Source organism: Danio rerio, chromosome 12, assembly GCF_049306965.1.
Source record: "Danio rerio strain Tuebingen ecotype United States chromosome 12, GRCz12tu, whole genome shotgun sequence".
In the NCBI taxonomy this organism is placed as follows: domain Eukaryota; kingdom Metazoa; phylum Chordata; class Actinopteri; order Cypriniformes; family Danionidae; genus Danio; species Danio rerio.
In genome coordinates this window covers 18,366,753-18,438,293 of record NC_133187.1, presented here as the reverse complement: position 1 = coordinate 18,438,293, position 71,541 = coordinate 18,366,753, and the positions used below count along the sequence as shown (strand labels likewise).

At 43.6% G+C, this 71,541-nt stretch overlaps 3 protein-coding genes across 5 annotated transcripts; 1 reads left to right on the top strand and 2 right to left on the bottom strand.

The window, feature by feature from the left end:
• Positions 1–9,489: 9,489 nt before the first annotated feature.
• LOC141376776 (uncharacterized) lies at positions 9,490–18,553 on the bottom strand. 2 transcript variants are annotated; one of them, XM_073918340.1, is made up of 4 exons: positions 17,561–18,553; positions 16,928–17,410; positions 14,200–14,409; positions 9,490–9,676 (listed from the first exon to the last, which is right to left on the bottom strand). In XM_073918340.1, the coding sequence occupies exons 2-4, from the start codon at positions 17,381–17,383 to the stop codon at positions 9,554–9,556; spliced, it is 789 nt and encodes a 262-aa protein (XP_073774441.1). In that variant the 5' UTR covers positions 17,384–17,410; positions 17,561–18,553; the 3' UTR covers positions 9,490–9,553. The 2 variants fall into 2 exon arrangements, with proteins under 2 accessions (XP_073774441.1, XP_073774440.1); XM_073918339.1 differs by lacking the exon at positions 17,561–18,553 and having other exon boundaries at positions 16,928–17,514.
• A 7,976-nt stretch (positions 18,554–26,529) lies between these two features.
• On the top strand, positions 26,530–33,685 carry LOC141376773 (uncharacterized). 2 transcript variants are annotated; one of them, XM_073918331.1, is made up of 14 exons: positions 26,530–26,623; positions 26,761–27,093; positions 29,765–29,854; positions 29,952–30,023; positions 30,164–30,252; positions 30,342–30,444; positions 30,630–30,729; positions 30,797–30,849; positions 31,077–31,161; positions 31,285–31,746; positions 31,909–31,966; positions 32,575–32,765; positions 33,143–33,272; positions 33,368–33,685. In XM_073918331.1, the coding sequence occupies exons 2-14, from the start codon at positions 27,064–27,066 to the stop codon at positions 33,531–33,533; spliced, it is 1,629 nt and encodes a 542-aa protein (XP_073774432.1). In that variant the 5' UTR covers positions 26,530–26,623; positions 26,761–27,063; the 3' UTR covers positions 33,534–33,685. The 2 variants fall into 2 exon arrangements, with proteins under 2 accessions (XP_073774432.1, XP_073774433.1); XM_073918332.1 differs by lacking the exons at positions 30,164–30,252; positions 30,342–30,444.
• Positions 33,686–34,151: 466 nt separating this feature from the next.
• LOC141376720 (uncharacterized) lies at positions 34,152–41,738 on the bottom strand. Its single transcript, XM_073917936.1, has 5 exons — positions 40,987–41,738; positions 40,493–40,690; positions 40,270–40,371; positions 37,329–40,027; positions 34,152–34,306 (listed from the first exon to the last, which is right to left on the bottom strand). The coding sequence occupies exons 4-5, from the start codon at positions 38,545–38,547 to the stop codon at positions 34,290–34,292; spliced, it is 1,236 nt and encodes a 411-aa protein (XP_073774037.1). The 5' UTR covers positions 38,548–40,027; positions 40,270–40,371; positions 40,493–40,690; positions 40,987–41,738; the 3' UTR covers positions 34,152–34,289.
• Between the last annotated feature and the right edge of the window lie 29,803 nt (positions 41,739–71,541).

The window sequence follows — 71,541 nt, the reverse complement described above, 5'->3', positions numbered from 1 at the left end:
GAACTACGCGCTGCTCTTAGGGCAGGAGTTTAACATAATTCATATCTTTAACTAGTGAACTACACGCTGCGCTTAGGGCAGAAGTTTAGTATAATTCATATCTCTAACTAGTGAACTACACGCTGCTCTTAGGGCAGGAGTTTAACATAATTCATATCTTTAACTAGTGAACTACACGCTGCTCTTAGGGCAGGAGTTTAACATAATTCATATCTTTAACTAGTGAACTACACGCTGCTCTTAGGGCAGAAGTTTAGTATAATTCATATCTCTAACTAGTGAACTACACGCTGCTCTTAGGGCAGGAGTTTAGTATAATTCATATCTGTAACTAGTGAACTACACGCTGCTCTTAGGGCAGGAGTTTAGTATAATTCATATCTCTGTAACTAGTGAACTACACGCTGCTCTTAGGGCAGGAGTTTAGTATAATTCATATCTGTAACTAGTGAACTACGTGCTGCTCTTAGGGCAGGAGTTTAGTATAATTTATATCTCTGTAACTAGTGAAGTACACGCTGCTCTTAGGGCAGGAGTTTAGTATAATTCATATCTGTAACTAGTGAACTACGTGCTGCTCTTAGGGCAGGAGTTTAACATAATTCATATCTCTAACCAGTGAACTACGCGCTGCTCTTAGGGCAGGAGTTTAACATAATTCATATCTCTAACCAGTGAACTATGTGCTGCTCTTAGGGCAGGAGTTTAGTATAATTCATATCTGTAACTAGTGAACTACACGCTGCTCTTAGGGCAGGAGTTTAACATAATTCATATCTCTAACTAGTGAACTACGTGCTGCTCTTAGGGCAGGAGTTTAACATAATTCATATCTCTAACTAGTGAACTACGTGCTGCTCTTAGGGCAGGAGTTTAATATAATTCATATCTCTGTAACTAGTGAACTACACGCTGCTCTTAGGGCAGGAGTTTAGTATAATTCATATCTGTAACTAGTGAACTACACGCTGCTCTTAGGGCAGGAGTTTAACATAATTCATATCTGTGTAACTGTAGTGAACTACGCTGCAGAAGTAACATTAAACAGTATAATTACTTAACATACATGTAACATTACTCACATTTTTCAGGCCACTTGGTCAGTATAATAAATTTGCTTAATTTGACTGTTAACAATTTGACTTTATGCAGGATTGTTCATTGTAGCTCATTGTAGAATTGTCACAGGTCTGTTGGTTCAAATATGCTTATAGGAGCAGCCATCAATACAACATACAACTCGACGATGATTAGCAGATAACAGAGGCAGAGTGATTACCAGGCTTGTGTCAAGGGCAGGCAGCGTGATTCAGAGTCCGTGTTACAGGCTTTGGTCAGGGGCAGGCAGCGAGAATCAGAGTCCGTGTAAGCAGGCTTTGGTCAAGGGCAGGCAGAAGACAGAGCAGAGTCGAGAAACGGGCTGAAGTGGTAAACGGGAGATCAGGCAGGATAGAACGCTCAGAAATGCTGGCCGGGGCTAAACAAGACTTCGCACTGAAGTGTGTGTGTAAGCTGCTTATATATGGTACGTGGGTCATTAGTGGAATGGAGAACAGGTGTGCTGGGATCAGGGTGAAATGGATGACGTAATGGTTAGAAGTCCGGAGATGGTGACCTCTGCTGGTCAGCGAGGGGAATGACTGGGACCGAGTCGGTGACAACGAGCGGCTCCTGAAGTGAGGCAATTCTCGACGCCGGGGTCTTCCACGGGGGCGAGGGGCCGGCATCTCCGGATGTTGTGAGTGGAACTCTTCCAGTAGTGTGGTGTCGAGGATGTCCTTGCGATTAATCCAAGATCTCTCCTCCGGGCCGTACCCCTCCCAATCAACGAGATATTGGAGTTGTCCACCCCGGCGTCACCATCAATCATGAGAGGCGGGGGACCCTGTTCACCGGCTACCACCTCCCTATCCGCCTCGGCTGGACCAGCAGCAGGCTTGAGCAGAGAGACATGGAAAGTGGGGGAAATACGAAAATGATTAGGGAGTGTCAGTCTGAACGAAACAGGAGATATTTGTCTTTCAATCTGGAAAGGACCCACGTACCTGGGGCTGAGCTTCTTGCAGGGCAGCTTGAGGCGTATGTCACGGGTGGAAAGCCATACCCATTGTCCTGGGGAATACATGGGACCAGAACGTCGGTGTCGATCGGCTTGTTCCTTGAAACGCCGTACGGCGTGAGAGAGGTGAGTGTGAGCTGCGTTCCAGACCTCTTCGCAGCTTTTAAACCAGGTATCCACCGCAGGGAGTTCAGAGGTCTCGCCAGACCAGGGAAAGAGAGGAGGTTGGAAGCCCAGCACGCATTGAAATGGGGTTAATCCAGTAGATACCTTTCTGAGGGAGTTCTGAGCATATTCTGCCCACATCAGAAATTTAGCCCATTCATTCTGGTTCGAATGACAGTACGTGCGGAGGAATCTGCCGATCTCCTGGTTCAAGCGCTCTGTCTGCCCGTTGGATTGGGGATGATAGCCGGATGTTAGGCTAACATTGATTTGGAGGTTTTTAAAGAATGCTGACCAGAGTCGGGATGTAAACTGGGGACCTCTATCCGACACGATGTCTTCGGGGAGACCATAGTACCGGAACACACACTCGCAGAGTAACTCGGCCGTTTCCATGGCTGTAGGCAGTTTGGAGATGGGAATAAGGCGGCAGGATTTTGAAAATCGATCCACTACTGTGAGGATGGTGGTTTTGCCCTAAGATATGGGTAAATCTGTAATGAAATCTATTGCGATGTGTGACCAGGGACGATGTGGCAACTCCAGGGGTTGGAGTAATCCAGCTGGACGGTGACGGGAGTGTTTAGACATCTGACAGGGTGAGCATTTATTGATGAAGTTAATGACATCTTTGTGTATGGATGACCACCAATAGCGGGATTGAATCAGTTGTGCTGCCTGGGTGACCGGAACTGGGGTGGTCATGTACCTCTGAGATGAGCCTTTCTCGAAGTGACGGGGGAACGAAGATTTTATTCTCTGGACAGGGCTGTGGAGATGGATTGGTTTCGGCAGCTTGAACGATCTCCTGTTCTATATCCCACTGAATAGGAGCGACAATTAGAGGATCTTTGATTATGGGTTCATCATGGTATTCAGAGGTTTCATCGTCTGAGAGGCTGGACAGAGCATCTGCTTTGATGTTTTTTGAGCCAGGGATATAGGTGACTTGGAAGTCGAATCGGGTGAAAAACAGCGCCCATCTTGCCTGTCTAGGGTTCAGACGTTTACAGGAGCGGATATATTCCAGGTTTTTGTGATCGGTGATGACGGTGAAAGGATGTTTTGCGCCTTCAAGCCAGTGTCTCCATTCTTCTAGCGCGGCTTTCATGGCGAGGAGTTCTCGGTTTCCCACATCGTAGTTCCGTTCAGCGGAGTTGAGCTTGCGAGAATAGAAGGCACAGGGATGGAGCTTCTTAGTGACTAGGGATCTTTGAGACAGGATGGCTCCAATTCCAGTGTTGGATGCGTCAATTTCAACTACAAAGGGTTGCTCGGGATCAGGATGACGCAGAATGGGTGCACTGGAGAAGCGAGTTTTGAGCTGAGTAAATGCTAGGACAGCGTCTGGGTTCCATTTAAGGCGAGCGTTGTTGGCTTTTACCATGGCGGTCAGTGGAGCAGCGACTGAACTGAAGTTTCTTATGAATCGCCTGTAGAAGTTAGCAAAGCCCAGAAATCGTTGTAGTTGTCTGATGGTTTCGGGTTGTGGCCATTGTGTCACAGAGTCGACCTTTTGCTGGTCCATGGCCACGCCTTCTGGACTAATGATGTAACCAAGGAATGAGATGCAGGTCTGATGGAATTCGCACTTGGAGCTCTTTGCATACAGCTGGTTTTGAATGAGGCGTTTGAGCACTGCCCGGACGTGCTGAATATGCTCAGATAGCGAATTGGAGTAGACCAGGATGTCGTCAATATACACTATGACCCACTTGTTGAGCATGTCTCTAAATACCTCATTTACAAATGCCTGGAACACGGAAGGACTGTTTGCTAGGCCGAAGGGCATAACGAGGTACTCATAGTGGCCGTCGATTGTAGAGAACCAGGTTTTCCACTCGTCTCCCTGTCGTATGCGGATGAGGTTATATGCACTACGGAGGTCCAACTTAGTGAAATACTGGGCGGATCGGAGTTGCTCAAGGGCGGCTGGAACCAATGGCAATGGGTAGCGGTATTTAACTGTGATCTCATTTAAGCCTCGGTAATCAATGCATGGGCGCAAGCTGCCATCTTTCTTCTTGACGAAGAAAAAGCCTGCTGAAGCGGGTGAAGTAGATGGTCGAATAAAGCCCTTTTCTAGCTCCTCAGAGATGTAACTCTTCATAGCTTCAGTTTCAGGTTGAGAGAGGGGGAAAATGCGACCACGAGGGGGCGTGGTGCCGGGTAGCAGCTCGATGGCACAGTCATTTTCACGATGTGGAGGGAGCTTGGTAGCCTTCTGTTTATTAAATGCCTCAATTAAATCATGATAAGCATCAGGAACATGACAGAGTTCAGAGTCTTCGGTCTTGTTAATTGTGTTGATCTGGACAGGGGAAACAGAATGCAAACATTGGGTAAAGCATTGATTGCTCCATTTTGTGATCTCACCAGTTCTCCAAGAGACTTGAGGGTCATGCTGTTGTAGCCATGGTAGCCCAAGAATTACAGAGTGTTTGGGGGAGTTGATGGCAAGGAGGGAAATCTCTTCATGGAGAGAGCCTGTTTGAAGAGAGATTGGCTGAGTCTGGAATTTTATACGTCCTTCTCCCAAAGGGCGCCCGTCTACAGCAGTGATGGCTATGGAGGAATCACAGGAGGTTAAAGGAATAGAGTGAGTGGTGGCAAACGTGTAATCAATAAAGTTGCCAGCGGCTCCTGAATCGATCATGGCCATGGTCTCAATCTCATCTCCATTGCTTCTCAGAGTGACAGGCAAATTCACAACATTATTAGTGGTAGTGAACATAGTGGTTGCACTCACCGAGAGGGTTTTAGGGAGAGGCTTGTTGGGACATAAAACCTTCGTATGACCTGGAAGTCCGCAATAAATGCACAGGTGATTTCTTCTCCGTCGTTCTCGCTCCTCTGGGTTCAGGCGGGTTCTACCCAGTTGCATGGGTTCAGCGGAGGTTTCAGGGGATACAGGACTGGAAGCAATTGAGCATAGCGGATTGCGAGTGCGGAGGAGAGTGTCTAACCTTATGGAAAGCTCGATTAGTTGATCCAGTGTTTTTCCCTCGTCACGACATGCCATCTCTCGCTGCAATTCTGGTCTTAGAGCCTTTCTGTAGAGCGTGGCAAGCGGATCATCAGCCCAGCCAGTTTGCGCTGCCAAGGTGCGGAACTGCAGGGCGAACTCAGCTGCGGAGCGATCTCCCTGTTGGATGCACAATAGCTCCTCGCCAGCGTTACGACCACCCTCCGGATGATCGAACACAGTGCAGAAACGTTTGAGAAAGTCATTAAACGAGGGAAATATCGGGGTACTGTCTGGCCAAACTGCAGTAGCCCAGTCTAGCGCTTTCCCAGTGAGCAGAGAGCACACAAAAGCAATTTTCCCATTCTCGTCCTTAAACAGATGGGGCTGTTGGGCGATGAACAGTTTACATTGCAGTAGGAAGCCTTTACATTTTGCTGGGTTACCTGAGAACTTGTCAGGAAAAGCCAATCGAACTCCGGAAGTCATCGGGGGTTGTGCAACAACAAGTGGACTTGGAGAGTAGTTGGCGGTGGGTTGCGCAGTGGCAGCAGCTTGCAGGTTTTGGAGGGATTTCACCAGTTCGTCTGTTAACTGAGTTAGATGTGTTAGTTGTTGTTGGTGTGTTGACAATACCTGAGCTTGTGTTGTGACTTCGTGAGACAAAACCTGGATGGCTGCGGGATCCGTGTTGGGCGAAGTCTTCTGTAACGGGGAGACTGACACGGAGGGATCCATTTTGCAGTATTTATTAAGTCACACTTAAACATCAACACCTCGCACGGCTGTGCGAACATACAACATACAACTCGACGATGATTAGCAGATAACAGAGGCAGAGTGATTACCAGGCTTGTGTCAAGGGCAGGCAGCGTGATTCAGAGTCCGTGTTACAGGCTTTGGTCAGGGGCAGGCAGCGAGAATCAGAGTCCGTGTAAGCAGGCTTTGGTCAAGGGCAGGCAGAAGACAGAGCAGAGTCGAGAAACGGGCTGAAGTGGTAAACGGGAGATCAGGCAGGATAGAACGCTCAGAAATGCTGGCCGGGGCTAAACAAGACTTCGCACTGAAGTGTGTGTGTAAGCTGCTTATATATGGTACGTGGGTCATTAGTGGAATGGAGAACAGGTGTGCTGGGATCAGGGTGAAATGGATGACGTAATGGTTAGAAGTCCGGAGATGGTGACCTCTGCTGGTCAGCGAGGGGAATGACTGGGACTGAGTCGGTGACAGTTGTTTTTTCTTTATTGTGTTTGATTTGATTAGCCAGATATCTACCAGATTTGTTACTATAATGGAAGTTTTCTTGTCGTAATCTGTGAATAAGGAATTGAGTGTGTGCATGAATTAATTTATTTAATTGTGATTTATATTTTCTTAGCAAATCTTGTGTTTCTTCTGTTGGATTATTTATGTTAATGTCTTCTAGATCTTTAATTTTCTGTTCCAGTTCAGCTTGATGTTCTTTCTCTTTCTTTTTTTTGTAAAACAGAGTATGAAATTATTTTTCCTCTTAATACTGCCTTTCCTGTTTCCCACAGAAGAGATGGCGATGTTTCAGGGGAGTCATTTATCTCTAGAAAGCATGCCCACTCTCTTTTAAAATAACTGTTGAAATCCTGGTCTTGAAGAAGAGAGGTGTTGAATCGCCATCTGGAAATGGGGTTATGTCTGGTGGTTATATTCAGTTTTAATGTTACAGGAGCGTGATCACTAATGATTATTGGGTGGATCTTTGATTCAGAAATATTAGATAAAATAGAATTACTAGCAGAGATGTATAGTAACGAAGTAGAACTACTTCACTACTGTACTTAAGTACTAAAAGGCAGTATCTGTACTTTACTGGAGTATTATTTTTTTCTCCTACTTCCACTTTTACTTAAGTACATATTTTCCATGAGCTTAATACTTTTACTCCGATAGATTTTTTATGTGCTGCATCGTTACTCGTTACTATGGGTGTCAAAATGATTGATATCACTTCAGTAATAATAGGTCATAACCGGTGATTACGTGATGACGTCATTTATCTCCTATGCGCGATGTCGCAATACTATGGCGAAGGACGGAGGCGCGAGGGTGAGAGAAGGCGGCACAGCACTCCAGTCGCTAGTTTACTGTTAGGGAGAAATGTTGTAAAACTTCACCTCTGCCTATCTCTCGCTCTCTCACTTTGGACATTTGACCCGCTGGCCAGTTTGTAAGGTAACTTTTCCTTTCTTCTCAGCTGTTGAAGCTGAGAATCCAGACATGAGCGTGCCTCATGTGCAATTAAGTTTTCTCCACTGTGTCTATTACCTGTGATAATCGCGTATTCTTCCCGCCATGGGTGAACAGCGCTTATATTTCTAAAGCCCTTTCTGGACAATACCCAATCATAGACCCGCCTGTCAGCGCTTAATAAGCAGGCGGGATAATATTGACATGAGTTTATTAGCTGTAAATGCTCGTGCTGTCTTCTGTGCATGAGTTTTGTTTGATACATCCAGAAAGAGTGTTTTCTTTGAGCAGGTCAAATTAAGGGCACAGTTCGTATATCTGACTGCTGTATTAAAGGACAAAAAGGACAAAATTTTTATTACAAAAAACCCTTTAACTGTCACACCAAGACAAAAGCAATAGAATTTCTTTGATTGCATTTCTTAACTCCTAATGTCGCTAGTTAACACAATCAGTGTATTTTTATTCAACACATCACATTATTTCTAAAATATCAGCCTCTACCAAATGGTTGAGATGTTGGTTTATGGTAAAAGTACCAGAATTAATAAATATACTACAGAAAATATGAACTGTAAGACCAATTTCATTAAAAACATGATAAAAATAAATAACAATTATTACTAAATCATAGCCATAAGCCATAAAATATTTCAGATTTTCATTTAACACAGTAATATACACGTTTTCCTGTTTTTTTTTTTTTTTACAATAAAATCAAAATCAAGTGAATTAGTGAAGCAGGATTTAGTTTGCTTGTTTAGTTTAGTTTCACGAGTGCTTCCAGAAGACAGAACTCCTGTTCATTGTGGTATTAACCAATCAAACTTCAAAACTCCCAAAGTGTGAGTGAATAATGTGTAAGAGAAAACAACAGTGTGATTGTACCTGTGTGTGCGTCTGTGTGTGTGTGTGTGTGTGTGTGTGTGTGTGTGTGTGTAAGAGAGAGTGTAAAAACAATTGCAACCTATGTAATGTCCCCACAATTCACAAAAATGTGTGTGTGAGAGAGAGATAGAGAGAGAACTGTGTGTGTGAGAGTGTATGAATGTGTGAGAGTGGGGAGAGAGTGTACATTTAGGTGTGTGCAGGGCAGTGTGTGTGTGTGTTTGTGTGTGTGTGTGTGTGTGAGAGAGAGAGAGAGAGAGAGAGAGAGAGAGAGAGAGAGAGTATGTATGTGAGTGAACATGCTGAATTATCTCATCAGTGAAGGCATTTTCTGGTAAGAGGGCCTGACGATGTGAGCTCTTTTACCATAGAAACTATTTACAGAGAAAAACAGTATCATAAGCCATGTTTCTTTTCATTCTGCTTAAGTACCCCAAAAAAGATATTTAAAATAAACAAAACAATTAGTGTATTTTGACTGCTTTCTTTAATAACTACATTACACAATACTTGTACTTTTACTTTCAGTACTTGAGTAGTAAATTTTGAAATAAACTACTTGCAATACTTAAGTACAAAAAATGTTGAATACTTTTGTACTTCCACTTAAGTATGGTGCTTAAAGAGCACTTCTACTTCTACTCAAGTCACTTTTTGATAAAGCACTTGTACTTTTACTTAAGTATGGGTCTCTAGTACTTTATACATCTCTGATTACTAGTGAGAAAAAAGTCAATGCGGGAGTACGAATGATGAACTGGTGAGTAAAATGAGAATGCTTTAATGTCTGAATGTTGGAGGCGCCAACTATCGCCAAGACCCATGTCACTCATGAACTGTTTTATAGTGTCTGCAGATTTCCAAATGCGTTTATTGCTGATATTATTAGATCTGTCTGTAGTTGGGTCTAACTTGGATCAGTTTTCTTAAGAGCCAAGGTTATTTTGATGGCTAAATGTTTCTTATACATTTTATATTACATATTACAATTTTGGATATTATATAACATTTTGTATCAGAATATTAAAGAAGAAATTTGTTTAAATGTGATAGGTGCCTGCTAAAGGCTATAATAAAAGAAATATATATATATATATATATATATATATATATATATATGTATATAACATATATATATATATATATATATATATATATATATATATATATATATATATATATATATATTGTAGCGAGGCAGAGGGAAAACACAAACACCGTAGATGAAGTTACAAACAATGCCCCGGAGGGTGCTTTTATTTACAAGTGATAAAGGGGTGAATGAGTGCTCTTCTTAGAGGTGCGTGCTCAGGTGCTCCGGGGAGAAGGTGAAGACTGGTGAGAGGGATGGTGTTGGATCGGTCACGAGCTGGATTCGGCTGTGGGAGAGACAGAGAGAGACAAGCGTTAGCGCAGGGAGTCATCTGTAATGAAGCTCACTTCCTCCTGCGTGGGGCTGGCTTATATCTCTCCCGGGCTGATGAGGTCCAGCTGTGAGCGATCCGAGGTTGATGGGAGATCCAGCTGGTGTGGATTTGTGCCCAGGGCGACGTGGTATTACATGGCTCGCTACAATATATATATATATATATATATATATATATATATATATATATATATATATATATATATATATATATAACATGTTTTCTGTCCTTTTTGTGTTGAAATACTTAATTTTAAATCTTGCTTCATAGTATTGTAATTTAAAAAATGTAATTTAAACAACAGGGCGAGGCAGTGGCACAGTGGGTAGCACGTTCGCCTCACAGCAAGAAGGTTGCTGGGTTGAACCTCGGCTCAGTTGGCGTTTCTGTGTGGAGTTTGTATGTTCTCCATGCCTTCGCGTGGGTTTCCTCCGGGTGCTCTGGTTTCCCCCACAGTCCAAAGACATGTGGTACAGGTGAATTGGGTAAGCTAAATTGTCCGTAGTTTATGAGTGTGTGTGTGTGAATGTTTCCCAGATGGGTTGGTGCTGGAAGGGCATCTGCTGCGTAAAAAACTTGCTGGATAAGTTGGTGGTTCATTCCGCTGTGGCGACCCCGGATTAATAAAAGGACTAAGCTGACAAGAAAATGAATGAATGAATTTAAACAACAATATTGAACAAGAAATTTACTAGCTGATTTAACAAGACATAATTTTGTTAAAGTAAAGCTTTAGTGTTACATTGAGTAAATTAGAATCATTTTATTAGAATAACACAATACAAACATTTTGAGTCAATTAGATGAAAAGAAGTTAGACTGACATATTGAAACCATGTTTTATCTACAAATGTGCTTTGTGTTCATACAACATGTTCAAAGCAGTTCAGGTTTACTTGATTGGATTAGATGCATAAAGGGTGCCACGATTAAATCATGTTCATTCAACAATTTTTTTTTTTTTGAGTGAACCACAACTTCCAAAGATTTTAAAACCTCAATGGCCAAATATCAAGGGGTTCAGGAAGTGTGAGAGGCGAGCAAAAGACAAACAGCGATGCTGGTGTGATATGCGCCACTAAGTACGTCCTTTGCCAATACTGAAACCTGGACAAAGTGTGTGGCTGCCAAGAGAACAATCTCAAGGAGAAACCGCACTCATGTGCGGGCAATGCACCCAATGCAACATCAAGAACTCACTGAACCCAGAGACACAACCCTTGACACAGGTAACACTGAAACCTGAAACTCATATCCATCCTGTAAGAGACAAGGATGAGTCCAGAGAGTCTTATGTGACAAGTTCAGGCACATAACTTGTGTCACGACCCACCTGAGCGTTTGAGCTTGTAAAGAGAATAGAGGTTATGTTCTAAAGAAAAAAAAAGTAAAAAGAAAGTTGTTTGCTTGAGTTCAAAATCATGTTTAGAGATGATGTTACTTGTAGTGGAATGTTTGTTCTTACAATTAAATGCTCAAAGAGGGTTCCTACTTAAAAGGGGAGGTGTACCATAAATGATACATTGGAAGCGGAACGTATGAATGTATGATGTTAATGTGTGATGTTGTCATGACGTCAGTTCCTGAGTAAACAAGCCAGAGTGAATCAAATCTCATGTGTCCGCTTGTTATTATAAAATAGTGTACGAAACACACACACACACACACACACACAGTTGGAGGATCATTATGAACTGATTACATGGACTTTAAGAGCAGTTTTGTAAGTCTTGTAATATGGTTACTGTGAACATTATGACACGTTTCTCTTTTTTGCTTGCTTTGTTTGTTAACTGTTTACATTGTTTGCTGCCAGGACTGACCATTTGCCTGTTATTTGACCATGACTCTGGATTCCCTGCATACATCTGTTTGCCCCTGTGTTGAATGTTGCTTGACTGACCATCTCATTGCCATCTGTAATAAACCTGCATTTGGATCTGCACTCCTTTGTCAGCGTCCCCTTCATATTACAGTTCCATTTCATTTTTCATCAAGATTTGGAACTGAATCATTCCATAAAACTTAAACCTCTACATGTTTTACAGAAATACTATTTAATGAAATGTAACAACTGTAGTTTTAAAGCTGTGAGAATTTTAATCAGTTGTATCTCGTATGTTGTTTTTTCCAGACTTTTTTGATCCACAATAAAACTGTTAAATTACGACCTTGAGCATGTCTTGGCATTTTATTTAATGAATAGCGGTGTTGTCGCGCGCGTACTGAATAGCGGTGTTGTCGCGCGCGTACTGAATAGCGGTGTTGTCGCGCGCGTTCTGATCAGCTGTGTTGTCGTGCGCGTACTGAATAGCAGTGTTGTTGCGCGCGTTCTGATCAGCTGTGTTGTCGCGCGCAAATTGAATAGCAGTGTTGTTGCGCGCGTTCTGATCAGCTGTGTTGTCGCGCGCGTACTGTAAAGCGGTGAGGGGGGGTTGAGCGCGCATACTCAAGAGCGGTGTTGTCGCGCGCCTACTGAAGGGCGGGACGGAGGGTCTGTCGCATCGCGGGGGCACTTTTGATCATTTTGGAAGGGCACTTTCTATCCAAGACTAAAAAGGGCATGAGCACTGCACAGGTTGAGCCCTATGTGTACACATTCCTGCAAGTTGGGGAATACGACTAATGACAGTCATGGGGACTGCAGAAACACAGCACACTGTTCAGATTGATGCAGACATGAGACCTCTATCTCACTCATGGCTTGTCCTCTCAAGTCGGGGAAAGACAATGCACAACGTTACCCACTGCTGTCAACCTGGGCCAAGTCATATCTCTCTGTCCCAGAAACCTAAGTCCCAAATGAGAGGGTTTTTTTCTGTTGCAGGGGACATTGTAAATACCCAGAGATACCAGCTTTTACCAGATTATAGTTATATGATAATTTTCCTTAAAACCCATCTCTATCCAAGTGAGTGAGTGATTGATTAAATGTTGAATGTGATGAGTTTTCAACAATACTAAATTGAAACTTTATTTTTTACATGGTTTAATGATTTTTTGTTATTAAAATTGAAGTTCCTGTTTCAAAGCTTACAGATAGATGGCTAATTTGTATGTCAATGACACTATTGGCACTTTTTTGGAGTATTTTCATAAGTTTTGTTTTTTCCTGTAAATGATTCAATAAATACCGTACCGTGACATTCATACCAAGGTATTACCGTACCGTAAAATTCTGATACCGTTACATCCCTACGAATTACTCAAGATGGAAAATCTGAACTTTAGCAGACATTCATGCCACATTAACCAATTAAGTGTTGGCTCTTGTAGGAACGTGATTATGGCGTAGCGCCTGTTGTTGGTGCGATAAAAGGAAATCTGTAACCCTTTATACACTATGAATCATTTATTAAGCATTAGCATCTAGTGAATTCATTATTTGTTAAAGGGTCATGACGCCCCCCACTTTCGGTTCCGGTCCACCTCAGAATTTTTTCAAAAGATGCAGTATAGTGGGCGTGGAGCTCCGCGAGCAAAGGGCAGGAGTGGGCGTGGCCAGCAGAGCAGAGGAGAAGGAGGGGAGCCAGCAACTGTTAGTGATGGGAAGTGAGTCTTGTTCATTGAGATAAACACATCTTTTTTTTTTTTTGAGTCATTTCATCCTTTAGTTCAATTTGCCAAAATATTATTAAAATGTTATGAATTGCTTCCAAACGCATCTACAACTAGCCCAAAAGGTTGATCACACAACAAATAAGTCATAAATAGAATACTATAAGAAGGAGAAAATAATAATTTAATGTTTACCCTCTCTTTTGTCTATGAAGGTATTTTCTATGAAGATTTTCTTTGCTCAGCTCACCTCTTCATGTCTTCAAATGTCAGTGGTTTGTTCACGTTACACTGACAGTCACATATAATCTTAACCAATGTACACAGTCTAAGTCAATTGGAGCCATGATAATTAGTTCACCTTTCTTCTGGTTCTTAAGTTGTTCGTTCATCACATGACAGAATGACTCAAACTCGAGGATTCGAGAGATGAACGTTTCAATTCTTTTTCCAGCTCTAAATGCATATGATTGGCCCGTGATGAACGAATGCCTCAGACCCGATAGAGGACTTGAGAGATGAACTGTCACGACACTTAGACAAGGAGGATCCAAATGCAAGTATTTAATGAACAGAGGACGCACGAAAGTTCAAAACAAAAAAAAGCCACAGGTCACAATGAAGACATCAAACGGACAGCGAAGGAAACTGGGGAACAACAGACAGGAACAAGGACAAACAACGGACTGATAACCAGAACATACCACAGGAGGAAATATATAGCCAGCCAAATAAGGTTCAGCTGGAGGATGATGAGTCAGCTGATGACAACACAAAAGGTAAACAAACACACACCCTCACACATGACAACACACAAGGCATGATACATTACATATAGGAGGAACACACAGATCCAAAAACCATTGACAGTACCCTCTCTCCTAAAAGTGCCTCTTGGCGCTCCAAGAAGAGTTTACCTGGCGATTGTAATCATCGATGAGAGAATGATCCAATATGTCCCTTGCAGGAACCCAACTCCTCTCCTCTGGACCGTAACCCTCCCAGTCCACCAAGTACTGGAATCCTCGTCCCCTCCATCTCGAGTCCAGAATGCGCTTAACCGAAAAAACATCCAACCCTCTACGAGATGCGGCGGGAGGGGGGAACCGGAGTGGGCGGATTAATGGCTGTATGAAAAACAGGCTTCAATTTAGAGACATGAAAAACGGGATGAATTCTCCTGTACGCTGGAGGAAGTTTGAGGCGGACTGCCACCGGACTAATGATTTTGATGACAGAAAATGGGCCAATTAATTTAGGTGCAAGTTTATTATACTGTGCGGAGAAGAATGTTCTTTGAAGAAAGCCACACTTTTTGACTGACAACATAAAACGGGAGGCTTAGACTGGTGGCGATCGGCTTTAGCCTTGGTGCGCAAACCTACTTGAAGGAGGGTCTGTCTGGCCCTGTTCCAAGTATGTCGACACCTCTGGACAAAGGCATGGGTGGAGGGAATCGCGACTTCAGATTCCAGACTGGGAAAAGCAGGTGGCTGGTACCCTAGACTACACTCAAATGGTGAGAGGCCCGTGTCAGACACTAGTAATGAGTTATGTGTGTACTCAACCCATGAGAGCTGCTGGCTACAGGAGGATGGATTCTGAGAGACTAAACATCGTAACATACATTCAAGATCTTGGTTGGCTCTCTCCGTTTGACCGTTACTCTGAGGGTGAAAACCAGAAGAAAGACTAACAGTCACCTCCATTAAATGAAACAACTCTCTCCAAAATTTAGAGATGAACTGAGGCCCCCTGTCAGAAACCACATCCGTCGGGAGGCCATGAATACGAAAGACATGGTCAATGACAGCAGCCGCTGTCTCTCTGGCTGATGGTAATTTGGAAGAGGACTAAAGTGAGTGGCTTTCGAAAACCGGTCCACTACAATCAAAATTACCGTAGTTGTAACGAAATCTAGCGCAATATGGGACCAGGGTCTCGATGGCACTTACACGGCTGAAGAAGTCCAGGTGGGGGGCGATTGGAAGTCTTAGAAACACCCTTATGTCAGGAGCCATAACTGGCCACCAGAATCGTGGTTTGATTAGAGACAAGGTACAACTCACCCCTGGATGACAGGCTAACTTGGAAGAGTGACCCCAATGGATGACGTCAGACCGTAGTTCCTCTGGCACAAATAAACGACCCGGTGGGCATCCAGGTGGAGGCGTTACCCCTTCTAAGGCCATGCGGACCCTCGACTTGATCTCCCAGGTGACAGCAGAGATAAAAAATCTGCATGGCACGATGGCTTCAGGAGATGATGTATGCTCAGAGTGATCAAAAATTCAAGAAAGTGCATCAGGTTTAACATTTTTGGAACCTGTTCGGTACGAGATGGAAAAATCAAAACGCTAAAAAAATAAAGCCCACTGCGCCTGCCTAGAGTTCAATCTTTTGGCGGATTGGATGTATACTAGATTTTTATGATTGGTCCAAATGATAAAGGGAACCCCCGAACCCTCTAGCCAATGACGCCACTCTTCCAACGCAAGCTTGACAGCCAGCAGCTCTCGATTAACAATATCATAATTTCGTTCTTCATTGTTGAGACGAGAAAAATATGCACAGGGATGCATCTTGCCGTCCGAGGAAGAGCGCTGGGACAGGATAGCACCGACCCCCACCTCTGATGCGTCAACCACCATGATGGAACAGGGGCAATAAGAATAGGTGCTGAAACAAAGCAGCTTTTCAGATGATCAAACGCAACTTTTGCTGCATTGGACTACCTGAACAGAGTCTTGATGGAGTTGAAAGCAGTCAGAGGCGCGGCGAGCTGGCTGAAGTTGTGAATGAAACGCCGGTAAAAATTGGCAAAACCAAGAAACCTCTGCAGGGCCTTGCGGGAGTCTGGGGTTGGCCAATCTACCACAGCCTGAACTTTCTCTGGATCCATACGCATCCCCTCGACTGACACGATATGTCCCAGAAAAGGAACAGACTGTGCATGAAATACGCATTTCTCTGCCTTGACATAAAGCCCAGTCTCTAGCAGCCTCTGAAGCACTCGCCTGACGTGTTGAATATGTTCCTGGAGAGAATGGGAAAATATCAGTATGTCATCCAGGTAAACATGAAATAACTGATCTAGCATATCTCTCAACACGTCATTCACGAGTGTTTGGAAGAATGCAGGGACGTTGGACAGACTGAAAAGAAGATCAAAATATTCGAAGTGCCCCGAGGAGGTATTAAAAGCAGTCTTCCATTCATTGCCTTCTCGAATGCGGACCAAATGGTAAGCATTGTGGAGGTCTAATTTTCGTGAAAAAGGACGCTCCCTGCAGACGTTTAAAGGCAGAGGACATCAGCGGCAAAGGATAAGTATTCTTCACCGTGATAGCGTTCAGCCCTTGATAGTCTAAACAAGGACAGAGGGAGCCATCTTTCTTTTTCATGAAAAAAAAACCCTGCTGGTGATGAAGAAGGGCGGATGATCTTAGCTGCTGGAGAATCAGAAATATATTTCTCCATGGCCTCCCTCTCTGGAACAGTATAATAAAGTTTACCTTTAATAAAGTTTGACAGTTCAAAGTTTGCCAGAATAAAGTTTGCCTTTAGGCGGGGCCGTACCTGGCAATAACTCTACAGTACAGTCATAGGGACGATGTGGAGGCAGAGAATCAGCTCGAGACTTACTGAACACTCTCTTCTGGTCGAGGTACTCACTGGGCATGTTTGGCAGATCCATGTGTTCTTCCTGAAAAACAGAACGAGACACAGATGAACAGGCAGACAAATCTCGGCCGCCAGGGTGCGGAAATCAATGGACTCAATGTACAACAAGCACTTCGCTAAAAAGGCGCGACACAACTCGACTTCCCTGGAGTAGAACGCTGGAGGTGGAAGGTGAGGCTTGGAAAATCCAGCTGTTCGCTCAGGAACCGGCATAACAGGTGGACTAATGTTCGTTGCAACAGGCTGCTGAAGACTGACAGCATGAAGACATTGCAACCGTGTTGTCAGATCAGAGATCTGAGTGACAATCGCCTGGACAGCGCGGCTGATGGTGACCATCTGATCATCATGTCTGTTCATGCGTGTGGTAGCATGTGAAACAATTTCAGCCAGGCCGGAGATACTCGCTGGATCCATGATTGATCAGTCCGTTCTGTCACGACACTAAGAGTATTTAATAAACAGAGGACACACGAAAGTTCAAAACTCAAGAGAGCCACAGGTCACGATGAAGACATCAAACGGACAGCGAAGGAAACTAGGGAACAACAGACTGGAACAAGGACAAACAACGGACTGATAACCACAACATACCACAGGAGAAAAATATAGCCGGCCAAATAAGGTTCAGCTGGAGGATGATAAGTCAGCTGATGACATTAGCTGATCCTAGCACGCTGTCAACACAAAAGGTAAACAAACACACACCCTCACACATGACAACACATAAGGCATGATACATAATATACAGGAGGAACACACAGTTCCATAAACCGTGACATGAACAGATAATTTTTTTTCCCGGCTCTAAACGCATATGATTAGCCCGTGAGGAACGAATGACTCAAACCCAATAGAGGACTCGAGAGATGAACAGCTCAATTCTTTTTCCGGCTCTAAACGCATATGATTGGCTTCTGCCTTACCACATTGAACGACTCAAAAGACTTGAAATGAACGATACCACCTGCACAAATGTGCGCATTCTGGATGAACGAATCACTCCCTAAGAGGACTTGTAGTTCCCGAGTCATATTGAAGATTCGTTCAAAATGAACAAATCGTTCATGAACGACCCATCACTAGCAACTGTCAGTCGGTTCACAAAATGAGATACAAACCATGCGAAGACCCATGATTTTATAGTTCACAAAGTAAAATGCAAAGAAATAAACAGTAATTTAATTCCCTGCAACATTTGTAATTTCATATACACAACCACAATTTATATCATTATTCAATTAAATTCAGCTTTATTTGTATAGCTCTTTTACAATGTAGATTGACAAGCAGCTTCACATAAATGGTCATAGTAACTAGATCAGGGTAGTTCAGTTGTTAGTGTTTAAGTTCAGTTCAGTTTAGCTGCAGATTGGAGTTTTGCTTACCCAAAAATGTTCTGAGGGCAGAAAGAAAAATGATTGGTTCACAGATTAAACCAATGAATTTGAAGCAGAGGCGGGGCTTACGTGCTTGGAAATGTGGAGGGAAACATCCATAAGTATACGTTACACAGACTTTGTGGGTTTTTTTTCATTGAACGGTAAGTGATTTTATGTTTAAATTGATTAGAATCAAGAGATAAACGCATTCAGTATGTTTACATAGAAACTGTTAATAACGTCTATGATAAATGTTCTCCATAACGTTACACAACTCCACTGCTGAACAGTCAACCGCACTAAAGCAAGATCGCCTAAAGGGTAACGTTAACAACCTTGAGAGAACTAATTTATCTTTCCAATGCCTCTGTCTATGAAACAAAGATGTGACATCAGATCTTTTTTTAAATACCCGCGAAAATCGATTAAAAGAGACAGGAGTTTAATGTAATTCATATCTGTGTAACTGTAGTGAACTACGCGCTGCTCTTAGGGCAGGAGTTTAACATTATTCATATCTGTAACTAGTGAACTACGTGCTGCTCTCAGGGCAGGAGTTTAATATAATTCATATCTGTGTAACTGTAGTGAACTACACGCTGCTCTTAGGGCAGAAGTTTAACATAATTCATATCTGTAACTAGTGAACTACACGCTGCTCTTAGGGCAGGAGTTTAACATAATTCATATCTGTAACTAGTGAACTACACGCTGCTCTTAGGGCAGAAGTTTAGTATAATTCACATCTCTGTAACTAGTGAACTACGCGCTGCTCTTAGGGCAGGAGTTTAACATAATTCATATCTGTAACTAGTGAACTACACGCTGCTCTTAGGGCAGAAGTTTAGTATAATTCACATCTCTGTAACTAGTGAACTACACGCTGCTCTTAGGGCAGGAGTTTAGTATAATTCAGATCTCTAACTAGTGAACTACGCACTGCTCTTAGGGCAGGAGTTTAACATAATTCATATCTTTAACTAGTGAACTACACGCTGCTCTTAGGGCAGAAGTTTAGTATAATTCATATCTCTAACTAGTGAACTACACGCTGCTCTTAGGGCAGGAGTTTAACATAATTCATATCTTTAACTAGTGAACTACAAGCTGCTCTTAGGGCAGAAGTTTAGTATAATTCATATCTCTGTAACTAGTGAACTACACGCTGCTCTTAGGGCAGGAGTTTAGTATAATTCATATCTGTAACTAGTGAACTACATGCTGCTCTTAGGGCAGGAGTTTAGTATAACTCATATCTCTGTAACTAGTGAACTACACGCTGCTCTTAGGGCAGGAGTTTAACATAATTCATGTCTGTAACTAGTGAAATACACACTGCTCTTAGGGCAGGAGTTTAGTATAATTCATATCTCTGTAACTAGTGAACTACACGCTGCTCTTAGGGCAGGAGTTTAGTATAATTCATATCTGTAACTAGTGAACTACGTGCTGCTCTTAGGGCAGGAGTTTAACATAATTCATATCTCTAACCAGTGAACTACGTGCTGCTCTTAGGGCAGGAGTTTAGTATAATTCAGATCTGTGTAACTAGTGAACTACGCGCTGCTCTTAGGGCAGGAGTTTAGTATAATTCATATCTGTAACTAGTGAACTACACGCTGCTCTTAGGGCAGGAGTTTAACATAATTCATATCTCTAACTAGTGAACTACGTGCTGCTCTTAGGGCAGGAGTTTAACATAATTCATATCTCTAACTAGTGAACGTTCGAGGTTACAGAGGTAACCCTTCGTTCCCCGAGGAGGGGAACGGAAGTGCCATAGAGTGGATTGATTGAAATCCACAAAATGGGAGGATTCGGTTCAGAAGCCGCTTGTCTGAAAGAGTATTGAACGGACCAATGAATGCAATGAATTGGCAGCGTAAGCTTGCACAGGTGTACTTCATTGCCAATTATCCCAGCATATAAGCACACCTGGAGCGAGCAGACGCCATCCTTTTAAGCTGAAGAGACTTTCAAACAGCTAAGGGACAGTCATTATGCCGACGGAGTATGGCACTTCCGTTCCCCTCCTCGGGGAACGAAGGGTTACCTCTGTAACCTCGAACGTTCCCCTTCGGTTGGGGAACTTCAGTGCCATAGAGTGGATTGATTGAAATCCACGAAATGGGAGAAGTATGGAAAGCGCCATAATGACTGCACCTTACCAACGCCCCCGATGAGGGGATTGTCAAGCAAGCGTGACGCACCCACATAATGGGAGGCTCGGTCCTCCAACGTGTCCCTGGCCCTAATTTATCCTACTTCAACAGAAGTTTTACGGATTTAGATATATTTTTGGGAAGTCGTGAGCATCTAGATAATTCTAGGAAAATACGACAGTACGTTGGGAAGCGTGCAATCCCGATAGGGAGGACGCTGCGGAGGCCATCCGTTACCCAAGGGGGGATAGATGGCAGAATTTACATATGGACTAGCCCTAAAAAGGGGGAGTACGCATAGCAAAAGAGTGGTTAGCGGGGAGGGAAGACACGCGTCCGCCCAGGGGGGGGGGGACTTAACCGTGGCGGAATGAGCATATGGGATCGCCTAGTGGGGATCACGCATAGCAGGCACCTTTACCCAAAACGCGGGCTGACCAGCGGGCAGACCTACAACGCAGTGGGCCAGCAAGTGACTCCTCCGCTGAGTCAGTGCTGGGGGCCACGGAGGAATCTGCAGGGCTCACCTGACGGGGAACTTTACTGACAGATAAAAAGGCGCACGTACCTCCGTGTTAGGGAGAATGGCGCAGCAAGCATGTTTCAACACCCTACCGAATTGTTTCCTCAATCACCAAGGGTTACCTAATACCCTTGAGGAAACCGGCTCCACTCGCAGATTATAAAACCTTGCAAATGTGTTGGGTGTCACCCAGCCCGCAGCTCTACAGATGTCTGTTAGAGGGGCGCCGCGTGCGCGTGCTCGAGAGGATGCGAAGCTCCGAGTGGAGTGCGCACGCGCTCTCGGGGGACGCGGCTCATCTCGGCTCTGATAGTGAAAGAAAGGCATCCACAATCTAGTGGGAACTTATTTCGGTACGGCACTTCCCTGCTGCCGACCGCTATAACAGACGAAGAGCTGCTCAGATGATCTAAACTCTGAGTGCGGTCCGGATAATACGCAAAACGCGAACTGGACAATAAAGATAGGCTGGGTCTGCCTCCTCCGAGGGCAGCGCTTGCAGGCTCACTACCTCGTATTAAAACGGAGTGGTAGGAACCTTGGGCACATATCGCGGGCGGGGTCTCAGGACATGAGAGAAAGCCAGCCCAAGCAGGCACGAGTCACTGACCGAAAAATGCCTCCGGGTCCCCGACCCTGTAATCGATATCAACGCGACCAGCAGAGCTGTCTTCAGGGACAGAAAGATACTGAGTCGAGGATTGAAGGGATCTGACGCGGCTTGTGTAGCGAGGGCGAGATCCTAAGAGGGCATGAGAGGGGGCGGGGTGGATTAATTCGCTTAGCGCCGCTGAGGAACCGGATGATGAGGTTATGCGTTCCCACGGTGCTGCCAGCCACCGCGTTATGAGAGCAGAGATGGCAGCCATGTAACCTTGAGTGTGGAGGGCGACAGCCTGCTCTCCAGCTTCTCTCGGCGTAAAGAAAGCACAACGCTGATCTGGCAAATTACGGGGGTCTTCTCAGCGAGAGACACACCATTCAGTGAATAGACTCCACTTCAGGGCATAGGCGCGCTCGGGGAGGGGGCTCTAGCCCGAGTGACGGTATTAGCCACCGCATTCGGAGGTTACCTAAGTCTTCCTCGCGTCTAATGACCTCCAAAGATCGGCGAGGGTGCCAGGTGGTGCCCTGTCCCTGAGAGAGTAGGTGCTCTCTCGAAGGGACTGCCAGGGGAGGGCTATCGCGAGAGCTCTGACATCCAGGTCCGGTTGAGCCAGAGGGGCGCAACCAGCAACCTGTTCCTCGTCCTCCCTGACCTTGCACAGTAACTGCGCGAGCAGGCTCACTGGGGGAAACGCGTATTTGCGCATGCCCCGAGGCCAGCTGTAAGCCAGTGCATCCGTGCCGAGAGCACTCGGTCAGGGAAAGAACAACTGGCAATGAGCGATCTCGGGGGAAGCAACAGATCGATCTGGGCTTCCCCGAATCGCGCCCATATCAGCTGAACAGACTCGGGGTGGAGTCTCCATTCTCCAGGACGTAAGGCTGCCGTGAGAGCGCATCGGCTGCACGGTTGAGCTTGCCTGAATATGAATGGCGTGCAGCGATTTCAGCCGCGGATGACTCCAGAGGAGCAGACGGCGGGCGAGCTGAGACATGCGGCGAGAGCGCATACCCCCCATACGGCTGATTTACGCCACCGCCGCCGTACTGTCCGTCCTGACCAGCACGTGTTGCCGCTCCGGCACCGGAAAAAAAGCGGTGGAGAGCGAGGAACACTGCCAACAGCTCCAGGCGATATGCCAATGCAACTGGGTACCTTTCCACAGGTCCGCAGCCGCATGCCCGCAACGCACAGCCCCCCAGCCCGTGTTGGAAGCGTCTGCTGAAACGACAACAAGACTGGACGCCTGTTCTAGAGACACCCAGGCCTGTAGGAACGAAGGGTCGCTCCAAGGGCTGAGGGCGCAGCGACACAGCGCAGTAACAGAGACTCGGTGTGCGCGCGCGTGCCATGCGCGTCTGGGGACTCGATCGTGAAGCCAGTGCTGAAGTGGTCTCATATAGAATAATCCGAGCGGCATGAAGCGGCTGCGGATGCCATATGCCCCAGGAGCCTCTGAAGTAGATTCAGTGGGACCACTATTTTTCTGTCGAGCTCTCTCAGACAGTACAGCATCAGCTGAGCGCGCTCTCCGGAGAGGCGCGCTGCCATGGTGACCGAGTCCAGCTCCAGCCCGAGAGAAGAGATCCTCTGCATGGGGGCGAGTTTGCTCTTTTCTCGGTTGACCTGAAACCCCCACAGGTGGAAGTGCCAGAGCACTTTGTCTCTGTGCATAATCAATTGCTCCGAGAGAGGGCAAAAATCAGCCAGTCGTAAAGAAATCGAGTATGCAGATGCCCGCGAGCCGAAGGGGCGCTGAGGCACCCTCCGCGGGCTTGGTGAGGACCCGCGGAGACAGAGAGAGCCCGAAGGGGAGGGCTTTGTATTGCCAAGCTCGACCTTCAAATGCAAACCGCAGAAACTGACGGTGGCGAGGAAGAGTGGAGACATGGAAATATGCGTCCATCAGGTCTAATGCTGGAGACCAACCCAGAGGACGAACGCACCGGAGGATGCGCTTCTGCGTGAGCATTCTGAACGGCAGCTTGTGCAGGCAGCGGTTCAAAACGCGCAGATCTAGGATTGGCCGTGACCCACCGCTCTTTTTGGGCACGATGAAGTGTGGGCTGTAAAACCCGCTCTTCATCTCGGCTGGAGGGAGCGGCTCGATTGCATCCTTCGCCAGGAGGACAGCAATCTCCTCTCGCAAGACAAGGGCGGACAGGGGGCTGACCCTGGTGAATACACACCCGCGACTTGGGGGGCCGTTTCGCGAACTGAATCGCATAGCCGAGTCTGATTGTGCGTATGAGCCACCGCGAAGAGCTGGCCCGCGCTAACCAGGCAGGCAGAGCTCCCGCTAATGGACTCATCGCTACAATCGCTGACGTACCAGCAGTGGGGCAGCGCGGAGTGGGTGTGCTGATCCGGGAAGCTCGCGGGTCCCACGGAAAAGCTGGAGGTGAGATATTTGCTCTCACTCCGAACCCGAGCTCCGGAGGGGAGGCTCGAGGGGTGGGAGAAAGGAGACCGTCCTCCCAGCGCTCGTGAGCTACTGGCGAAACGCACCGAATCTGCAAGCTAGAAAGCATAGCGTCCCAGACTGGCAGATTTCGGGCTATCACATCTGGGGAAGTGAAAAGTGCCCTTTCATAATGTTTTCATGGCAGTAAAAAGTGCCGTTGTGAAATGGGGCCCCGCCCTCCAGCGGGGAAAGAGCAAGTTCCCTCTTCTCCAGATGGCCTGTCCCAGGGACGCTTCGCGGTCCGTTGCCAGACTTAGCGGCGTTCTGGGCAGGGGGGCTGCCTGCTTCCGAGGTGCCCGACGCACTTGCTTCGCCAGAGGCGGGGGCGGAGCAGCTCTCGTAGGCGGGCGCCTTCGGCGAGGAGCAGGTATGAATGGCACGGCGAGCGGAGCGGGCAACGGACTGCCGATAAGACATCACCCATCAACTGCTCTCTCACCGCCTTGAATTCCTGGGTGAATTCACAGACGGTGTCGCCGAACATGGCTTGGGATATGGGGAAAGTCAAGAAAGTGGACTTTGTCGACTTCGCGCATATCAGCCAGGGGTGGCGCTCCTGGATCACTAATGTGGACATCGTCCTCCCCAACGCACACGCAGCGGACTCAGTAGTCCGAAGAGCTAAGTCGGCGGCGGTGCGAAGCTCGTAAGCCTGGGTTGGACCCACCCATATGCAGCTCGGCCAGCGCCTGCGCTAGGTAGCGCTGGTAGGTGGCTATCGCATGCAAGGCGGAAGCAGCCTGGCCCGCAGCTATGTAAGCTCTAGCTCCGAGGGAGGTAGATAACTTACAGGCTTTGGATGGGAGACGAGGCGGACCCCGCCAAGAAGAGGCGCCGCGCAGATTTACCGCCATCGCGCACTCAACCTGAGGAATCGCCACATACCCCCTGGCTGTTCCACCGTCAAGAGTGGTTAGGGTGGAGGGACACGCAGCACGAGCAGAAAAAAGTGCTTTACAAGACCGCGTGAGCCTACTGTGCACCTCCGGGAAGAAGGGAACGCCCCTCTAGTCGGTCCGGCTGCGGAGCTGGGGGATAAACCATCTCCAACCCACGGCCGAAGCAGCCCGGGAAAGCACGGCTAACATGTCCGTTTCAGGATCCGTAGTGACAGCGCTCACCAGCCCGAAGGGGGCGAGCGGGTCTGGATCATCATCGGACAATGAAAGCCCACCCTCCGATGCCGCGGTGGACGTCTGGTCTCCGGTGTCATCGGGCGTAAGGGCTACCATCTGTTAGACGGATCGCTTCCCCCGCCCGAAGCTTGGATGGAGCGCTTAGAGGAGCGGGAGGTCCGCGGGCCCGTGGGCGACAGATTATCTCTCGCTGAAACCCTCAGATCTGCCCGAGTGCCCGCTGCAGAGTAGGGGACAACTGGGGTGGTTCGCCCTTTTGCAAAGGCTAGCCGCGATCTTTACTGCGCAACAGTCATGGCATCGCAATGACGACATGAACTGCCCGCGAGCAGTGCATTAACATGCTGGACCCCCCAGACATGCAACGCAGTGCTCGTGCCCATCATCCGAGGACAGGAAACCACCGCATCCAGAAACGCACAGTCGGAGCGCCGTCCTGAAAAGGACATGCTGCACGACTGTGTTGCTCTTTCTGTGAAGTTTGCAACTTTATACGCACCGCTCTGGAGGACCGGACCCAAAGAACGCCAGGCAAGGGAGAAACCCAGCTCGACCATCTGCCGCTGCGTGTACACACTCTGGACCGGGAGAATGCTCTCGTTCGCTCAGAATCGCTGGTCACAGCAGGAGGAACCCACATCGACTCGATCAGAAAGTCTCTGAAGCGAAAAGGATGGCGTCTGCTCGCTCCAGGTGTGCTTATATGCTGGGATAATTGGCAATGAAGTACACCTGTGCAAGCTTACGCTGCCAATTCATTGCATTCATTGGCCCGTTCAATACTCTTTCAGACAAGCGGCTTCTGAACCGAATCCTCCCATTTCGTGGATTTCAATCAATCCACTCTATGGCACTGAAGTTCCCCAACCGAAGGGGAACTACGTGCTGCTCTTAGGGCAGGAGTTTAACATAATTCATATCTCTGTAACTAGTGAACTACACGCTGCTCTTAGGGCAGGAGTTTAGTATAATTCATATCTGTAACTAGTGAACTACACGCTGCTCTTAGGGCAGGAGTTTAACATAATTCATATCTGTGTAACTGTAGTGAACTATGCTGCAGAAGTAACATTAAACAGTATAATTACTTAACATACATGTAACATTACTCACATTTTTCAGGCCACTTGGTCAGTATAATAAATTTGCTTAATTTGACTGTTAACAATTTGACTTTATGCAGGATTGTTCATTGTAGCTCATTGTAGAATTGTCACAGGTCTGTTGGTTCAAACATGCTTATAGGAGCAGCCATCAATATAAAGAGCATTGTCATTTTAAGTGAAGGTGACATTGAATGTTTGTACTAACTAATGATATTTTTTGGTGTAGATTTAATTTGGATTGCTGTCTGCCAATCCTGCCTAAGGAGAAAAATGAATGGCAAGCTTGACAATTACTTTTTTGTTAATCTATTTAAATTCCATCCAATGTATATTATGAGTAAAAATGAGTAAATTCAGTACAATAATGTGTTCTTCACACTGATAACATAACATGTTGTCAATGTATCCATACAGTCTTACAGATTATAAAGTCCAGAGGGCTGCATGAAAGCCATGTTAACATTGGAAGAGTTGGACCATATCTGCTTCACATAGAAAACTTTCAGTCCCTTGTAGACCAAAAAAAAAGTTTCTGATGAGTTAAGTTATCTTGTCTTAGCTTTTTTTCCAGGGGTGTATGCAAATAACCTTTAATTTGTTTTATCTGGATATCAAGTTATGTATTTTTTGTTAATGCTACTTTCACTTTTATTTTTGATATCTTAGTGCTTTTAGCTAATTGTTTTTGTCTGTTTGTTATGCCTTCCTTCACAGATCATGGATGCATTATTCCATCTGTTTACCATGGTAATAGATTACTAACTACTTTTAAATGTCTTCTTTCAGTAGCCTACTTTGTGTAACACTTTTTTTGTAACATACCAAAAGGAGTTTTATCATATAATTTGGAAAAAAATATTATAATGTTTTTTTATTAATCTATTTTCTTTTATGCTTAATCCCCTTATTAAACATGGGTCGCCACAGCGGAATGAACCACCAACTTGTACAGTATATGTTTTACACAGCGGATGCCCTTCCAGCCGCAACCTAACTGTAGAGGCTAAGCCTATTGCTTGAAGTCCCTGAGATGTTGTTAGACAGGCACCCAGCTGACGCACACTGTCCTCTGGCTGATGTAGTGTAAATGAAATGAACAGTCTTACTTGTTTCCGAAGATGTTTACGTTTACTGCAGTTGCAAACTCCAATAGTTCACAAATTTCCTTCCAGGTAAGTTTCCGTTCGTAGAAGTCAAACACTGCCACATATCGTGACTTACAAACAAAACAAACCGTCATGCTAAAGCATGAATGAATGTGTGTGGCTCTCTGTGTGAATGCGCGTGAGCGTTTGTTTGTGGGTGTGTGTGTGAAAGTGTGTGTGTTTGAAAGTGTGTGGTCAAAACTGTATGTGCTCCCTTCCGTCTAGCAACACCTGTTACCTGAATGTTCGTTCCCACTTATAAAGCCTGTTTAAAGAGCACCACCTAGTGGAACAATGAGCAAAGTTGCCAAATGTCTCCTACACTAACACTGGGAGACACCCATACACTTACATTCACACATAAAATACAGCCAGGGGTGCATTTCCCAAACAATGTCGTAACTCGTGGCTGAACTATCATAGTTCGATGCATCATTTGGGAAAAGAACCATGTAGTGACTAGTGTTTCCCAAAACACAGTTTCTCTGTCACAGATCCATCGCTTGAACCACGTTAGTTATAACGTAAAACGCCCATAATAATGCTCTAAACTGGGTGGAGTAACTACTTATTTAAAGAAGAACCCATAACTTCTTTGTGAAAATTATATTGTTTTACTCACACACTCATTAAAAATAAAATCCAATATTAGTTTTGGTAAAAACATGCACTCGCTTTCCATATTAATTGAAATAATTGTAAATGGCACATAGGGCTTATGTTTGCTTTACTAATATTATTGAGAAGTTAAACATTACATATTCTATTCTAAAACATAAAATCACATACAAAAGCTAACACTATTCTAATATCATATAAATCATATAAAATGTGGCTAATAATTATAAAATGTAATGTAATATTTATTATTCATTAAAATTTTTTAAAAAATCATACTTTAATAATATTAATGATGATTATTATTAAGTAGGATATTGTTTATTTATTTTTTATTTTTTTTAAAAGTGTACTTTCACAATTTAACACATGTAAGCCACTGCAGAAAGTTCTAACCAGCAGGCCCATGTCATATACAGTACAGATACTTAATAAATAACCCACTATAAGTTAAAATAATTAGCATATGCTTTTTGTTTTCACAAGCTTTGAAGACGTAATATAAATTCCTCTTTTAAATAATAGTCACCAATAGCTTTCGCCATGAGGCTGTGTTCAAAATGACATGTTTTCAAAGTGCACTGCGAAGCGAGCACGATTTTACACATGAAGATCGCTGAAACTGAACTATAAAAATAGTTAGAAATCAAATTACACCTAAGAGAGATGACCTTAATGCTTTTATATTAGAAATGTTCTAAATGAATAGGGCATAGGGGGGATAAGTGGCCATAGAACACAGCCAGGAACTATGTTTTAAACTACAGCTCCAAAGGTGTGGTTGCAAGTACTCAAGTTTCAAGACGCAATTTGCAAATGTTCGTTGGAGCGAGATTTGGAAAACGGCAAATCAACAAGCTATGTTTGTAACGACGGAATTTGCGACCTTAGTTGGCTAACGATGGTTTTGGCAAACACACCCCAGTTTAGCTCCTTTGATTCACCTTGCACATGTCTTTGGACTGTGGGGAAAATAGGTGCACCTGGAGGAAACCCACGCAAACACTGGGAAAACATGCAAATTTCACACTGAAATGCCAACTGACCCAACCGGGGCTTAAATCAGCGACCTACTTGCTTTGAGGCAATTGTGCTACCCACTGCGCCATCTTGACGCTCATGTTTTTAAATATTGCATGGTTGCTCAGTGTTTTGCACTGTCACCTCACAGCAAGAAGATAACTGGTTCAAAGCCCAGCTGGGACAGGTGGCATTTCGGTGTGGAGTTTGCATGTTCTCCCTGTGTAAGCATTAAATTTTCTCTGGTTTTCCCCATAGTTCAAAGACGTGGTATACATGTAGATGAATTGAATAAACTAAATTGACTGATGTGTGTGTGAAGGAGAGAGTGTTTGGGTGTAACATATGCCAGAGTAGTTGGCGGTTCATTCTGTTATGATAAATCAGGGACTAACCCAAAGGAAAGTGAATAAATAAAGAATAAAAAAAGAATAGCCAAGAGTTAGAGGTTCAAGTGTAGATGGAAAATGTCTCTTTAGTGGCAATCAAATGCATAATATAGTATTTTAAAGAGTTGCAAATGTTTTGTCTCTTCAACAAATGGTTAAGTGTAGTCTAAGTGGATGGTTGTCTATAAGTGCACATTTTTATATGCATTTGTTTAAATTATAATTTATATATTTATATTCATTTAGACACAACCAGGTGTTGTGGCAATTAATATTCACACCTTACCTCAGATCTTAGAAGGTGAAGCAAGAGCAAGGAGCCGTTATTTTACCAAGGTATGAAAGTATGAAAGGTAACACAAGTAGTCTCACAATAGTTGTTCATTTGCTCACACTAAACGCATGATATACATAATGTTTCTGTTCTTTTTAGAGGAACATCTTTGAAAATATCAATGAGATTGTTGGTCCCTATTTGGAGGATGGCAATCACTGGACATTTTTTGTAAGTCAGTCTGTTAGAAAACATGTTTGGTATTTACTAATGTGCATATTTTTAACATGTCAAGCGAAGGTTCCCAGAGAAATATGTATGGCAAAAAATGTTAGTTTTTCAAATGATTTTATAAAAAATATTTGTTCTAGCACTGCAGTCTGGTGGATCAAACTATTTTGTACCTCAATTCACTTGGGGAACAGGATGACCAGTACAGTAAATTAGCTGAAAACTGGAGGTACCAAGTTTATAAATACATAAAAAGAAAATAAACTTTGTATTACACATCTAAATTACACATTTAAACCATTTCAAACTATGTTGTAGCACATTTGCTGCATCAAAAGGTTTCCAAGGGCCTTGGAAAATGATCAAGAAGTGCCATGCTCTTCAAAATGACAGTATTTCCTGTGGTGTTTCCACAGCTGTGGTAAAGTTATTTATATTGTAGTGTTATTATTATTAATAATAATAATATTATTAAAATAGTTAAAAAGTTTTAGAATCTTGCCATATTGTAATTACTAATGATCCTGTATTCATATGACATTGTTTTTTATTTGTAATTTTGCTGCTGTAAAATTAAATTTATCATTCTTTTTGAAAAACATTCAGTTTGCTGAAGCCTTTCTAGGAGGTGCAAAGGGGTATCTTGCATGCTCACCTGTACAGCAAGAGAGGGAGCGACTAGGGTTGCTTCTCTTCAGCTCACTTGGTAAGTTCTACACACATGTGTTTTACATATATTGATTGAGTTTCATATTTGCTGTTTTCTGTTTCAGATAGGTCAGGTTTTTGTGGGATCTGTCACAAGACTTTATCTAGGAAGAGCAAGGCAAGTGATTACAATTCAAATTAAGTCAATTGAAACTACACAAAAAAATTAAGAACCATTATATTCTTAACAGATGATTCTCTAGTTTTATTTCTGTAGTGTTTAGAGTTATTAATCCGGGTTGAAACGGCTGATTGATTGGAGACTAAAATAAATACAATTTTAAATTATCCTCAGACACTGGACAATATTGACCTTACAATTTTGTGATGAAATTTATTTTCTAGGAAAAATCTTCAGTTTGTTTAGCAAATATCCATAAAAAGTGCATACCTGACAATCAAGAAGATGCAAAGTGTTATTTTTGCAAAGGTACGTTCTTATGCTTATAAATCCTCTAATATTACATCTTACAATCTGAGATGCTATTAGTTAAGTTTTATAATAGTATGCCAATGTTCATATTGTTTTTAAATATATGCATTCTGTGAGAAGACAGCTCAGGAGAAAGTAACGAAATCCACACTGAAACTAAGGGACAAGACAGCTCAGGAGAAAGTACCGGTAATGGATTTGAGGCACAAGACAGCTCAGGAGAAAGTACCGGTAATGGATTTGAGGCACAAGACAGCTCAGGAAAAAGAAACGGTGATGGATTTGAGGCACAAGGGAGCTCAGATGAAAAAAACAGTGATGTATTTGAGGCACAAGACAATTCAGGAGAAAGAAACGGTGATGGATTTGAGGCACAAGTGAGCTCAGATGAAAGAAACAGTGATGGATTTGAGGCACAAGACAATTCAGGAGAAAGGAAAGGTGATGGATTTGAGGGACAAGGCAATTCAGGAGAAAACAACCAACAACGGAGAAAGAGCAGAACTGAGGGAAAAGACAGTTTAGGAACAAGTAACCAAAATTCCATTGTAATTGAGGGAGAACACAAGCAAGATCATTCAGGTACAATTTTAAGTAGAGATAAGGGCTAGGAAAATGAAGAAAAACATATTATAATGCTCTAAATAGGTCTAAGGACAGTACAACTCATTCATGTCTCATTCAATAAACATAGTAAATCATATTATGTTAACTGTTAATATATGACTTTCCCCAAACTTCCAGTGAGGGGATTCCTGGTAGAAAGTGTCCTAAAAGTTTCAGACTTTCATCAAGCAAAGAGGTAAAAGTAATATTGAATTGGATAATAAAATACTGAAGATTATGTTATACATCATCTTATTCTGTACACAGAATGGTATTAAATAATAAATATATACAGGTTTCCCCCTCTTTCATAAACAGCAGATTTAAAGACTTAAAGCACCAATAATTTTGAATCAAACACCTTTTTTAATCTCCCCAGTATATGTAGCGCCATTAAAGTCCTTTCTGTATTTAACATTTCAGTTACACTTACTATTTACATTGCAATGTCAGATTAATGATGTTGTGTGTTGATGTCATGTTCAAAGAACTTTAGTCAAATTTATTAAATCAATACTGGAAAGATTCAAATGTCATTTCTAAAATGTTGATAAAATATGCATTGTTTGGTTTAAAACAGTTTATAATGTTTTAGTTCTGTTTTTAACAGCAGCACAGTACAATTTTCTAAATAAACCTATAAAATTTAATTTACAAATAAATTCAAGCACTTTCAAAAAACTGCTTTTTGAGTACTTTCCAGGCCTTAAAATTTAAGTACTTTCAAGAAGTGTGGGAACCCTGTCTATATTTTGTATTTGTAAGATATTTGAAGCTTTATAACGCTCATAATTGTTAATTCAGATACCTGGTTACATCAGAAGAGCTACAAAGGAGGTGCTCTCCACCAGAAAGTTACTCTGCAAATACAGTAGTGGCCTATCTAAGGAAAGCCAAAGGACAAAAAAGGAAAATTGCTGAGAGGTTGGCAGAGCTAGATGTGATGCCCTCAACACGAACAAAACTCACTTCGCAGTGCTCCAAACTATGTGAAGGTGTGTAGAAGGGCAGGAGTAGAGTACTTGAAATAAAATTCTAATAACTTTTTATTACTTTGAATCATAGAAATTTTTATTATAATAAAACTATACTAAATGCAAAATTGTTGCAATTGTAATTCCCAGGTGTTGTCCAGAAATGCTTAATTCCCCAACAGCATGTTTTTAAGTGGCTTTAATAAATCATTATCAAAATTATTAATAATGTATTAAATTTTTTTTTTTTTTTGCTGCTTCCACATTATTGGATAGTTGTATGGTTATCCAAGTATAAATAATTTGTTAAATAGGCAGTGAGTGTACCTGCTTAACTTTTACTTTGTTTATATGTTGGAAATTACAAATTAATTTGTTGCATATTTAATACATTTTAGATGAATGCAGTGATCTAGCTGATGATCTAATGTACCTAGCAGCCAAGACCATCCCCCAGAAAAGAGTGGCTCAAGCCTTGCCGGAAGAAGGGAATGTCCATGCAGCCTTGGCCAGAACAGAAGACTGCATGTAATATAATTTACTTCTACACTTGACATTAACTGAATGATTGAGTGATCAGTTGAAGCAGGAATGTAAAGTTTTTTTGTTGTTTTTAATTTCAGGAAGACATTAAAAGCTGTGGAGAATGATTTAGAGGCTCACTGGGAGACATTTAACCTGGCAACACATGGTCTTGGACCTGCTGTTATAAAGGGCACTATTTCATTAATTGACTCATGTCTTAAGGAGAAAATGAAAGCACTGAAAACAAAAAACACAGATGTGTAAGGCTTGCCTCCTGTTTTTTTTTTTTTTTTTTGATGTACACTGTTCAGTAGAATATGGAAAAATAAAGACACTACAGTTTAAAGTTTCAGTTTGATTTGTTTACTTTCCTGAATGCTTGAAACCTTTCTAGTCAATAAAATGTAATACACAAGTAGTAGATTTTGTTAACAATGTTTTTTTGAATGCGTAACATTAATATATATATATATATATATATATATATATATGTGTGTGTGTGTGTGTGTGTGTGTGTGTGTGTGTGTGTGTGTGTATATAATTTTACATAGCAATTAACATTTCAGTAAGACTGTTGCAAGATCACACTTTATTGTTGCGTTTTCCTATTTTTTTATTTACAAATGTAATTCAAAGTAAACATTTGATTTCACTAACAGTATTCCAAAGATGTTACAGAAAGAACAATACAATTAATTAGTGTTAGTATCTGGTAGAAAAATACATGTTTCCATTTTGTTAATTGTACATTTTGAATACAGCCCCTTTATCATATTTATCGATTTGATTATTAGCTCATTGATGCGCCAGCTCACCCATATAACAAAAATGACAAGATATACATAGTGTAGCGAGGCAGAGGGAAAACACAAACACCGTAGATGAAGTTACAAACAATGCCCCGGAGGGTGCTTTTATTTACAAGTGATAAAGGGGTGAATGAGTGCTCTTCTTAGAGGTGCGTGCTCAGGTGCTCCGGGGAGAAGGTGAAGACTGGTGAGAGGGATGGTGTTGGATCGGTCACGAGCTGGATTCGGCTGTGGGAGAGACAGAGAGAGACAAGCGTTAGCGCAGGGAGTCATCTGAAATGAAGCTCACTTCCTTCTGTGTGGGGCTGGCTTATATCTCTCCCTGGCTGATGAGGTCCAGCTGTGAGCGATCCGAGGTTGATGAGAGATCCAGCTGGTGTGGATTTGTGCCCAGGGCGACGTGGTATTACATGGCTCGCTACATTCCCCCCCCCTTAGCGTCGTCCTGGTCCTGGGTGTCCTGCGAAGGAAGAGCAGTGTATTGAGAGGGGGGGTAGAATGTTTCGACAGACCTGCCCATCCTGACCAGAGCCGTGAGAGTCCGTCTGCGTTTCCGTGGGAGGCCCCGGCTCGATGTTGTACGTCGAAGTTGAAATCCTGGAGCGACAGGAACCACCTGGTGACCCGAGCGTTGTTGTTCTTCGCTGTCGCCATCCATTGTAGCGGGGCGTGGTCGGTCACCAGAGTGAATTTCCTGCCAAGGAGATAGTACCTTAGCTCCAGGATTGCCCACTTGATCGCCAGGGCCTCCTTCTCCACCGTTGCGTAGCGGGTCTCTGCGGGGGTCAGCTTCCGACTCACGTACATTATGGGATGTTCTTCATCGCCGTGGACCTGGGAGAGGACCGCGCCCAGGCCCGAGTCGGAAGCATCCGTCTGTAGAATGAAGGGGCAGCCGAAGTCAGGTGCGTGCAGTACCGGTGAGGACGTGAGGGACTTCTTTAGGGCTCGGAACGCATCGTCGGCTTCCTTGGTCCATCTTATCCTCTCCGGCTGCCCCTTTCTGGTCAGGTCTGTCAAAGGGCTGGCTATGGATGAGAAGTTAGGTATGAAACATCTATAGTAGCCCGCTAACCCCAGAAATGCACGTACCTGGGTCTTTGTGGTGGGTTGTGGAGTTTCCTGTAGTGCCTTGACCTTGTTTTGCTGTGGCTGTATGAGACCTCGTCCAATGTGGAACCCGAGGTATCTGGCTTCGGCTAGACCCAGGTGGCATTTCTTGGGATTAGCTGTGAGCCCAGCCCGTCGAAGATCTAAGAGCACCCTCCGTAACCGGGATAGGTGTTCTTCCCATGACTCTGAGTGGACGATGAGGTCGTCCAGGTAGGCTGCTGCATATGGCTGGTGGGGCCTCAGCAGGATGTCCATCATTCTTTGGAATGTGGCTGGGGCCCCGTGGAGCCCGAAGGGAAGAACCCGGTATTGCCAGTGCCCACCGGGTGTGGAGAAGGCGGTTTTCTCCTTGGCGTCTTCACTGAGTGGTAACTGCCAGTAGCCTTTGGTGAGGTCGATGGTGGAGATAAATCGGGCTCCACCCAGCCTATCCAGCAGCTCGTCCACCCGAGGCATGGGGTATCCGTCGAACTTGGAGATCTCATTGAGTTTCCTGAAGTCGTTGCAGAAACGGAGGGTGCCATCGGGTTTGGGGACCATCACTATTGGGCTGGACCACGGGCTACGGGATGGTTCGATGATGCCTAACCTTCTCATCTTCTGGATCTCCTCGTCGATAGCCAGCCTGCGAGCCTCTGGAACTCGATAAGGCCTTTGCCGGACGATGGTGCCAGGAGGAGTGATAATGTTGTGTTGGATGATGGATTCTCCGAGAACACATCCTTGAACTGACCAACCAAGGCTTGCAGCTCCGCATTCTGATTTGGTGAGAGTTGCTCACCAATGTGGACAACGGGAAGAGTTTCTTCAGCGAAGGCGACAAGATGACCTGGAGCTGCAACCCACTTCTTCATAAGATTTATGTGGTAGAGTTGTTCTTCCCGTCTTCGTCCCGGCTGACGGACTCGATAATTTACCGGCCCTACCCTTTCTACCACGGTGTATGGTCCCTTCCAGGATGCGAGGAACTTCGACGTTGTGGTAGGTATGAGTATCATCACCTTGTCCCCTGGGTGGAACTCTCTGGGTTGGGCGGGCCGGTTATACAATCTCTGCTGGGCGCGCTGGGCTTCGGTCAGGTGTTGTTTGACGATGGGCATGATTTTGTCGATGCGTTCTCTCATGTCCCGTACGTGTTCAATCACCGACCGCTGGGGGGCTGGTTCCTGTTCCCAGGCTTGACGAGCCACATCCAATAGGCCTCGGGGTTGGCGGCCAAACAGCAGTTCGAAGGGGGTAAATCCTGTGGAGGCCTGGGGGACTTCCCTGATACCGAATAACACGTACGGGATCATGAGGTCCCAGTCGCGCCCGTCCTCTGCCACCACCCGTCGGAGCATCTGCTTCAGAGTCTTGTTAAAGCGCTCGACAAGGCCGTCCGTCTGTGGATGATATACAGAGGTTTTTAGCTGTTTTACCTTGAGTAGGTGACAGAGGTCTGCCATCAACCGGGACATGAAGGGGGTGCCCTGGTCGGTCAGTATCTCCGTTGGGATTCCCACTCGACTGCATAGCAGAAACAGCTCCTTCGCGATGGCCGATGATGTGGCTTTCCTCAGGGGAATCGCTTCAGGGTATCTGGTGGCATAATCGAGGATAACAAGGATGTGCTCATGTCCCCGGGCCGACTTCGGCAAAGGCCCTACCAAGTCCATACCAATTCGGGTGAAGGGCACATCGATGATGGGTAGTGGTATTAGAGGGCTGGGGGGTGGTCGTTGGGGAGACGTTCTCTGGCAGATGTCACATGCCTGGCAATACCTCTTTACTTCCCCGTCTAGCCCCGGCCAATGGAAACGGTCGCAGATCCTTTTCACCGTGTTGGCCGCTCCCAGATGTCCAGCCATCGGGTGGGTATGTGCCAGTTCTAAGACCGTCTCCCTCTTGGTCCTCGGGACGACCAATAGTGTCTTCTTTTCCCCCCGCCTCTCTGCGACACAGTACAGCAGACCATTTTCCACAATAAAATGTGGGAGGGGGTGAGGGCTGGGAAGTCGCTCATTACCTTCAATGATCCGTACTTGCGGCCAGCAGTGTTTGAGCGTTTCATCTTCCCTCTGTGCTCTGCCAAAATCGCCTCCTGCGGTTATCTGTTGAAACAGATCGAAGTATAAATTAGCAGAAATTGATGACTCACCCCCTCTGTCGCTCTCGGTGGTCATCAGCGCTGGTTTGCGGTCCCGATGAGCCCGTGACTTGTTCTTCTTCTTTGAACGAGCCGATAGAGCGTGGTGGTGAGTGAGAAGTTCATCGAACCCCGGCCAGTCTCTGCCCAGTAGGAGGGGCACAGGAAGATCTGGAACAACCCCGACTTCGATGCGCCAGCTGCCTGGTTTCGCCGCGATGGTCACTCTTCGGGCGGGTACGTGGCGGGTATCACCGTGTACACACGTGATTGGAATAAGACTTTTACTTTCCTGGCGGTATTTCAAAGTCTTCGGGTGAACCAGAGTGATGGCGCTTCCTGTGTCCAAGGTGGCCGTTTGTGTTTTACCCTCTAGCTGGACTTTATGGGTGGGAGCTTCGGGAGGGATATTGCGGTGTACCGCGCACCCTGCTGTCCAGGCCGGGGTCGAGTGCGTCGTCGGCTCGGTGGGCATCGGCTCGTCCATCGGGCTGGGGACCGCTGGTCTGCCGCCTGGTCGCGCTGTGCCCTCCACCGGTCGCCAAGGTGCACTTACCCTCCGGGGTGGCAGAGCCGCTCTCTCCCCATTATCTCGGGCGATGTGAGCTTCCGCCAGCTCGATCGCCTCCACCAGGGTGGCCAGTGACTCAGGATTTCGCATGCTGGTGAGTGTTCGCAAACGTCGGGGTAACGCACGCATCATCTTCTCGATGATCACCTTCTCAGCGACCTGGACCGCCGAGGGATCTCCTCCCAATAACCATAGCCTTCCCAGGCGAGAAAGTTGAGCTGCTTGAGTTCTCACTGGTTGTTTCTCGTCGTAAGACCACTGGGAAAACTGTTGGGCTGCGCTGATTGTGGATAGCCCCATTCTGGCTAATATTTCCTTTTTTAACGCTTTGTAATCTTCATTTTTAGGTGTCTCTAGTGAAAAATATGCTCGTTGCGCTTCTCCTGTGAGAAACGGAGCCAACATTCTCGCCCAGTTTTCTTTTGGCCAGCCTTCTCTCTCGGCAATAACCTCAAAGGTATGTAAATAAGCGTCAATATCATCCAGGTCGCTGAGTTTAGTGAGATGATGATGCGCACTCACTTCGGGAGTCGGATGGTGTCTGGCCGCCTGGCGGAGCTGCTGTTCCAGTCGATCCTGTCTGGCTGTAAGCTGCTCAGAGATGGAATTCTGTTTCCTGGAGATCTCCGCTAGGTGGAGCAGTACCTCTTCCACCGACATGGCGACGGGATGTTGACAGCCGAGTAAGAGGAAGCGTGGGAGAGAGAGAGAGAGCGGATGCCTGTAAGTGATAAACACAGAGAAAAATTCAGCGGTTATTTTCTACTTAATGGTGAGTGTTTCTTCTGAATTTTTCCCTCTGCAATGCCCGCATTCTCCACCAGTTGTAGCGAGGCAGAGGGAAAACACAAACACCGTAGATGAAGTTACAAACAATGCCCCGGAGGGTGCTTTTATTTACAAGTGATAAAGGGGTGAATGAGTGCTCTTCTTAGAGGTGCGTGCTCAGGTGCTCCGGGGAGAAGGTGAAGACTGGTGAGAGGGATGGTGTTGGATCGGTCACGAGCTGGATTCGGCTGTGGGAGAGACAGAGAGAGACAAGCGTTAGCGCAGGGAGTCATCTGAAATGAAGCTCACTTCCTTCTGTGTGGGGCTGGCTTATATCTCTCCCTGGCTGATGAGGTCCAGCTGTGAGCGATCCGAGGTTGATGAGAGATCCAGCTGGTGTGGATTTGTGCCCAGGGCGACGTGGTATTACATGGCTCGCTACAATAGACACACATTAAAAACATGTTAAAGCATTGTAATTTGTTCGATTTCTGCATCACTACAGTGCCATTTTGTGATTTGCCACTATTTGAAGAAGAGCAAAAATATAACTTTAGAGAAATGTGATTGTTTTAATAAGATCAAACATTCCCTACTTACAGAGTGAACCTTGTTTTTTTTCTTTTTGACTATGTAATTAACACTGACTCTATCTTTTGCTTTTTTGACCATTTTTCTATAACCATGGAGAGCAGCAATTTTTCTTTTCCTTGAAACTTTGCTAAACTGGGAAAAAATCAATTTGTGTGCCCTCTGTACTAAATTGTACACTTCCTGAGTCTCTTGAAATTGTGCTGACTGGCTCCACTTGTGAAGATCTGTGAGCATGTCCTGCAGTGTAGCCTTTTTTCTTTCACAGGACTGTAAGCATTGTAAATCAAAAGAATCGCTCTGACAAGATTTGTAAAGAATGCTGTGAACTAATGTACATACACACAGCTCCCCATGACTATTTGCAATGCATGTGCAAAATCTTGTCCCTTTATGACTTACTACTCCTACACTCCCATCAAAGTGACAGACAGTAAGGTTTTCACTGTCTGTGAAGTAGGATTGACTGTCAACAATCTTTCTTGCTGCATCAGTCCTAAGGTCTTGAATCACAAGTCCTTGTTTCTCTGCAATTGTCTTTGAAAAAATTAAGTGTTTGCACATAGATCCTCGTTGGAATCTTTTGCAGTTGCATGTGTGCATCACCAAATCAACAGTGTGAAACTGTGTGCTTGTATCTGGTGGTACCAAACATACTCCATCTTTAGACATATCTATTTTTGTATCCAGGCCTTTTGCAACCACAGACTGAGCAGCAATAATGGTGTCTTCGCTGTTAGATCTGTTGATTCGTCCAGTTTCTGTCAGATCATCCAGGTAACTAAATGATAAAATAAGGTAAAAAGTCAAATGACATTAAAAATCATGTACTTTCTTTTGATCATGAAAACTGACAATAACAGGTACTACAATAAAGATTAGTTTGTTAATTGTAGGTAACTTGTAATTGCCAGAGGTGGTTTATGTTACATACAATCAGAGTACCACAACATAGACATGATTTCTGTACCTGGTAATTACAATTTGGCATATCAACAGTAATATGGTGATCTTAAAATTTACCTGTAATATTTCTGAACATCACCACAAAGCAAGCAAAGAAGCCGATCAATTCTGCTATTCATTTTCCCCTTCAAAAATTGGTACTTCACTGTAAGGAAAAACCTGTACAAAAGATAAAGAACTTACAACATATTTTGTACAATTTTGTCATGATAATCATGTTATATTAATAATATACCATAATGAAATTTTAGAGCATACAATTATCATTGTAATAGTTCACCTCTCTGCCTTATTGTTGGTTTCACTGTTATGATGATAGAATGTCCGACCAAAATTGGACCACAATTCTCCTAAACAAATCCACTGATTCTTGAGGTAAGTTGATACATGTGAACTACCTAATAATGTATTCAGCTCTTTGCATTTTGTCGCTGATACATTGTTAAACTCCTCTTCCAGTTAAAAACCACAAACAAAACTGAAAAAAAAATCACTGTTAAGTTATGGCTACTTACATTTACACATTTAAAGGGATAGTTCACAACACTGCAAGTAATCCAAACTGTTATGGAAACATTTCTTTAAAAAAACAATGTATTAAAAAGCACAATAACATTCAAGGTGTACAGCAACATTAAACAGAAAACAAAAACCTGACCAATCTAAGGAAAATCCACTGTATACAGTTTATATTTTAGGTTTCAATAATGGAGACAGATTTTTACTTCTGAAAAATAATTATGCTATATGATGAGTATTTGAAAAAAATATTACCGTTAAGCACGATTTCATTGATGCCATTGCTTGAATTACAGTATTTCTTTGCTCAACAGGCAAGTTCCCTCCATCTTTTTTAACTATCCATCTATGCACAGCCTACTCAAAAAAAACAAAACATTTAAATTGCCAAACGGTTGTCATGATGAATGTTTTAAAAGATCTGTGATTTAAATCTTTCACATCTTTTTGTAAAATTTTGAATAAAGAAGTTCAGTCATACCTGAAGTACATGAAACCAGCAAAGAAGAACCTTCACTTTTGGAAAAACTTTTTCTAATAGCATTGAGTTCCTTAAGGTCACGGTCAATCATTATTGATCTAAATGATGAGGAAACAAGCGATTTAGTAACAGAAGCATGCAATATGAAGGCTAGTGTTTACAAAATCAGTATTGGTGTAAACGATTTGTTGTCTTCATTACTCAATAGTTGCATTTGTATATAAAACTACACCAAAAGTACACCAGCAAGCGTCTGCTTACTCTGCTTGCAAAATTTACAAGGTTATACGTTTATACGTTGTTACCTTGGAAGAAATCCAGGGTTGTGTATTGCAAGTTTTTCCAAGCAGATGGCTGGTATGTCAGCTGACTCTTGACTGATAATAAAGTAGGCAAATGGTACAGCTCTTCCAATACTGTTTGTCAAAAGAAGCGCATAAAATGCATAACCATATGATGTTATGGCTTTGTAAGTGGCATCCATAAATACCATAGGATGTGGATGTTCCCCTTCGGGGGGAACTCCAGCACTATAAGTGGATTTGACTGTTAAAATCCTTGTATTGGGAGGTTCGGTTCAGAAGCTATTCGTCTGAAAGAGTATTGAACGGGCCAATTAAGAATGAATTGGCAGCGCAAGCCTGCGCAGGTGAGCGGCATAAGCAATCAACTGAGTATATAAGCTCACCTGGCGCCAGCAGACGCTATCCTTTTCGCTTCAGAGCCTTTTCTGATCGAGCTTATGAGGGTTCCTCCTGCTGATCTACAGCCATTTCGAGAGAACGATTGCATCCCGGTCCAGAGCGAGTCCACGCAGCGGCAGATGGTCGAGCTGGGTATCTCCCTTGCCTGGCGTCCCTTTGGGTCCGGTCCTCCAAGAGCGGTGCGTATTGTTGCGAATCCTGAAAGAGCACCACAGTCGTGCAGCACGTCCTTTTCAGGATGGCGCTCCGACTGTGCGTTTCTGGCTGCGGGGGTTTCCTGGCTCCGGATGATGGACACGATCACTGCATTACATGTTTGGGGGTCCAGCATGTTAATGTGGTGCTCGGGGGCGGTTCATGTCGTCACTGCGATGCCATGACCGTTGCGCAGTTGAGATCGCGGTTAGCTTTCGTAAGAGAGCGAGCCACCCCAGTTGCCTCCTGCTCTGCAGCGGGGCAGATCTGAGGGCTTCAGCGAGAGACAATCCTCCGCCCACGGGCTCGCGGACCTCTCGCTCCTCCAAGCGCTCCATCCAAGCTTCGGGTACTGGGAGTGATCCGTTTAATCAGATGGTAGCTATGGCAGATATGCGCGATGTCGACAAAGTTCGCTTTCTTGACGCGCCCATATCCCAGGCTGGCCTGTTCGGCGACACCGTCGGTGAATTCACCCAGGAGTTCAAGGCGGTGAGCGAGCAGTCGGATGCGATGGGCAAAGTCATCTATCGGCGGGGCCGTAAGCCCGCTCCATCCCCGGCCGAGCCATCCACCTCCGCTGCTCCTCGCCGAGGGCGCCCGCCAACGGCCGATGCCCCGCGAGCGCGTCGAGCACGCCGAAAGCCGGTAGCCCCTCCTGCCCAGGGCGCCACTAAGTCCGGTAAACTGACCGCGAAGCGTCCCTGAGACAGGCCATCCGGAGAAGAGGAGACTTGCTCTTTCCACGCTGGAGGGCGAGGCCCAAAATCCAACGGTACTTTTCAGTGCCACCAAAGTTTCGATCAAAGAGCATTTTCTCCCTTCCCCGGATGTGACAGCTCAAGCCCCGCCAGTCTGGGACGCGCTGCCTCTCAGCTCGCAGGGCTTGCATGCTCCGCCAGCGGCTCTCGGGCGCTGGGGGGACGGTCTCCCTTCTCCCAGCTCCCAAGCCCCCTCTCAGGAGTCAGGGTACGGAGCCAGAGCGAAACGCTCTCCTCCAGCTCTTCTGTGGGACCCTCGCGCTCCCCGGATCAGCACACCCGCTCCTCGCTGCCCCTCCGCGGGTACGTCAACGATTGCTGCGATGACGTCATTAGCGAGGGCTCTGCCTGCCTGGTTAGCGCGGGCCAGCCCCTCGCGGTGGCTCATACGCACGATCAGACTCGGCTACGAACTACAGTTCTCCAAACGGCCTCCCAGGTTTACGGGCGTGTATTTCACCAGGGTCAATCCCCTGTCCGCCCCTGTCTTGCGAGAGGAGATTGCTGCCCTCCTGGCGAAGGGTGCAATCGAGTCGGTACCTCCAGCCGAGATGGAGAGCGGGTTTTACAGCCCGTACTTCATCGTACCTAAAAAGAGCGTTGGGTCACGGCCAATCCTAGATCTGCGCGTTTTGAATCGCTGCCTTCACAAGCTGTCGTTCAGAATGCTTACGCAGAGGCGCATCCTCCGATGCGTTCGTCCTCAGGATTGGTTTGCAGCCATAGACCTGAAGGACGCGTATTTTCATGTCTCCATTCTTCCACGCCACCGTCAGTTTCTGCGGTTTGCGTTCGAAGGTCGAGCATGGCAGTACAAGGTCCTCCCCTTCGGGCTCTCTCTGTCTCCGCGGGTCTTCACCAAACTCGCGGAGGGTGCCCTAGCGCCTTTGCGGGCATCCGCGTACTCAATTATCTCGACGACTGGCTGATTTTAGCCCACTCTCGGGAGCAATTGACTGCGCACAGAGACGAGGTGCTCCGGCATCTCCGCCTATTGGGGTTGCAGGTCAACTGGGAAAAGAGCAAACTCGCCCCGGTGCAGAGGATCTCTTTTCTCGGGATGGAGCTGGACTCGGTCACCATGGTAGCGCGCCTCTCCGGAGAGCGCGCTCGCCTGCTGCTGAACTGTCTGAGGGAGCTCGACAGCAAGTTAGTGGTCCCACTGAAATATTTTCAGAGGCTTCTGGGGCATATGGCTTCCGCTGCGGCTGTCACGCGCTCGGATTGCTCCATATGAGACCACTTCAGCACTGGCTTCAAGATCGAGTTCCGAGACGCGCATGGCATGCGGGCACACACCGAGTCTCTGTTACTGCGCTGTGTCGCCGCACCCTCAGCCCTTGGAACGACCCCTCGTACCTGCAGGCCTGTGTGCCTCTGGGACAGGCGTCCAGTCATGTTGTTGTTTCGACAGATGCTTCCAGCACAGGCTGGGGAGCCGTGTGTCGCGGGCATGCAGCTGCGGGCCTGTGGGTAGGTGCCCAGCTGCATTGGCACATCAATCGCCTAGAGCTGTTGGCAGTGTTCCTTGCTCTCCGCCGTTTTTCTCCGGCGCTGGGGCAGCAACACGTGCTGGTCAGGACGGACAGTACGGCGGCGTATATCAACCGCATGGGGGGTTTGTGCTCTCGCCGCATGTCTCAGCTCGCCCGCCGTCTGCTCCTCTGGAGTCACCCGCGGCTGAAGTCGCTGCGTGCCATTCACATCCCAGGTATGCTCAACCGTGCAGCCGATGTGCTCTCACGGCAGCAGATACACTCTGGAGAATGGAGACTCCACCCGAGTCTGTTCAGCTGATATGGGCGCGATTCGGGGAGGCCCAGATCGATCTGTTTGCTTCCCCCGAGAACGCTCATTGCCAGTTGTTTTATTCCCTGACCGAGGGCTCTCTCGGAACGGATGCACTGGCCCACAGCTGGCCTCGGGGCGTACGCAAGTATGCGTTTCCCCCAGTGAGCCTGATCGCGCAGTTAATGTGCAAGGTCAGGGAGGACGAGGAGCAGGTTTTGTTAGTTGCGCCCCTCTGGCCCAACCGAACCTGGATATCAGAGCTCTCCCTCCTCGCGACGGCCCTCCCTTGGCAGATCCCTTTGAGAGAGGACCTACTTTCTCAGGGACAAGGCACCGTCTGGCACCCTAGTCCCGATCTCTGGAACCTCCACGTGTGGTCCATAGACGCAAGGAAGACTTAGGTAACCTGCCGCCCGCAGTGGTTGATACCATCACTCAGGCTAGAGCCCCCTCCACGAGGCGCGCCTACGCCCTGAAGTGGAGTCTATTCACTGAGTGGTGTGTCTCTCGCAGAGAAGACCCCCGATCTTGCCAGATCAGTGTTGTGCTCTCTTTCCTTCAAGAGAAGCTAGACAGCAGGCTGTCACCCTCCACTCTCAAGGTTTACGTTGCTGCCATCTCCGCTCACCATGACGCGGTGGCTGGCGGCACCGTGGGAAAGCATAACCTCATCATCCGGTTTCTCAGAAGCGCTAGGCGAATTAATCCAACTCGCCCCCCTCTCACGCCCTCTTGGGATCTCGCCCTCGTTCTCACGAGCCTGCGATTTGATCCCTTCGAGCCACTCGATACAGTATCTTTAACATTTCTGTCCCTGAAGACAGCTCTGCTGATCGCGTTGGCCTCCATTAAGAGGGTCGGGGACCTGGAGGCATTTTCGGTCAGTGACTCGTGCCTGGAATTCGGGCCGGGATTTTCTCACGTTATTCTGAGACCCCGCCCGGGTTATGTGCCCAAAGTTCCTACCACTCCTTTTAGAGATCAGGTAGTAACCCTGCAAGCGCTGCCCCCGGAGGAGGCAGACCCAGCCCTGTCCTTACTTTGTCCAGTTCGCGCTCTGCGCATTTATGTGGACCGTACTCAGAACTTTAGATCTTCTGAGCAGCTCTTTGTCTGTTATGGCGGACGGCAGCAGGGAAGTGCCGTGTCTAAACAACGTTTATCCCACTGGATTGTGGAGGCCATTTCATGTGCTTATTTGAGCAGAGGCCAGCCGCGCCCCCCAGGAGTGCATGCGCACTCCACTCGGAGCGTTGCATCCTCTTGGGCGTGTGCGCGTGGCGCTTCTTTAACAGACATTTGTAGAGCTGCGGGCTGGGCGACACCCAACACATTTGCAAGATTTTATAATCTGCGAGTGGAGCCGGTTTCCTCAAGGGTGTTAGGTACCTTTGGTGATTGAGGAAACAACTCGGTAGGTGTTGTACACGCTTGCGGTGCCTTTTTCCCTAACATGGAAAGATGTGCACCCTCCTGTCTGTCAGTAAAGTTCCCAATTCGGTGAGCCCTGCAGATTCCTCCGAGGCCCCTAGCACTGACTCAGCGGAGGAGTCACTTGCTGGCCTATTACGTAGTAGGTCTGCCCGCTGGTCAGCCCGCGTTTTGGGTATAGGTGCCTGCTATGGCCGATCCCCGCTGGTGATCCCCATATGCTTTTTCCGCCACGGTTAAGTTCCCCCCCTGGGCGGACCTGTGCTTTCCCTATCTGCTAACCACCTTTTATGTGCACTCCCCCTTTTCAGGGTTAGTCCATATGTAATTCCATTTGTTTCCCCCTATTGGGTGCGGATGGTCTCCGCAGCGTCCTCCCTACTGGGATGGCACGCTTCCCAACCAAGTGTGCCGCAAGCCTACGTTTGAGTGAAGGTTTCGGCCGTTAGATCGCCCCCTGGGGGCTGGCTGCAGTACAAGTCATAAAGCCCGCCTCCTCCGTGTTAATGAAGGAGACTTGAGCCCAAATAAAAAAAAATATTACACTTGCAATAAAATGTCCCGAAAGATAGTTCTGGTCGATTAAGGCACTGGTTATTGTGCTGAAATAGGTGCAGATCTTCATTTTTGTAAACAGTTTGTTTTTAGCAGTAATTTAATGCTGGGCGTGTCATCGTGATTGACAGCTATGATTGACAGTTTCTCAAAGCGCGGCGTCTGAGCTTCGGCAGGAGACTGAAGTAGACTGAAATGTTATTATTCGATTTCTGTGTTATTTTACCATGACAAAATGAGTTCAGCAGTAAACTATAGTTTCTGACATACATGATCCTGGTGGAACACTGTTTATTCGCTAAGTTCAGGGCTTTTTTCGGGCTTTATTAGTTTGCTGATACACGCCTAGCCACCCAGATAGCAAAACACAGTTCCGGCTAGATTTCAGCAGTCTTTTGCGACAGTTTGTGCCCGTCAAGCAGGCGTTTTGCCCTCAAGGCGTTCAATGGGAAAAAGGGCTGTCGCGTCGTCCATATTTTTTACAGTCATTGTTCCCAACGTACTGTCGTATATTCCTAGAATTATCTAGACGCTAGCGACTCCCAAAAAAGATACCTATTCCGTAAAACTTCTTTTTGAAGTGGGATAAGTTAGGGCCAAGGGCACGTTGGAGGACCACGCCTCTCATGATCTGGGTGTGTCACGCTTGCCTGACCGCTCTCTCATGGTGGGTGTTGGTAAGGTGCAGTCATTATGGCGCTTTCAATGGGCTCCCAATACATGGATTTTAACAATCAAAACCACTTATAGTGCTGGAGTTCCCCCCGAAGGGGAACGTTCGAGGTTACTAAAGTAACCCTCCTCGGGGAACGGAAGCACTATACTCCGTCGCCATAATGACTGTCCCTTAGCTGTTAAAAGTCTCTTCAGCTTAAAAAGGATAGCGTCTGCTGGCGCCAGGTGAGCTTATATACTCAGTTGATTGCTTATGCCGCTCACCTGCGCAGGCTTGCGCTGCCAATTCATTCTTAATTGGCCCGTTCAATACTCTTTCAGACGAGTAGCTTCTGAACCGAACCTCCCAATACGTGGATTTTAACAATCAAATCCACTTATAGTGCTTCCGTTCCCCTCCTCGGGGAATGAAGGGTTACTTTAGTAACCTCGAACATTCTCTAAGCAGTTGTTTTTGCCAAGGTGTCTGCACCACAATTATTAATGGTTGATCTTCACTCAAAGGCTGGTAGTAGCAAATGTTTTCCTGCAGCTCGGCTTTGACTAGTTTTTCCACACTAATGCAATCTTTTTTGTCAGGAAAACTGAGGCTATTGAAGGTCTTCTTGATTAATCTTATATCCTCAGGTTTAACATAAAATCGCTGATTGAATTTGTCCACATGTCCATTGCGTTCTGCCCAGTCCACACATTTTAAAAGTGTTTCTGAAATAGACTTTCCTTGTTCAAGCCATATTTCAATAAAGGCTATAAGTTCAGGGTCAACTCGATTTTTTTATACCTTCTTCTTTGATGCTCACATCATGTCCATTATGTTCTAGCATTCTGTTTACCACCGCACCGGTGAAGCTGCCATCTTTTATGATTTTAAAAGAAATGTAAGCATTGCAAGAATTAGCTCTTGTTTTTGTTGGTTCTCCTTTGCTTTTTCCACTAGGTTTAGCTGACCTTTCACATGCAAAATAATGGTAGTCTTTATGAGTGGAAACAGAAGATTTGAAATTGGTGCTAGTTTCCTCTTCCAGTTTTCTAATGTATTCCTGCATGAAATCAGCCTCCTCCCCATAAAAAGAGATGACCTCCTGCATGATTCGGGCATCCTTTACTTTCTTTAAATTTCTTCGAACACCATCAAGCCAAATTTTCTCCATTGTCCTATTAAAGAAACAAAGATTAAAAAAAATGAAGGAGCAAATCTAACATGTAAGTATACATGTCATAAACACTGTGTACATATTATAATATTAACTACTGAATCTATTGTGAACTCCAGCTCTCAGAGCAGCACACAGTTCACTAAAAATAATGCAGATATAATTTATATCGAGAACCTCTGACCTGATGAATTGTTTTTTACTAGCAGTGGCAACATGAAGCAAACTTTGTAATTTTAGTTCATTTAACAGTGTAGTTGAATACAGTTACACAGATATGAATTATACTATTATACATAGTCATGCCCTAAGAGCAGCGCGTAGATCACTAGTTAAAGATATTAATTATGTTAAACTCCTGCCCTAAGAGCAGTGTGTAGTTCACTAGTTACAGATATAAATTATACTAAACTCCTGCCCTAAGAGCAGCGTGTAGTTCACTAGTTGGAGATCTGAATTATATTAAACTCCTGCCCTAAGAGCAGCGCGTAGTTCACTAGTTACAGATATGAATTATAAATAAACTCCTGCCCTAAAAGCAGCGTGTAGTTCACTACAGTTACACAAATATGAATTATACTAAACTCCTGCCCTAAGAGCAGCGCGTAGTTCACTAGTTAGAGATATGAATTATGTTAAACTCCTGCCCTAAGAGTAGCACGTAGTTCACTAGTTAGAGATATGAATTATACTAAACTCCTGCCCTAAGAGCAGCGTGTATTTCACTACAGTTACACAAATATGAATTATACTAAACTCCTGCCCTAAGAGCAGCGCGTAGTTCACTAGTTAGAGATATGAATTATACTAAACTCCTGCCCTAAGAGCAGCACGTAGTTCACTAGTTAGAGATATGAATTATACTAAACTCCTGCCCTAAGAGCAGCGTGTAGTTCACTACAGTTACACAAATATGAATTATACTAAACTCCTGCCCTAAGAGCAGCGCGTAGTTCACTAGTTAGAGATATGAATTATACTATACTCCTGCCCTAAGAGCAGCGTGTAGTACACTAGTTACAGATATAAATTATACTAAACTCCTGCCCTAAGAGCAGCGTGTAGTTCACTAGTTAGAGATCTGAATTATATTAAACTCCTGCCCTAAGAGCAGCGCGTAGTTCACTAGTTACAGATATGAATTATGTTAAACTCCTGCCCTAAGAGCAGCGTGTAGTTCACTAGTTAGAGATCTGAATTATATTAAACTCTTGCCCTAAGAGCAGCGCGTAGTTCACTAGTTACAGATATGAATTATGTTAAACTCCTGCCCTAAGAGCAGCGTGTAGTTCACTAGTTAGAGATCTGAATTATATTAAACTCCTGCCCTAAGAGCAGTGTGTAGTTCACTAGTTACAGATATTAATTATACTAAACTCCTGCCCTTAGAGCAGCGTGTAGTTCACTAGTTAGAGATCTGAATTATATTAAACTCCTGCCCTAAGAGCAGTGTGTAGTTCACTAGTTACAGATATTAATTATACTAAACTCCTGCCCTTAGAGCAGCGTGTAGTTCACTAGTTAGAGATCTGAATTATACTAAACTCCTGCCCTAAAAGCAGCGCGTAGTTCACTAAAGCTACACAGATATGAATTATACTAAACACCTGCCCTAAGAGCAGCGTGTAGTTCACTAGTTAGAGATATGAATTATGTTAAACTCCTGCCCTAAGAGCAGCGTGTAGTTCACTAGTTAGAGATACGAATTATGTTAAACTCCTGCCCTAAGAGCAGTGTGTAGTTCACTAGTTACAGATATGAATTATGTTAAACTCCTGCCCTAAGAGCAGTGTGTAGTTCACTAGTTACAGATATGAATTATGTTAAACTCCTGCCCTAAGAGCAGCGCATAGTTCACTAGTTAGAGATCTGAATTATATTAAACTCCTGCCCTAAGAGCAGCACGTAGTTCACTAGTTACAGATATGAATTATACTAAACTCCAGCCCTAAGAGCAGCGCGTAGTTCACTAGTTACAGATATGAATTATATTAAACTCCTGCCCTAAGAGCAGCGCGTAGTTCACTAGTTAGAGATCTGAATTATATTAAACTCCTGCCCTAAGAGCAGCGCGTAGTTCACTAGTTACAGATATGAATTATACTAAACTCCTACCCTAAGAGCAGCGCGTAGTTCACTAGTTACAGATATGAATTATGTTAAACTCCTGCCCTAAGAGCAGCGCGTAGTTCACTACAGTTACACAGATATGAATTATACTAAACTCCTGCCCTAAGCGCAGCGTGTAGTTCACTAGTTAGAGATATGAATTATGTTAAACTCCTGCCCTAAGAGAAGCACGTAGTTTACTAGTTAGAGATATGAATTATACTAAACTCCTGCCCTAAGAGCAGCGTGTAGTTCACTAGTTACAGATATAAATTATACTAAACTCCTGCCCTAAGAGCAGCGCGTAGTTCACTAGTTAGAGATACGAAATATGTTAAACTCCTGCCCTAAGAGCAGTGTGTAGTTCACTAGTTACAGATATGAATTATGTTAAACTCCTGCCCTAAGAGCAGCGTGTAGTTCACTAGTTAGAGATATGAATTATGTTAAACTCCTGCCCTAAGAGCAGCGTGTAGTTCACTAGTTACAGATATGAATTATACTAAACGCCTGCCCTAAGAGCAGCGTGTAGTTCACTACAGTTACACAGATATGAATTATACTAAACTCCTGCCCTAAGAGCAGCGCGTAGTTCACTAGTTACAGATATGAATTATGTTAAACTCCTGCCCTAAGAGCAGTGTGTAGTTCACTAGTTAGAGATCTGAATTATATTAAACTCCTGCCCTAAGAGCAGCGCGTAGTTCACTAGTTAGAGATATGAATTATACTATACTCCTGCCCTAAGAGCAGCGTGTAGTACACTAGTTACAGATATAAATTATACTAAACTCCTGCCCTAAGAGCAGCGTGTAGTTCACTAGTTAGAGATCTGAATTATATTAAACTCCTGCCCTAAGAGCAGCGCGTAGTTCACTAGTTACAGATATGAATTATGTTAAACTCCTGCCCTAAGAGCAGCGTGTAGTTCACTAGTTAGAGATCTGAATTATATTAAACTCTTGCCCTAAGAGCAGCGCGTAGTTCACTAGTTACAGATATGAATTATGTTAAACTCCTGCCCTAAGAGCAGCGTGTAGTTCACTAGTTAGAGATCTGAATTATATTAAACTCCTGCCCTAAGAGCAGTGTGTAGTTCACTAGTTACAGATATTAATTATACTAAACTCCTGCCCTTAGAGCAGCGTGTAGTTCACTAGTTAGAGATCTGAATTATATTAAACTCCTGCCCTAAGAGCAGCGCGTAGTTCACTAGTTACAGATATGAATTATACTAAACACCTGCCCTAAGAGCAGCGTGTAGTTCACTAGTTAGAGATATGAATTATGTTAAACTCCTGCCCTAAGAGCAGCGTGTAGTTCACTAGTTAGAGATACGAATTATGTTAAACTCCTGCCCTAAGAGCAGTGTGTACACTGTTTACCCTTACTGTAGATTATGCAGTAAATAACTGTAAAATAGCCAGTGTTTTGCTGTAATAAAAGGAAACAGTATTTTACTGTAAAAGGAGCAGGATTTGTATGAAATTTGTAGTGCGAAGAATAAATTACAGTAATTTACTTTATGTACCCATTACAGATAGTTACTGTGATAATAAATGGTAAATTACTAATCAACCATTACTGCCCCATCTACTCTGATGCTTTATGTTGCTATTCATATTTATTATATAATTTTATAGATTTATATATATTTACTGTTCAGTTTTGATATGTGAATGGTCAGTATTGTGGGGAGAGTGGGACATTGCATTGATGATAAGCTGAATTTCACTGCAGCCATGTGTTTTCTTTGGTTTCTTTTATGTTTTAACATTGAATATCAGGAGTCAACCAATGCCACAGAGATCATTAAAAGCTAAGCATAAGATATGGATGAAATGCATTTAAAGGCAAAAATATTCACACAGAGCGAAGAAATTGTCATAATAATTCTTATAACTTTGTTTACGTTTCTATAATTAGTCTAATTTGCCTAATTTAACCTATAGATCAGCTTTTATATTGCACTTTCAACTGAATATTAGTATTTTGCTAAATGACTAGTAAAAATGTGTTATTTAAAAAATATATATCTTAAACAGCACGTACATACAAGTTTGCAGAGACTCAATGAATTTGTTTGGAAAACTTCAATTAAAGTAAGTAAAAGTGGCATTAACAGTATAGTATAAAGGCTTTCCTAAATAAATGTATAAATCATGTAATTTTTGTGTTTTTTTATTATTACTACAGATTTGGAACGACATAAGGATCAGATTATTTATTATCATTTTTTTTTTTTTTTGCTATGTATGAAGTTTGCATATTTTAATTGTTTTTTATTAAACAATATGTGCATAATTGTGATAAATGTAGGCAATTGCTTTGAAAATATGCTATGCTCCAGGGGTGTCAAACTACTAGAGGGCCGCAGCCTGGAAGAATTTAGTTTCCAGCCCTGCTTCAACACACTACCTTTAGATTTAGTTTGATCAGGTGTGCTTAATTAGGGTTTAAGCTTAACTGCACTCTTACCCTGTAGATTATGCAGTAAATAACTGCAAAATAGTCAGTGTTTTGCTGTAATGAAAGGAAACAGTATTTTACTGTAAAAGGAGTAGAGTTTGTATAAAATTGTGTAATGCAAAGGATAAATTACAGTAATTTACTTTATGTACTGTGACAATAAATGGCAAATTACTGTTCAACCATTACTGTCCCATTTACTCTGATGCTTTATGTTGCTGTTTATAGAGACGTGCATTTTAAAGGCAGAAGACAATGATTTAGGCATCACCACACTCCCACAGGCTGTCTTATTCTAAACACAAAGGTATTAGAAAAAGTTTTCAGAAAATGCTGGCTCTTTAAGGGAGCAAGGTGTTTGATTTGTTTACTAATGAGTGCGCTCTATTCTCTGATGTCTGAGTCTGATGTTTTAGGCTTTAAATAAGAATCTACAATGAGTAAGTAAAATGTGTTAAAATGTTTTTGAGGGTTTCTAAAATAAGGCTGTGTATATTGTTGTTATCTTGAACTGTGTACTTGAAAGCTACATAGTTAGCTAGTTAGCCTCTCCTCGATTTTAAGTATATTTATTTATTGGATGTTGCATATTGAAATAATGTACAGATGCTAAAGGTTTATGCACATAAAAACCAATAAATTCCATCACCTCAGTAAGGTAACGTGCACAGAAATCATCACAGGGAATCACACCTATGAATTTATATTAGAAACAATAGAAAAGTTTGTGGTCATGAAATTTTAAAGTAGATAATAATTATAACAATAAAAGATTGGATCCTTTGGATTTTCGGTGTTGCCGACTTTGTTTTTGTTTTTTAGAATTATTTTAAACTTTTTATTGAGAATTGACACAGTATCTGCTTGTGTTTGACAAACATGTTTCTATATATATATATATATATAGAGAGAGAGAGAGAGAGAGAGAGAGAGAGTATGTGCGTGTTCTTTTCATATGCTTATTTTTTAATTATTTGAAACTTTAAAAAATAAAATAGATATTTTGTGTTTTTTGCTGTTTAGTTTTTTTTTTGCATGGTCAGCATCGAGGAGAGAGAAACACATTTTACTGCAGCACTTTCTGTGTGTGTGTGTGTGTGTGTGTGTGTGTGTGTGTGTGTGTGTGCATGCGTGCATTTTTTTATTTGATATGTGATTGTGATAAATGTTGGCAGTTGCTTTAAAAATATGCTATATGGGTTTCAAACTCCAAGTTCCTGGAGGACTGCAGCGCAGCAGAGTTTAGTTCACACCCTTCTTCAACATTACCTGTAGATTTCTAACAAGCCTTAATTAGTTTGATCAGGTGTGTTCAATTAGAGTTACAGCTTAAAGTCCCGGTCACACTGCACTTTTCTCCCTTTAGACTTCCATTCATATGCATATAAATGCTGCAGACCTGGAATGCTAGCTCATGCGAAAAATGTAACGGTTCGCAGCATTGGAAAGTTCAAACTTGGAGATCTCTGACCTGTGAAATCACATCATGTGATTGCTTGAGACCAATCAAAGATCAAAACATGACCTGTCTGAACAAAAATTTAAACTATGGACCAGTCGCTTGCTTTTTCAATCTCTAATTATTTTGTTTAATCCCACTTCTTTTCGCAGTGCCATATGACAGAATTTTGCATGCTCAAACGTTAGTGTGACCGCAGCCTAACTGTGCAGACCTGTAATATGTAAGATGATATTTATATCTGCTGATTTCTTAATTTTGTCATACATTTTCTGTTGTATATTTGTTTGCTGCCAAAACAATAAAATACATTTGTCTAAATTTTTATGCCTTCTATTTTTAATAACAGGTAAGAATACTAATTAATTTTAGTAAGACTATGACATAATATTAATGTGTATGCAGTATAATGCTGTGAGTTGTAACACTACAGTACAGTAATTAACTGTAAACAGTTTCCAGTTAGTTACCACTACTGCTCTATTACAGTAATTAACTGGCAACACTGTTGCCAGCTACTCACTGTATTGGTTCAGTTACAGTAAATAACTGGCAACACTGTTGCCAGCCACTCACTGTAATGGTTCAGTTACAGTAATTAAATGGCAACACTGTTGCCAGTTACTTACTGTAACCAAACTTTTACAGTGAGTAACTGGCAACAGTGTTGCCAGTATTCTACTGTAAAAATGCCCGGTAAGGTCTAACAGTGTAGTTCACTAGTTACAGATATGAATTATGTTAAACTCCTGCCCTAAGAGCAGCGCGTAGTTCACTAGTTAGAGATCTGAATTATATTAAACTCCTGCCCTAAGAGCAGCACGTAGTTCACTAGTTACAGATATGAATTATACTAAACTCCTGCCCTAAGAGCAGCGCGTAGTTCACTAGTTACAGATATGAATTATGTTAAACTCCTGCCCTAAGAGCAGCGTGTAGTTCACTAGTTACAGATATGAATTATGTTAAACTCCTGCCCTAAGAGCAGCGCGTAGTTCACTAGTTAGAGATCTGAATTATATTAAACACCTGCCCTAAGAGCAGCGCGTAGTTCACTAGTTACAGATATGAATTATACTAAACTCCTACCCTAAGCGCAGCGTGTAGTTCACTAGTTAGAGATATGAATTATGTTAAACTCCTGCCCTAAGAGAAGCACGTAGTTTACTAGTTAGAGATATGAATTATACTAAACTCCTGCCCTAAGAGCAGCGTGTAGTTCACTAGTTACAGCTATAAATTATACTAAACTCCTGCCCTAAGAGCAGCGCGTAGTTCACTAGTTAGAGATACGAAATATGTTAAACTCCTGCCCTAAGAGCAGTGTGTAGTTCACTAGTTACAGATATGAATTATGTTAAACTCCTGCCCTAAGAGCAGCGTGTAGTTCACTAGTTAGAGATATGAATTATGTTAAACTCCTGCCCTAAGAGCAGTGTGTAGTTCACTAGTTAGAGATCTGAATTATATTAAACTCCTGCCCTAAGAGCAGCGCGTAGTTCACTAGTTAGAGATATGAATTATACTAAACTCCTACCCTAAGAGCAGCGCGTAGTTCACTAGTTACAGATATGAATTATGTTAAACTCCTGCCCTAAGAGCAGCGTGTAGTTCACTAGTTACAGATATGAATTATACTAAACGCCTGCCCTAAGAGCAGTGTGTAGTTCACTACAGTTACACAGATATGAATTATACTAAACTCCTGCCCTAAGAGCAGCGCGTAGTTCACTAGTTACAGATATGAATTATGTTAAACTCCTGCCCTAAGAGCAGTGTGTAGTTCACTAGTTAGAGATCTGAATTATATTAAACTCCTGCCCTAAGAGCAGCGCGTAGTTCACTAGTTAGAGATCTGAATTATATTAAACTCCTGCCCTAAGAGCAGCGCGTAGTTCACTAGTTAGAGATCTGAATTATATTAAACTCCTGCCCTAAGAGCAGCGTGTAGTTCACTAGTTAGAGATATGAATTATACTAAACTCCTGCCCTAAGAGCAGCGTGTAGTTCACTAGTTACAGATATAAATTATACTAAACTCCTGCCCTAAGAGCAGCGCGTAGTTCACTAGTTAGAGATACGAAATATGTTAAACTCCTGCCCTAAGAGCAGTGTGTAGTTCACTAGTTACAGATATGAATTATGTTAAACTCCTGCCCTAAGAGCAGCGTGTAGTTCACTAGTTAGAGATATGAATTATGTTAAACTCCTGCCCTAAGAGCAGTGTGTAGTTCACTAGTTAGAGATCTGAATTATATTAAACTCCTGCCCTAAGAGCAGCGCGTAGTTCACTAGTTAGAGATATGAATTATACTAAACTCCTACCCTAAGAGCAGCGCGTAGTTCACTAGTTACAGATATGAATTATGTTAAACTCCTGCCCTAAGAGCAGCGTGTAGTTCACTAGTTAGAGATATGAATTATGTTAAACTCCTGCCCTAAGAGCAGCGTGTAGTTCACTAGTTACAGATATGAATTATACTAAACGCCTGCCCTAAGAGCAGTGTGTAGTTCACTACAGTTACACAGATATGAATTATACTAAACTCCTGCCCTAAGAGCAGCGCGTAGTTCACTAGTTACAGATATGAATTATGTTAAACTCCTGCCCTAAGAGCAGTGTGTAGTTCACTAGTTAGAGATCTGAATTATATTAAACTCCTGCCCTAAGAGCAGCGCGTAGTTCACTAGTTAGAGATCTGAATTATATTAAACTCCTGCCCTAAGAGCAGCGCGTAGTTCACTAGTTAGAGATCTGAATTATATTAAACTCCTGCCCTAAGAGCAGCGTGTAGTTCACTAGTTACAGATATGAATTATACTAAACTTCTGCCCTAAGAGCAGTGTGTAGTTCACTAGTTAGAGATACGAATTATGTTAAACTCCTGCCCTAAGAGCAGTGTGTAGTTCACTAGTTACAGATATGAATTATACTAAACTCCTGCCCTAAAAGCAGTGTGTAGTTCACTAGTTAGAGATCTGAATTATATTAAACTCCTGCCCTAAGAGCAGTGTGTAGTTCACTAGTTACAGATATGAATTATACTAAACTCCTGCCCTAAGAGCAGCGCGTAGTTCACTAGTTAGAGATATGAATTATGTTAAATTCCTGCCCTAAGAGCAGCGCGTAGTTCACTAGTTAGAGATCTGAATTATATTAAACTCCTGCCCTAAGAGCAGCGTGTAGTTCACCAGTTACAGATATGAATTATATTAAACTCCTGGCCTAAGAGCAGCGCGTAGTTCACTAGTTACAGATATGAATTATACTAAACTCCTGCCCTAAGAGCAGCGTGTAGTTCACTAGTTACAGATATGAATTATGTTAAACTCCTGCCCTAAGAGCAGCGCGTAGTTCACTAGTTACAGATATGAATTATGTTAAACTCCTGCCCTAAGAGCAGTGTGTAGTTCACTAGTTAGAGATATAAATTATACTAAACTCCTGCCCTAAGCGCAGCGTGTAGTTCACTAGTTACAGATATAAATTATACTAAACTCCTGCCCTAAGAGCAGCGCGTAGTTCACTAGTTACAGATATGAATTATGTTAAACTCCTGCCCTAAGAGCAGTGTGTAGTTCACTAGTTAGAGATCTGAGTTATATTAAACTCCTGCCCTACGAGCAGCGCGTAGTTCACTAGTTAGAGATATGAATTATGTTAAACTCCTGCCCTAAGAGCAGCGTGTAGTTCACTGGTTACAGATATGAATTATACTAAACGCCTGCCCTAAGAGCAGCGTGTAGTTCACTACAGTTACACAGATATGAATTATACTAAACTCCTGCCCTAAGAGCAGCGCGTAGTTCACTAGTTACAGATACGAATTATGTTAAACTCCTGCCCTAAGAGCAGTGTGTAGTTCACTAGTTAGAGATCTGAGTTATATTAAACTCCTGCCCTAAGAGCAGCGCGTAGTTCACTAGTTAGAGATCTGAATTATATTAAACTCCTGCCCTAAGAGCAGCGTGTAGTTCACTAGTTACAGATATGAATTATGTTAAACTCCTGCCCTAAGAGCAGCGTGTAGTTCACTAGTTACAGATATGAATTATACTAAACTCCTGCCCTAAGAGCAGTGTGTAGTTCACTAGTTAGAGATACGAATTATGTTAAACTCCTGCCCTAAGAGCAGCGTGTAGTTCACTAGTTACAGATATGAATTATACTAAACTCCTGCCCTAAGAGCAGTGTGTAGTTCACTAGTTAGAGATACGAATTATGTTAAACTCCTGCCCTAAGAGCAGCGTGTAGTTCACTAGTTAGAGATATGAATTATGTTAAACTCCTGCCCTAAGAGAAGCACGTAGTTTACTAGTTAGAGATATGAATTATACTAAACTCCTGCCCTAAGAGCAGCGTGTAGTTCACTAGTTACAGATATAAATTATACTAAACTCCTGCCCTAAGAGCAGCGCGTAGTTCACTAGTTAGAGATACGAAATATGTTAAACTCCTGCCCTAAGAGCAGTGTGTAGTTCACTAGTTACAGATATGAATTATGTCAAACTCCTGCCCTAAAAGCAGCGTGTAGTTCACCACTTACAGATATGAATTATACTAAACTCCTGCCCTAAGAGCAGTGTGTAGTTCACTAGTTAGAGATACGAATTATGTTAAACTCCTGCCCTAAGAGCAGTGTGTAGTTCACTAGTTACAGATATGAATTATGTTAAACTCCTGCCCAAAGAGCAGTGTGTAGTTCACTAGTTACAGATACGAATTATGTTAAACTCCTGCCCTAAGAGCAGTGTGTAGTTCACTAGTTAGAGATATGAATTATGTTAAACTCCTGCCCTAAGAGCAGCGCGTAGTTCACTAGTTACAGATATGAATTATGTTAAACTCCTGCCCTAAGAGCAGTGTGTAGTTCACTAGTTACAGATATGAATTATACTAAACTCCTGCCCTAAGAGCAGTGTATAGTTCACTAGTTACAGATACGAATTATGTTAAACTCCTGCCCTAAGAGCAGTGTGTAGTTCACTAGTTAGAGATACGAATTATGTTAAACTCCTGCCCTAAGAGCAGTGTGTAGTTCACTAGTTAGAGATCTGAATTATATTAAACTCCTGCCCTAAGAGCAGCGCGTAGTTCACTAGTTACAGATATGAATTACACTACTCCTGCCCTAAGAGCAGCGTGTAGTTCACTAGTTACAGATATGAATTATATTAAACTCCTGCCCTAAGAGCAGCGCGTAGTTCACTAGTTAGAGATACGAAATATGTTAAACTCCTGCCCTAAGAGCAGTGTGTAGTTCACTAGTTACAGATATGAATTATGTCAAACTCCTGCCCTAAAAGCAGCGTGTAGTTCACCACTTACAGATATGAATTATACTAAACTCCTGCCCTAAGAGCAGTGTGTAGTTCACTAGTTAGAGATACGAATTATGTTAAACTCCTGCCCTAAGAGCAGTGTGTAGTTCACTAGTTACAGATATGAATTATGTTAAACTCCTGCCCTAAGAGCAGTGTGTAGTTCACTAGTTACAGATATGAATTATGTTAAACTCCTGCCCTAAGAGCAGCGCGTAGTTCACTAGTTAGAGATATGAATTATGTTAAACTCCTGCCCTAAGAGCAGCGTGTAGTTCACTAGTTACAGATATGAATTATGTTAAACTCCTGCCCTAAGAGCAGTGTGTAGTTCACTAGTTACAGATATGAATTATACTAAACTCCTGCCCTAGGAGCAGCGCGTAGTTCACTAGTTAGACATCTGAATTATATTAAACTCCTGCCCTAAGAGCAGTGTGTAGTTCACTAGTTACAGATATGAATTATGTTAAACTCCTGCCCTAAGAGCAGCGCGTAGTTCACTAGTTACAGATATGAATTATGTTAAACTCCTGCCCTAAGAGCAGCGCGTAGTTCACTAGTTACAGATATGAATTACACTACTCCTGCCCTAAGAGCAGCGTGTAGTTCACTAGTTACAGATATGAATTATATTAAACTCCTGGCCTAAGAGCAGCGCGTAGTTAACTAGTTACAGATATGAATTATACTGAATGTGGCAGGAGGGAAGAGTAGGGATTAACAATTTATCCACAAAGCAAATCCGACTACGCCACCTGAGAGGTTTTCTCCCAGGAAATAGAAATTGGCTTAAACCTTACTCTTAGGCCACACAGGTTCAGTTCTCATATGGATAGGCAAGAGACGTGGGTATAGTATAAAAGTACAAAATTTATTTTCAGAATTTGTGGCAGATTAAAATGGTCACATTACATTCTCTTAACATTTTGCCAGCACCCCCCTCCAACACAACTGCAGTAAAATAAAACAAAAAAAGAAAACAAATTTATAGAAGACAACAACAACGTTATTACAAAGTAAATATGAAAATGAAATTAACCGGGGAAATAAATTGAATAAACTAACTTACAGTGCTGAGGTCACACATGGGGGGGGGGGGAATCACCAGTGCTCCGTTGTGTTCAAAAAGCACACACTTCCACACACACACACACACACCACACTAGATCCACACACTCCACACTTCCCAAACCGTCCACAGCAAAAATGTCAAGTGCAGTGACACCACCACCACCTCAAGATCCTGCACCCATGGGACCTCAGTTCCTGCAAGGAAAAATCAAAATCAATATACGGGATAAATTATACAAGAGTAAAACAAACAACAAACCACACACAAGAAAAGAAAAACCAAATACAGCTTCTGTAGTTTCGCTATAGAAAAGCAAGATTCACACAGAACACAAAACTCACTCTTTTGCACACCGAATCACACAACCAAACAGAACAAAAATCACAAATTATATAACAGTAGCAATAGGAGATAGTAGTAGCAGGTCGTAGTAACAACAGCAGTAAATAGAGCAGGTAACAGTTAGTCGTAGCAGTTAGCAGTAACTGCAACAGTAGAGTAGCAGCAGGCAGATAGTAGTAGCGGATAGCAGTAGCAGCTAGTCGTAACTGCAGCAGTAAATGTAGCAGCAGCAGATAGTAGTAACGGGTAGCAGTAGCAGCTAGTATTAACTGCAGCAGTGAATGTAGCAGCAGCAGATAGTAGTAGCGGGTAGCAGTAGCAGCTAGTAGTAACTGCAGCAGTAAATGTAGCAGCAGCAGATAGTAGAAGCAGGCAGCAGTAGTAAACAACAGTAGTAGTTCTTTCCACTAAAGATCTCAGGATAGCAGAATCTTTCAAACACAACCGGAGTAATGTTACAGATGCTAGATCTTTATTTATAATCGCCCAGGACAGAGAGGGAGAATCCAAGCCGGGAGTAGTACACTCATGTATTACGAATAAGTCATCTCCATTTATGCTACAAGCGAGCTGAATGGGTGGCAGTCATTAACTCCATGGCAACCAACAGGAAAACCAACGAAAAACCAGGCTGAAACAGATGTCAACAAACGCGGAACAAGAAAGGCGGGGCTGGAGGTGACACATCACCTAACACAGCCAACCGGCTCTAAAATAGGCAGCACTGGCCCCTGATTGGTTGTTATCAACATCAATCACTACCACTTATCCTATACACGGTCACAATCCACCCCAGGCTTCTGCACCGTCGCCCCGATGGTGAACTGAAAGAAAATGACAAGAAAAGATGTCTCCTAAACCCTTTAACTCCAAGGACGGAACCATACCTCAGCTGCACTACCAACTATACTAGAAACTGTACCTACACCAAGTGACCGTGGCAGATGATGTACATTAGAATGCTGTCCGGCCGTACTCCTTCCAGTCCTACGCACGGCACTCTCACCCCTCACCACCGGGCCTAATGGAGGGTTCATTACAGGCGGTAATTCAGCTGCCATCTCTGTATTGCCTCCTTCTCCTTCAGAGCCACCGGCATCCTGAAGGACAGAAGGGGGACTACCTTGAGATGCTTGCCCACTACTAACCTGTGGCGTTTCAGGCACTAAAACAAACAAGTCTCCCTCATCTGAATCCATCTCACGAGGCAGCACACGTTCCACTAATGGAACATCTGGCACTCTAGGGAGGGGGTCTCTACCAACCTGAGGTTTTAATAGGGATCGGTGCACATGCTTTATCTTACTTAGATCTGTAGTTGGCGCAATGGTGTACACTACACCTCCTTCCTTAGGTGCCTTCAGTATCTGGTACACCACTGAGCTCCAGAGGTCATGGATCTTATGTCTACCTCTCACACTACAGTCACGGAGATACACTTTCTGCCCCTCCCTTAGAGGCAAGTTATGCACCTGTAGGTCATGCCTAGCTTTTCGACGATCGGCTGCAGCCTCCAAACGCCCACGAGCACCCTCAAAAGCAACCTGCAGCCGATTCTGATGCTCTAAAACCCACCGGTGAACACTACCTGCTAATGGTTCTTCAATCCTACCAAGCAAAAAGTCAATTGGCAGTCTAGGCTCTTGCCCAAACATCAGAAAATAGGGGGATTCCCCCGTAGATTGGTGAGGTGTAGTGTTATAGGCAAAAAGGACCTGGGGGAGACAAGATGGCCAATCCCCTTTCCTAGACAACGGAAGGGTGCGCAAAAGATCATGTAATGTCCTATTAAAGCGCTCACACTGGCCGTTTCCTGCTGGATGGTATGGGGTTGTGCGTGACTTTTCAACCCCATATAAATGACACAGCTGCTGAATGAGGACAGACTCAAAATTACGGCCTTGGTCTGAATGGATACGACCTGGCACCCCAAACTTACAGAACCATTCCGCCACCAGAACCTGGGCCACAGTCTCAGCTCGTTGGTCCCTAGTAGGTACAGCTAAGGTGTACTTGGAAAAGATGTCAGTAATAACCAAAACATTCTCTATCCCAGAGTGTGAAGGCTCCAACACTGTGAAGTCCAAAGCCACAATCTCGTTTGGCCTTGCAGCCAACAAACGTCCCATGAAGCTAACTGGGGTGGGCTGAACACCCTTGGCACACTGACACCTTTCACACTCCTGGCACCAACGGGCAATGTCCCCCGACATGCCCGGCCAGTAGCACCGCTGCCACACAAGCTGGGTGGTACGCTCTACCCCCTGGTGCCCGTGCTGTTGATGCAGCTGTGTCATTACCTCAGACTTCATGGCCAATGGCAGCAACACTTGAAGGACTTCTTCCCCACCGTCAGGGCGAAACACTCGCCGATAAAGCACTCCCTCGATCTCCCTCAGACGATCCCACTGTTTAAGTAAGATCACCGCAGACCTGGAGAGTTTCTTGCGCTCCTCTGCACTTGGTGGCAACTTCCGCCTCCAGAACACCAATAACTCTCCGATAACTGAATCAGCCTGCTGCTGGACACTGATATCATTCTCAGAAGAACATGGAAAGGATACAATTTGGTTTACTTGGGTCACCAACTGCCTGTGACTAGCTTGACATAATGCGGCTGGAACAACCAACCCAGGAAGCAGATCCTGAACCTCTGTCACAGAGGAATCCTGACGTGACAAAGCATCAGCGTTTCGGTTAATCTTACCTGATCTATACTTGACCTCAAAGTCAAACACCGCTAACTGGGCGGCCCAACGCTGTTCCATGGCACCCAACTTGGCAGAGGTCAGGTTGCTAAGAGGATTATTATCAGTATAGACTACACACTTATGACCCAAAAGGTACTCCCTAAACTTCTCGGTCATGGCCCACTTGACCGCAAGGAACTCCAGCTTCATTGAACTGTAGTTAGAGGTATTGCGCTCAGTGGGCCTAAGACCACGACTACCATAGGCTATGGGACGCACCTTACCCTGCTGCTCTTGAGAGAGGACTGCACCCAACCCCCTATGACTGGCGTCCACCTCCAAAATAAAGGGGAGTGAGAAGTCCGCATATGCGAGTACAGGGGCTGTGGTGAGTCTACACCTCAATTCCTCAAAGCTACTCTGGCACTCACTAGACCAGGCCTGTTCAAATTCTTTGGGGCCATGCTTCATGGGGGGGGGGGAAATCACCAGTGCTCCGTTGTGTTCAAAAAGCACACACTTCCACACACACACACACACACACACCACACTAGATCCACACACTCCACACTTCCCAAACCGTCCACAGCAAAAATGTCAAGTGCAGTGACACCACCACCACCTCAAGATCCTGCACCCATGGGACCTCAGTTCCTGCAAGGAAAAATCAAAATCAATATACGGGATAAATTATACAAGAGTAAAACAAACAACAAACCACACACAAGAAAAGAAAAACCAAATACAGCTTCTGTAGTTTCGCTATAGAAAAGCAAGATTCACACAGAACACAAAACTCACTCTTTTGCACACCGAATCACACAACCAAACAGAACAAAAATCACAAATTATATAACAGTAGCAATAGGAGATAGTAGTAGCAGGTCGTAGTAACAACAGCAGTAAATAGAGCAGGTAACAGTTAGTCGTAGCAGTTAGCAGTAACTGCAACAGTAGAGTAGCAGCAGGCAGATAGTAGTAGCGGATAGCAGTAGCAGCTAGTCGTAACTGCAGCAGTAAATGTAGCAGCAGCAGATAGTAGTAACGGGTAGCAGTAGCAGCTAGTATTAACTGCAGCAGTGAATGTAGCAGCAGCAGATAGTAGTAGCGGGTAGCAGTAGCAGCTAGTAGTAACTGCAGCAGTAAATGTAGCAGCAGCAGATAGTAGAAGCAGGCAGCAGTAGTAAACAACAGTAGTAGTTCTTTCCACTAAAGATCTCAGGATAGCAGAATCTTTCAAACACAACCGGAGTAATGTTACAGATGCTAGATCTTTATTTATAATCGCCCAGGACAGAGAGGGAGAATCCAAGCCGGGAGTAGTACACTCATGTATTACGAATAAGTCATCTCCATTTATGCTACAAGCGAGCTGAATGGGTGGCAGTCATTAACTCCATGGCAACCAACAGGAAAACCAACGAAAAACCAGGCTGAAACAGATGTCAACAAACGCGGAACAAGAAAGGCGGGGCTGGAGGTGACACATCACCTAACACAGCCAACCGGCTCTAAAATAGGCAGCACTGGCCCCTGATTGGTTGTTATCAACATCAATCACTACCACTTATCCTATACACGGTCACATAAACGCCTGCCCTAAGAGCAGCGTGTAGTTTACTAGTTAGAGATATGAATTATATTAAACTTCTGCCCTAAGAGCAGCGTGTAGTTCACTAGTTAGAGATATGAATTATGTTAAACTCCTGCCCTAAGAGCAGCGCGTAGTTCACTAGTTAGAGATATGAATTATACTAAACTCCTGCCCTAAGAGCAGCGTGTAGTTCACTAGTTAGAGATATGAATTATACTAAACTCCTGCCCTAAGAGCAGCGTGTAGTTCACTAGTTAGAGATATGAATTATGTTAAACTCCTGCCCTATAGAGCAGCGTGTAGTTCACTAGTTACAGGTATGAATTATACTAAACGCCTGCCCTAAGAGCAGCGTGTAGTTCACTACAGTTACACAAATATGAATTATACTAAACTCCTGCCCTAAGAGCAGCACGTAGTTCACTAGTTACAGATATGAATTATGTTAAACTCCTGCCCTAAGAGCAGCGTGTAGTTCACTAGTTAGAGATCTGAATTATACTAAACTCCTGCCCTAAGAGCAGCGCGTAGTTCACTAGTTAGAGATCTGAATTATATTAAACTCCTGCCCTAAGAGCAGCGCGTAGTTCACTAGTTAGAGATCTGAATTATATTAAACTCCTGCCCTAAGAGCAGCGTGTAGTTCACTAGTTACAGATATGAATTATGTTAAACTCCTGCCCTAAGAGCAGCGTGTAGTTCACTAGTTACAGATATGAATTATACTAAACTCCTGCCCTAAGAGCAGTGTGTAGTTCACTAGTTAGAGATACGAATTATGTTAAACTCCTGCCCTAAGAGCAGTGTGTAGTTCACTAGTTACAGATATGAATTATGTTAAACTCCTGCCCTAAGAGCAGCGTGTAGTTCAATAGTTACAGATATGAATTATACTAAACTCCTGCCCTAAGAGCAGCGCGTAGTTCACTAGTTAGAGATACGAATTATGTTAAACTCCTGCCCTAAGAGCAGCGCGTAGTTCACTACAGTTACACAGATATGAATTATACTAAACTCCTGCCCTAAGCGCAGCGTGTAGTTCACTAGTTAGAGATATGAATTATGTTAAACTCCTGCCCTAAGAGAAGCACGTAGTTTACTAGTTAGAGATATGAATTATACTAAACTCCTGCCCTAAGAGCAGCGTGTAGTTCACTAGTTACAGATATAAATTATACTAAACTCCTGCCCTAAGAGCAGCGCGTAGTTCACTAGTTAGAGATACGAAATATGTTAAACTCCTGCCCTAAGAGCAGTGTGTAGTTCACTAGTTAGAGATATGAATTATATTAAACTCCTGCCCTAAGAGCAGCGCGTAGTTCACTAGTTACAGATATGAATTACACTACTCCTGCCCTAAGAGCAGCGTGTAGTTCACTAATTACAGATATGAATTATATTAAACTCCTGCCCTAAGAGCAGCGCGTAGTTCACTAGTTAGAGATCTGAATTATATTAAACTCCTGCCCTAAGAGCAGCGTGTAGTTCACTAGTTACAGATATGAATTATACTAAACTCCTGCCCTAAGAGCAGTGTGTAGTTCACTAGTTAGAGATCTGAATTATATTAAACTCCTGCCCTAAGAGCAGTGTGTAGTTCACTAGTTACAGATATGAATTATACTAAACTCCTGCCCTAAGAGCAGCGCGTAGTTCACTAGTTAGAGATCTGAATTATATTAAACTCCTGCCCTAAGAGCAGTGTGTAGTTCACTAGTTAGAGATCTGAATTATATTAAACTCCTGCCCTAAGAGCAGCGCGTAGTTCACTAGTTACAGATATGAATTACACTACTCCTGCCCTAAGAGCAGCGTGTAGTTCACTAGTTACAGATATGAATTATATTAAACTCCTGCCCTAAGAGCAGCGCGTAGTTCACTAGTTACAGATATGAATTATATTAAACTTCTGCCCTAAGAGCAGCGCATAGTTCACTAGTTACAGATATGAATTATACTAAACTCCTGCCCTAAGAGCAGCGCGTAGTTCACTAGTTAGAGATATGAATTATGTTAAACTCCTGCCCTAAGAGCAGTGTGTAGTTCACTAGTTACAGATATGAATTATACTAAACTCCTGCCCTAAGAGCAGTGTGTAGTTCACTAGTTAGAGATCTGAATTATATTAAACTCCTGCCCTAAGAGCAGTGTGTAGTTCACTAGTTAGAGATCTGAATTATATTAAACTCCTGCCCTAAGAGCAGCGCGTAGTTCACTAGTTACAGATATGAATTACACTACTCCTGCCCTAAGAGCAGCGTGTAGTTCACTAGTTACAGATATGAATTATATTAAACTCCTGCCCTAAGAGCAGCACGTAGTTCACTAGTTACAGATATGAATTATATTAAACTTCTGCCCTAAGAGCAGCGCGTAGTTCACTAGTTACAGATATGAATTATACTAAACTCCTGCCCTAAGAGCAGCGCGTAGTTCACTAGTTACAGATATGAATTATACTAAACTCCTGCCCTAAGAGCAGCGCGTAGTTCACTAGTTACAGATATGAATTATATTAAACTTCTGCCCTAAGAGCAGCGCGTAGTTCACTAGTTACAGATATGAATTATACTAAACTCCTGCCCTAAGAGCAGCGCGTAGTTCACTAGTTACAGATATGAATTATACTAAACTCCTGCCCTAAGAGCAGCGCGTAGTTCACTAGTTACAGATATGAATTATTTTAAACTCCTGCCCTAAGAGCAGCGTGTAGTTCACTAGTTAGAGATATGGATTATGTTAAACTCCTGCCCTAAGAGCAGCGCGTAGTTCACTAGTTAGAGATATGAATTATACTAAACTCCTGCCCTAAGAGCAGCGTGTAGTTCACTAGTTAGAGATATGAATTATACTAAACTCCTGCCCTAAGAGCAGCGTGTAGTTCACTACAGTTACACAAATATGAATTATACTAAACTCCTGCCCTAAGAGCAGCACGTAGTTCACTAGTTAGAGATATGAATTATACTAAACTCCTGCCCTAAGAGCAGCGCGTAGTTCACTAGTTAGAGATATGAATTATGTTAAACTCCTGCCCTAAGAGCAGCGTGTAGTTCACTAGTTACAGATATGAATTATACTAAACTCCTGCCCTAAGAGCAGTGTGTAGTTCACTAGTTACAGATATGAATTATACTAAACTCCTGCCCTAAGAGCAGCGCGTAGTTCACTAGTTAGAGATACGAATTATGTTAAACTCCTGCCCTAAGAGCAGCACGTAGTTCACTAGTTAGAGATATGAATTATACTAAACTCCTGCCCTAAGAGCAGCGTGTAGTTCACTAGTTACAGATATGAATTATACTAAACTCCTGCCCTAAGAGCAGTGTGTAGTTCACTAGTTACAGATATGAATTATACTAAACTCCTGCCCTAAGAGCAGCGCGTTGTTCACTAGTTACAGATATGAATTATGTTAAACTCCTGCCCTAAGAGCAGTGTGTAGTTCACTAGTTACAGATATGAATTATACTAAACTCCTGCCCAAAGAGCAGCGCGTAGTTCACTAGTTAGAGATCTGAATTATATTAAACTCCTGCCCTAAGAGAAGCGCGTAGTTCACTACAGTTACACAGATATGAATTATATTAAACTCCTGCCCTAAGAGCAGCGTGTAGTTCACTAGTTACAGATATGAATTATACTAAACTCCTGCCCTAAGAGCAGCGCGTAGTTCACTAGTTACAGATATGAATTATACTAAACTCCTGCCCTAAGAGCAGCGTGTAGTTCACTAGTTAGAGATATGAATTATGTTAAACTCCTGCCCTAAGAGCAGCGTGTAGTTCACTAGTTAGAGATATGAATTATACTAAACTCCTGCCCTAAGAGCAGCGCGTAGTTCACTACAGTTAACGTTACACAGATATGAATTATGTTAAACTCGTCTCTTTTAACCGATTTTCGCGGGTATTTTAAAAAAAGATCTGATGTCACATCTTTGTTTCATAGACAGAGGCATTGGAAAGATTAATTAGTTCTCTCAAGGTCGTTAACGTTACCCTTTAGGCGATCTTGCTTTGGTGCGGTTGACTGTTCAGCAGTCGAGTCGTGTAACGTTACGGAGAACATTTATTATAGACGTTATTAACAGTTTATATGTAAACATACTGAATGTTTTTATCTCTTTATTCTAATCAATTTAAACATAAAATCACTTACCGTTCAATGAAAAAATCCCACGAAGTCTGTGAAGTGTGTAACGTATTATTATGGATGTTTCCCTCCACATTTCCAAGCACGTAAGCCCCTCCTCTGCTTCAAATTCATTGGTTGAATCTGTGAACCAATCATTTTCCTTTCTGCCCTCAGAACATTTTTGGGTAAGCAAAACTCCAATCTGCCTACAGACTACAGTCTTCCCACCTCATTATAGCTTTTTCCATGCTGGCTCTTCCAGGAGTTCCAGTGGTCATCTAACTGGATGTCTATAGATGGAGCAGTGAACACTGCACTTATGCACACCGTGATGAGCAAAGCAAACATCATCCTGCCTGGAAGACTAACAGAAAAAAAACAACACAAAAATAGAAAAAGAAAAAAAAAACAACAAGAGGAGAGAAAAGATTTACAAACATTAACAAAACACTTTAAACCGGCAACAGCACAAGCAGTTCACTTTACTGTGAGTTGAGCTAAATGTCACATTAATAAAATACAAGCAATGTCTCTTATGAAGAAAGGAAAAGAAAGATTTACACTTACCTTTCACAAGCAAACCTTGTTGACTGTAATTGCTTACAATTGAGTGTATTTTATAGCCTGTCTGAACATAGAGACGGTCTCTCATTGGCTGACGTTGATGATGAAATTAGTCAATTTACCGCCAATCAGGTGCAGCAAGAACTTCATCTTGTCATGTGATCCAGCATCACAAGTATTCATCAATAGACTATGTTGATTCTTTATATTATTAGTAGACTGTATCAAGATTAAGGCAATCAGAAATGTTTTGTTATTTCCATAGTTTATAAAAACAACATTTACAATACACAAGTGGAAAGCTTACTAGAATATGCAACACTTGATTGGGGGATGTATGTTTTTTTTTTAGGTTTGTTTCAATCATTGTTTGTGTTTGTCACATAAGGATGTGTTTGACCTATCCCACATGTTTAGACAGAAAATAATCCAAGAGAAAACACAGAGTCCATTTAGAAAACTAAGCTTTTAAATTACATCAGGGGCTGCTGTTTTGTACTTACTCTAAATGCTAATAGCTTTCATTCTAATTATTAAATATTGTTAATAATTTAGACTGAGGGCGACGCAGTGGTGCAGTAGGTAGTGCTGTCACCTCACAGCAAGCAGGTCACTGGTCCAAAGACATGTGGTACAGGTGAATTGTGTAGGCTTAATTGTCCATAGTGTATAAGTGTGAATGTGTATGGATGTTTCCCTTAGTTGGGTTGTGGCTGGAAGGGCATCCGTTGCGTAAAAACGCGCAGGATAAGTTGGTGGTTTATTCCGCTGTGGCGACCCTGGATTAATAAAGAGACTAAGCCGAAAATAAAATAAATGATGAATAAATTTAGACTGACTAAAATTAGCAGACACTATACTTCCAGCACTAAAGTGTCCTTTTATATATCGTTTTCTGGCTGCAGGAGAGAGAACATCTTTGCACATTTGAGAATGTGTGTCAGTGATAAATCGTCACCTTGAAATTCTAAGGTTCTATCTGCGTTCTGAATGATTTTGAAATATTGAGCTTCAAAGTTATTGCATTCCATAGCAAACAGTGTGTGTAACTTTTTTTTTTTTTTTAATAAAAAGTCTTAAAATGTAAACAACTTATAAAGAAATATCCCATAATGTAAATATGCTGTCATTTAATACGAATATGTCAATAACTCAATTTTGACAAAAATGTCAGATAGAACCTTATAATTCTAAGGTGACGAATTGTTTAATTATTATTTTATCTTTTATTCATCTTTATTTAAACATCAAGCAGTAAATAAATAAAACTAACAAGTCACTTACTAAACATTTTCAAGCAAA

What these genes read in the sequence shown, in the direction of transcription:
- LOC141376720 (XM_073917936.1), bottom strand. Translation starts at nt 38,547, where the DNA reads ATGTCGGTGGAAGAGGTACTGCTCCACCTAGCGGAGATCTCCAGGAAA.
- LOC141376773 (XM_073918331.1), top strand. Translation starts at nt 27,064, where the DNA reads ATGGATGCATTATTCCATCTGTTTACCATG. An exon ending in GCTTCTCTTCAGCTCACTTG is followed by an intron (nt 30,730 to 30,796) that starts GTAAGTTCTACA and finishes TTTCTGTTTCAG; the next exon opens with ATAGGTCAGGTTTTTGTGGG. An exon ending in GCCAGAACAGAAGACTGCAT is followed by an intron (nt 33,273 to 33,367) that starts GTAATATAATTT and finishes TTTTAATTTCAG; the next exon opens with GAAGACATTAAAAGCTGTGG.
- LOC141376776 (XM_073918340.1), bottom strand. Translation starts at nt 17,383, where the DNA reads ATGGATCCAGCGAGTATCTCCGGCCTGGCTGAAATTGTTTCACATGCT. An exon ending in CGACCAGAAGAGAGTGTTCA is followed by an intron (nt 14,410 to 16,927) that starts GTAAGTCTCGAG and finishes TTTTTCATACAG; the next exon opens with CCATTAATCCGCCCACTCCG. An exon ending in TCGATGATTACAATCGCCAG is followed by an intron (nt 9,677 to 14,199) that starts GTAAACTCTTCT and finishes TCTCTCCCACAG; the next exon opens with CCGAATCCAGCTCGTGACCG.